Below are 72,089 nucleotides of genomic sequence, written 5' to 3' on the forward strand. Positions count from 1 at the left end.
CCTCAAGTGATCCACCTGCCTCGGCCTTCCAAAGTGCTAGGATTACAGGTGTGAGCCACCACACCTGGCCTTTATAATTATTTCTATTTCCTTGAAGCCCCAGAAGAAAGGTGAGTTCATTCCCTGGTTTGGTTAGGACTGTGTTAGTGAGAGGCTGGGGTCTCTGTAATTATTACGGTAGTTTCCACCACTAAGCACAGATTACAGCAGGCCAGGCACTGCCACAGATTCTCTCTAGTTGTCACTACATGTTATGGTCTGAATGTTTGTGTTCCTCCCCAGATTCCTATGTTGAAATCCCAACCCTCCGTGTGAAGGCATTTGGAGCTGAGGCCTTTGGGAGGTGATTAGGTCATGAGGGTTCGGCCTTCATGAATGGGATTAGTGCCTTTACAAAAAGGAAACCCAGAGAGATCTCTAGCTCTCTTTCCACCAAGTAAGGATTCAATGAGAAATTGAGAGTCTGCAACCCAGAAGGCCCTCACTAGAACCTGATCATGTTGGCACCCTGATCTCAAACTTCCAGCCTCCAAACTTGTAAAAAATGTTTATTGATTAAACATTTATCCAGTTACCCAAACCACCCAGTTTATGGTAGTTTGTTATAGTAGCCTGGATCGACTGAGATACTATAACCTTAAAAAGTTTATTTTACCTTTTTCAGTTTACAGCTGAGAGAACTGAGGTTAGGGAAGATGAGTAACTTGCCCAAGGACACACAGTTAGTTGATAGAGAGCCAGGACTCGCCCTGGGATAGTCTAATCGAGTGATATATTCTTTGGACCCCTCTAGGATCTGGTCCTTGGCAAAGTGAGCCCTGATGAGGATCAGAGGGAAGAATATTTGATGGGGTCAGATGACTTGGGCTCACTTTCCACCTCTACTGGGGACTTAGCTGTGAGACCTAAGAAGTCACTTACCGTCTTTCAGTCTTAATATCTTTGCTGAAAATTTGCAGTATTGTGAGACTCAAACTATAAGCAATATATGAGTATGAAGGAGAATTATTTTATCGTATCCTCTGGCTCATATTTTGTTACAGAATTGGTAAAAAACAATATCACCTTTTGGTCCCAGAGGAGTTCCCAAAACCTCATTTGAGTTTGTGCAATGGGGAATTGGGTTGAAAGTGCATAGAAGTGTGTAGTATCCCTGCCTGATTTGGGCACTGGGAAAAGAAATCAGGTAGTGTGAACACAGAAGAATGTAACACATATTTTTAGACAGAAATATATTATCTGTGTGCATTCCAGATAATCCATGAATTGCATGAACTCAGGTAGAGAATTTCTAGGTTGGATGTTAAATTCAAAATCTGATCTCCATCTCTAGAGAATTATGTAAGGGTGGAGTTAAAAAATAAAGATATACTTTCTATTAAAGAAAATTCATCTGTTCTTTGGATAAGAAGAAAATAACTAAGTTCCTATCTTGATGGCCTGATTCACTTTGAAGAATTCAACTGAGGCCTCTGTTGATGCACAGAATTGTTTGCTTCTCCCCAGTAATTGCTTCTAGTCTCCTTTTTATATTTCCTTGCTTGCTTCTGGCTAGTCTTTTAAATATAAAAAGATAAATTTCAGATATTAAAAAAATATAAGATAATTAATGACGATCCCTGAACTTACCACCTTGCTTAAGAAGTAGTCACAGCCCCTGTATTCCTCTCGCCATCACATAGAACTTCAGTGGTAAGTGCCAACCCAAAACTTGACATCAAGCATTCCTGTGCATCTCCTTATCCTCCTCCTGCACAAGTATGTCTACCTAAATGATACATGGGATCATTTTGCACATTTTTAAAACAATATAAACAGAATAATACAGAATGTATTCCTTTGCCCTCTTGCTTTTTTCATTCAGATTGAAAATGTTTTTCAGAGTTGTTCATTTTGATTCAGGTATTTCTAGTTGATTCATTTTCAGTACTGTGTGGAATTCCACTGTGTGAATACACTACGATTTATCTATTCTGTTGATGGACATTTTGTTGTTGCTGTTGTTTTTCGATTACAAACAATGCTTCAGTGAACGAGCTTGTTTTTGTTTCATTGAGTAAATCTGAGTGATATGGTTTGGATCTGTGTTCCCACCTAATGCTCATGTTTAATTGTAATCCCCAATGCTGGAGGTGGGACTTGGTGGGAGGTGATTGGAGCATAGGGGTGGTTTCTCATAAATGATTTAGTACCATCCTCCCTTGGTACTGTATAGTGAGTGAGTTCTCATGTGATCTGTTTATTTAAAAGTGTGTAGCACCTCCCCAGACCTCTCTCTCTTCCTCCTGCTCCCAGCCATGCGACGTGCCTGCTTCCCCATCATGCTTCCTATACTGTGGATCCCCCTTTTGAGATTAGCAGAATTATGGCAGTCAGACTGAAGTACAGTGGCTCAATCTCAGCCCACTGCAGCTTTGACCTCCTGAGCTCAAGTGATCCTACCACCTCAGCCAGTTCAATGATAGGATTGCTTTAGAACAGAAAGCAAAGATAAGAGTTGGAGGTGGAGGATCCTCAAGAACCTTCAAGGCATAGAAGGATGCAAGAACTCTGTAGCTTCTGCACTTCCTGAGATTTACTTGTCAACTCTTTGTTCTTTGGGAGAGAGTGAAATGTAGTTTCAGGAGACACTCCTTACACTGAATTCCAAATTTGTGTAGCACCAAATTTGGAATTTGTGGAACTGTGAGCCAATTAAAGCTCTTTTCTTTATAAATTACCCAGTCACAGGTATTTATTTATTTATTTATTTATTGAGACGGAGTTTCGCTCTTGTTACCCAGGCTGGAGTGCAATGGCGCGATCTCGGCTCACCGCAACCTCCGCCTCCTGGGTTCAGGCAATTCTCCTGCCTCAGCCTCCCGAGTAGCTGGGATTACAGGCACGCACCACCATGCCCAGCTAATTTTTGTATTTTTTTTTTAGTAGAGACGGGGTTTCACCTTGTTGACCAGGATGGTCTCGATCTCTTGACCTCGTGATCCACCCTCCTCGGCCTCCCAAAGTGCTGGGATTACAGGCGTGAGCCACTGTGCCCGGCCCACAGGTATTTATTTATAGCAGTGCAAGAATGGACTAATACAGTAGTTTCTTTAGGATATCTCCATTTAGGAACAGAGCTTCCACGTGTTGGGCATGCACATCCTCAGCTTTACTAGCTAATGCAATTTACTTTCCAAATGATGATGTCAATTTTCATTTTCTCCAAAGGTATTTGAGTGTTCCCATTGTTTTCCCATCCTTTGCTCCTAAATCATTATTTTTCTCTTTCCTACCCATTATTGGATAGAGAAAAATGTTTATTAAACAGCATCTGTGGATTAAAATCCCCTTCCTCCTTACCCCTTACTCCTTACCCTAGTGCACACAGCTGCCTTCACTGGCTCCTCCTGCCTCGCCAGTCTCACCTTGCACCACACTCCCTCTCCTGCACAGTGGCCTCCTTTCTAGCCTTAGAATGTGCAAGCAAGCTCTTCTTTCCCATCTCAGAACTTGATGTTCTGTCTACCTGGGATGCTCTTGTCTCAGCTCACTGCACAACTAGTTTCTTAACCACTTTTACATATTGGCTCCTCAGAGAGGGCTTCTCTGATCGCATGTATAAAGTAGTTCCCTGCTTACCTGTCTACTTACTCCTATCACATTCTGAAATTATTTCCCACTGGAATATTAACATCACGAGGGCCATGTACAGTGCCTGACATGTGCTAAATTTGTATTGAATGAATGAATGTATACACTGATGCCTTCTCTACCAGGCAAACCTATTACCCTTTCCTATCACTTCATCCTTCATCCTTCCTGCGTTTTGCTGATCACTGGCATATAGATTAGGGTGAATGCAGAGGACCCTGGTAGCATCCTAAACAGAGGCTCTATCCAGTGCTGCCTTTCATTCTGGGTGTCTCAACATCTCATGCATTGGCTCCATCTACTACTGAACCTTTCACTTTGGCTTAAAGTCAGGCCACGTCCTTCTACCCTCAGTGCCTGAGATGAAATCTGTGACTCCTTCCTTTTATAGGACAGGATTTTCCTGAATCATCTCTGGCCCTTTCTTGCTAACCTGATGGTGTGGGCAAGTCCTCAAGGGGTTGAGCATATACTTACCTGGGTATTTGTGACTTCCTGGTCATCATTTGAGTCATCTGTGATTCTGACTTCCAGTCAGCATACTCAAGCATTATTTGTTGTTTCTGGAAAAAATTCTATGATCATTCCGAGATGTGTCATTTGATTCCTCTGCCTTCTTTGCTCCTTCCTCCACCGCTACATGACATCTAGTTCCTGAGCTGAGACATATGCGCTCCTTTTGGTGCTCTCTGTACTTCTTTTTGTTACTGAGCTTACCTCGTTGTTTTCTTGTGGCCACTTTTTGTGTCTTGTTTTCCCTAAGGACAGGGAACTATGATTTCTAACTTTATATCACCAGTACTTGGTACAAAATAAGCAATGAATAAATGTTTATTAAACAGATGAAGAAATGAATGGATGGAGTAAACTTTAGAGCTGGAATTAAAATGTTTTATTAACACATTCTGTTTATGTGTAGGGTGCCAGTGCTAGCCAGGTTTCTGAGAAATTTGTTACCAGTAGCAGCTCAACTGCAGAGAAAGCCGGGTTTTTCATAAAAGGATTGAAGTGGGAACTAGGCTTTGGTATGAATCAATTTTAATCTATTTTCAACCCACTCTGTCAAGCACTGAATAGAACAGCAAAGAGACACTCAGAATTTTTCTCCATGGACATGTGTATCTTTGTAGAGTTTCACATCACTTGTTCATTCATTTATTCATTCAGTATTTGTCAGGTGCTAATATGCATTCATAACAAGAGATCGAGGGGTTGAGTATGTTTCCAGCATGTTGCCCCTTTGCTTAATAGTTTAACAGAGGGAAGCCTCTGTGTTATTTTGAAAATGACACAATTGGGCATCATCTCTGAAGAGTCTGGATGGATGCTACACTGTGGTTTTCATTTCCCAGTGCCAGTCCTATAGAGCACGTATGTGAAAAGTGGATCCCTGGACTTCTCTGTGCATTGTCTAATGCTGGGTCACACCGCAAGGTGTAATATAGATGATCTAGTGATTTTCTTATAATGTTTGCTTCTGAATGTTATTGGCCTTCCAACTCTTATTAATTTTATTTAAATACATCTATTAAAATAACATAGGGGCCGGGCGCGGTGGCTCAAGCCTGTAATCCCGGTGCTTTGGGAGGCCGAGGTGGGTGGATCACGAGGTCAAGAGATCGAGACCATCCTGGTCAACACGGTGAAACCCCATCTCTACTAAAAATACAAAAAATTAGCTGGGCATGGTGGTGCGTGCCTGTAATCCCAGCTACTCGGGAGGCTGAGGCAGGAGAATTGCCTGAACCCAGGAGGCAGAGGTTGCGGTGAGCTGAGATCACGCCATTGCACTCCAGCCTGGGTAACAAGAGTGAAACTCCGTCTCAAAAAAAAAAAAAAAAAAAAAAAAAAAAAAAAAAACATAGACCCCAAAGCTTTGCTTTATTATTTTTTTGGCTGGACACAGTGGCTCACACCTATAATCCCAGCACTTTGGGAAGCCAAGGCGGGCACATCACCTGAGATCAGGAGTTTGAGACCAGCCTGGCCAACATGGTGAAATCCCCATCTCTACTAAAAATACAAAAATTATCCAGGCATGGTGGCAGGTGCCTGTAGTCCCAGCTACTTGGGAGGCTGAGGCAGGAGAATCACTTGAACCTGGGAGGTGGAGGTTGCAGTGAGCTGAGATTGTGCTATTGCACTCCAGCCTGGGGGACAGAGCAAGACTCCATCCAAAAAAAAAAAAAAAGAAAGAAGAATTTCCTTTTGAGTAAATTTTGAGAGTAGTATGTAGCCTCTTCTCTTTGTAGCTATCTAATTAAGAACAAAATAGGAATTTTGTGTGACTTAGTTCGCAAGCTTGACTTTTTCCTTTGGCATAATGAGTTTGGAGTCCTGATATTTTTTATTTTACTTTCACACTCTTATTACATGTCATAAATTATCATTTGGTACAGTAAATATAATTCAAATAGGCCAGGCGCGGTGGCTCACGCCTGTAATCTCAACACTTTGGGAGGTCAAGATGGGTGGATCACTTGAGGCCAGCAGTTTGAGACTAGCTTGGCGAACATGGTGAAACCCCCCCTCTTTAAAAAAAAAAAAGATTCAAATAACATTCTGGCATTAGACATGAAGCAACATGATGAAAGACACTGTCCCATTATCCTGCTAATCTCAGCCAATCAAGGCCTTGTTCAGTATCTACTATGGGCTCAGCACCCCAAAAGTGGTTTTTAATGATGTACCAAAACAGATTTCAGTTAGGGCTTTGTTGGGATGTGTCCTTATAAGCAAATTTTTAGCGCTATTCTGATACATTTTAGCTCAATTATGCTACTATCTATCTCACTTGATAGAAACTAAATGTTTACTCATCAATGAAAAGGAAAGGGCTAAAGGCAAAAATGAAAAAAAAGAGAAGGACTTTAATGTAGATCAAGATGTGAATCTAGGAAGCTCTTTTTCACAAAGATAGCAGTGGGAAATGGCATGAGTGAAAATAAAAAATAAAACGAAATCCTCAGTATTAACAAAATTCCTAGAAAGAAGGCTAACTAAAATCAGGAAAAGAAAGAGAAGTTAATGGATTAACAGCAAGAACTAGGTCCCCATCTCCTAGTAGCTCAGCCTCCCTGGAATATTCTGTTCTTCCACGCACTCCTTTCCTCTCCATTCCCTCTTGTATTTCCCGGGTAGCTCTTAGCAGGGAAACTATATAGTTTGACACTAAGTCTTGAATGGTGGGTAGGCCTAATTCCTCTTACTATACACTAGCACCAAATTTGGAATTCAGTGTAAGGCGTGTCCCCTGAAACTATGTTTCACCCTCTCCCAAAGAATAGAGAGTTGAGAAGTAAGTCTCAGGAAGTGCAGAGTTCTGGCACCCTTCTATGTCTTGAGGGTCCTCCACCTCCAGCTCTCAGCTTTGCTTTCTGTTCTGAAGCAACCCTATCATTGAACTGGCTGTGGTGGTAAGACCACTTGAGCTCAGGAGGTCAAAGCTGCAGTGGGCTGAGATTGAGCCACTGCACTCCAGTCTGGGTGCCACAGCAAATCCCTGTCTCAAAATAATAATAATAATGATAATGATAAAAGGCATTCTTGTGTTATTAGGCTGGGTGCAGTGGCTCATCTGTAATCTCAGCACTTTGGGAGGCCATGTTAGGAGGATTGCTTGCACCCAGGAGTTCAAGACCAGCCTGGGCAACACAGTGATATAGGAGTTAAAAAGGAATTACTTAGGCAAATAATGAGGGTAATGACATCCTGTAAGGTTTTCCTTTTAATGAAAAGCAGCCCCCAAAACACTTCTTTTTCTAAAAAAGAGAGGCCTGTAAAATTGAGCTGCAAACATAGACAAGCAAACTGGAAGCTTGCATGGGTGAATGCTGGTAGCTGTGCCAATAGGAAAAGGCTCCCTGGGACTAGGCACGTTCAAAATGGTGGCTCCATCTTCCCTTCTCTATGCCAGCCACGTGTACAGTAAGAAGCAGCCAGGCAAAGACCCCATTTACATAATGACACTAGAGTGGGGCAGCCAGTTTCCCTGTGCATTATGTAAAGGTCACACCTGATCCAACCAATCGATGGGCCCTGTGTAAATCACACACCGCTTCCTCAAGCCTGTCTATAAAATCTGGTGCCAAAAGTCCCATTCGGGCTTCTCCACTCATGTTTCTCTTTCTTTTGCCTATTAAACCTCTGCCCTTTTTTTTTTTTGAGACAGAGTCTCGCTCTGTTGTCCAGGCTGGAGTGCAGTGGCCCAATCTTGGCTCACTGCAACCTCCACCTCCTGGGTTTAAGTGAGTCTCCTGCCTCGGTGTCTCAAGTAGCTGGGACTACAGGCATGCGCCATCACCCCTGGCTAATTTTTGTATTTTTAGTAGAGATGGGGTTTTACCATATTGGCCAGAGTGGACTTGAACTCCTGACCTTGTGATCCGCCCACCTCAGCTTCCCAAAGTGCTGGGATTACAGGTGTGAGCCACTGCGCCCAGCCTAAACCTCTGCTTTTAAATTCACTCGTTTTTGTCTGTGTGGTTAATTTTCCTGGCATGAGGCAACGAAACTTGGGTATCACCCCAGAAAATGATGTTGCTTCAACAGTGAGACCCCATCTCTAAAAAAAAAAAAGAATGTAAACTAGTAATGCTCAGAATGTGTTCTAAATTGATAGTATAGCATATTCCTTGGTATTTTGGTCATTTTGTATACTTTTTTTGAATCCGCCCTGTATTAGTCAGGGTTCTCTAGAAGGACAGAGCTAATAGGATAGATGTATATATGAAGGGGAGCTTATTAAGGAGTATTGACTCACACAATCACAAGGTAAAGTCTCAAACTAGGCCTTTGGCAAGCTGAGGAGCAAGGAAGACAATCTGAGTCCCAAAACTTCAAAAGTAGGGAAGCCGACAGTGCGGCCTTAGGTCTGTGACTGAAGTCCTGAGAGCCCCTGGCAAACCACTGGTACAGGTCCAAGAGTCCGAAAGCTGAAGAATTTTGAGTTAGATGTTTGAGGGCAGGAAGCATCCAGAACAGGAGAAAGTTGAAAACTGGAAGACTCAGCAAGTCTGCTCGTTCTACCTTCTGCATGGTTTATCCTAGTTGTGCTGGCAGCTGATTAGATGGTGCCCACCCAGGTTGAGGGTGGGTCTGCCTCTCCTAGTCCACTGACTCAAATGTTAATCTCCTTTGGCAACACCCTCACAGATACACCCAGAACAATACTTTGCATCCTTCAATCCAATCAAATTGACACTCAATATTAGCCATCACACTCCCGATCCTTCCACCCACACTCAGTATCAGCCAGCAAACTCCTGATCCTTCCACCCAAAAAAACTCACCAAAACAAATGAAAGCATCATCATTCTTAATTAAATTTCTTCATTTATTATATTTGCTATTGTCTTCATTATATCTTGCTTTATACCAGAACTGTGACAGAGGGCAATTAGTTTTAGAGAAAGTGAAGAAAGGTAGGAGGGTTGCTTTAATTTTTCCCAAACCTGGCTTGAGGGAAAATTCACACATCCTTCCAGTTTGTGAAACAGGCGACGGATCTTTATTAAACTGGCCAGCAGAAGAAGGTCATCTCCACTCGCATATCGGAGGATTGGAATCTCCTCAGGGTTTGGTAGCTTTTCAGCAAAGAGAAAGAGAAGGAAAGTCAGTCCAAGAGTGGAACTGGGGCCATGGGAGGAGCCGAGCCGTGGCACTAATGTAGGGTTGGATTCCCTGATGAGGGTCCACTCTAATTCATCTGTAAGCAGGGGTAGTGGTCTTATTCTTATCTAAATGAGAAAAGAGCTGAAACGCTGTGAAGACTTGAGATACCAAATGGAATCTTGATACCTTCGAAAGCTTATAATTTATTCAAGTAAATTAACCAGCACCTACTGAGGGGATCACAAGATGCCTCAGACACAGTCCCTTGCCTGGAAAGTGCCCAGTGCGGGAGGTAGGAAGAGGACCGGTCTGAAGGCTGGGTGCTCGCCAGGAAGGCACTGAGGAGCTCAGTTTTCCAAAGAGAAATTAGGACTGGGAAAAACTACAACTCTCTTTACTGCTGCTAAATGTGCCCTACCTCCAGGAGGTCTTTCCAAATTAACCTCTCCATGACCCCTCTTTGGCCTCTGCTCTCTGCACTCCCTCACAGCTTTTGATGATTCAAAGCTGGTGGTGTCTCCTTGTAGCTGCAGAAACCTGAATGGATTTGCTAGGACAGTCTCGCCCGAGGTGTTTTCAGTCTACAGCGTCAGGGCCAGCCTAGGAGGGGCATTTAGCCTCTGTGGGGCAGGTCAAATGCAGGCAGAACCTCTGCAAGCTGAGTGACCACTTACCTGCAAAAGATGCAGAAACTTACAGTTTCATTTCTGCATTTCACTCCTCCTTCCATAGAAAGAAAGGAATCGGGGAAGGAAAGCATGTGAGATGGACAAAGAACAAAGAATAGGCCAGAATCTTTAAACCCAAATCTCACACAATGACAGAAAACATTTTACAGATTAAGTCAATGATGGCTCTAATAAGAAAAATTTCTCCCTGTGTTGCCCAAGCTGGTGTCAAACTCCTGGGCTCAATTAATGCTGTCGCCATGGCCTCCCAAATTGTTGGGATTACAGGCATGAGCCACCGTGCCTGGCCTTGTTAAATTTTTAATGCCTTCTTAGAAATCCAAATGGATATACTGAATTGGAATCAGAGACTTGCAAGTTTGGGGTTCATATGAGATCTACCTGGAGATACAAATTAAAGGGCTATCAGCATGTAGATGATATTTAAGAATGTGGGACTCAATGAGATCATCTCGGGAGAGAGTATATAGAAAAGTCAGCCCGAGGACAAGCTCTGGGTTCCTCCAATATTAGAAAAAGAGGAGGTGAAGAGTAATCAGGCCAGAAAAATGAGAAGAAACCACCTGTGAGGTACAAGGAAAATCAGGGGAGAGTAGTCTCTTGGAAGCAAGGGAAAAAATGATTCCAGGAGAAGAGATCATCTGTGTCTATTTGCCACTGAGACTCCATCTCAAAATAAATAAATAATAAATAATAGATGAAACAGGCTGGGCATGGTGGTTCACACCTATAATCCCAGCACTTTGGGAGGTTGAGGCAGGTGGATCACTGAGGTCAACAGTTCAAGACCAGTCTGGCCAACATGGTGAAACCCCATCTCTACTAAAAATACAAAAATTAGCCAGGTGTAGTGGCAGGTGCCTGTTGTCCCAGCTACTTGGGAAGCTGAGGCTGAAAGAATTCCTTGAACCCGGGAGGCAGAGGTTACAGTGAGCCAAGATTACGCCACGGCACTCCAGCCCGGGTGACAGAGCAAGAGTCCGTCTGAAAAAAAACAACAAAAAAAGAAAATCAATGAAACAAAGGTCCTCAAGGTTTAAGGGCCTTGTTTGAAGTTACACATGATATGTGTTATTTATGTATATAGCTATACATCAACCTCTATTTATATCCATCTACACATCTATATTATTTTATTTAGTGCCAAGCACCACCCTTAATACTTTGCACTCTCATCAGATCTTCACAGCAATCTGTAAGGTCAGAATCATTATTCCATTTTATAGATAAGGAACTGAAGTTCAAGTTCAGTCAGGCAAGTGGCAGAGCTGAAGTGTGAAACTACAGAGAATCTGCAACCTGAATTCCATGTTCTTAACGTGCATTATGGTCACTGAGAATGTACTCAGGGCTGTGCTTTGGGAGAGAAGTCAGTAGGATAGAGATTCTTTCTCTCAGGAGCTTGCCATCAGTAGGAAAGGCAGCACTGTTCAACAAGCACAGGGATGGAGGCAAGTACACAGAAAACCCAGAGAAGGATGTGGTTGAGGCTGACTGGATGAAGGACTAGGAGATCTGGGAAGTGTCTCCAAGGAGACGAGGCTTATGTTTGGTCTTGAAAATGATTCAAACTCAAGTCTCCTGACCCAGGCCAAGGCTTTCTACCATGGCAGGGAGAAAAACAAACACAAAACGAAATCTTTAAACAAAACCCCCAAAGTAGCACTACTCAGGCACAAAGCAAACACTCAATAAGTGTTACTTGAATCTAAGTCTGAACTAAAAGGAATTTCAGAGTAAGAAACAGTAAGGCTGCCTCAATTCCACATGAAGCTTTCACTGCATGTTTTTCCATTGAATTCCAAAATTCTAGTGGACAGTAGATTATGCACTATGTAATCTATCAGTAATAATACTAACAAAAGTTATTTTACTCTATTATTCTAAATGCTTTAGACTGCTTTTTAAAATGTACCTACCTCCACTTTGGTTCCAACACTGATTCTTGCCTGTTGGCCCATTGCTAGAAAAGTTACAGAAATCTTGTCTTGTTCTAGGATTCGGACTCCAATATAACGGTTCAAAGCCAGAAAGACAGGTTTAAATGAAACAAAGGGTGTGGAAGTGATGGAACTTGACCAATTCCAAGCCCTTATTCTGTTGCCGGCTTGATCTGAATATTGACCTCCCAAGATATTGACGTATACCCTGGGCAGGAAGGAAATTTAAAAATCATAAACAGTAACACTGTAATTAAATACTAGAATTATCCCTGTCACTTGCTAAGGGGACTAATGGTTTATGCCAGCGAATAGCATGAGTGGTAGAAACTTCATGTAATCTTAGGAGTGATAATACTATGACTAAATTCTATACTAACTCTAAGTACTGTATCCAATATGAGTCACACTGATAAACTAAAATGGATCCAAAGCACCAAACTGGGATGAAAGAGTCTGGAAGGATGAAGAGGGAGCAGGGAAGGTTTAGTCTGAAGAAAATGAGATACAGAAGAGTAGATTAATCCTGAAAGAGGAGGAAATGCCAGTGCTTAGATTTTCACCACACCAAAATAAAGACCTGTGGCTGTAAATTCTGGGGAAGACTGTGTTGACCTCAGTACAGGAGAGCTGTTTACTGGCAATGCCCAACTACGAGCCAGGTGTCCTCCAAGGAGTCCTCCCATCATGGCTGCATGTGGGGGCAGAGGCTCAGGGAACACCTCTCTGATCACTGCAGTGGAGAACACGTCTGTGACAGAGCAAAGGTGGACCCTAGACTGGGCGACCCCATCTCTTCAGACTGTGAACGCCTTGCATTTTGCTACATCACATTAGTCCATCGCCATCGGAGATCTGGTAGCACTAATCACCGTGCCATTCTATTCAGTTATCTCTTTCTCACACCCTCTTACCATCACCACCTTGAGGAGAGACAACAGATACAGTTCTGGGTACTCAGAAAGTTGACTTAATTTGACAATAAATTACTTTCTAAAAACTAGATGACTTGGCCATGAGGACCCCCAACTAACGTCTCATGTCCTCAGTATTGATCAGTGGTAGTCATCTAACAAAATCACAAATGAGAAACTAAGGTGATTATCTTACTGTGTCTGGGAAGGAAAGATTTATAGTTTTATCTTGAAATGTGGCTGAAAATAATATTTGGCTAAAATTACCTGGATAAATCAGTCCCTTGTTTATTTAGTAAACATTCTTTGAGTCTACACTAGGTACAGATACACAGCTATGTAGTAACAAAGATTCAGGATGTGCCTTCAAGGAATGTTAGTCCAGTAAGGGAAATGGACTCACTATACAAGAGGCAGAGAGAGGGCTATGAGAGTATCAAGGAGCCATGTCAGGGTGCCTGGGAGTTCAGTTCACAGGGCAGGGGTTTCATAAAACCAATCTGGGAGAACTTAATTGGTTTCCAGTCTAGAAACCAATGAGTGTTGGTGACAATTAATATAGCAGTCCATCAAAGGTAACATAGAATTGCTATAGAATCCTGAAAGATAAGTATAAATTTTCCAATATACATGGTGGTAATGAATTGACTACTGCTGTGGATAAAAACACAAATAGCTCAATATCCTAACTTTCTCAAGAACTAGCAGTATATAGGCTGAGCCCAGGAGGCGGAGGTTGCGGTGAGCCGAGATCGCGCCATTGCACTCCAGCCTGGGTAACAAGGGCAAAACTCCGTCTCAAAAAAAAAAAAAAAAAAGAACTAGCAGTATATAAACATCACCAATTACTGGCAGTTTCCCGAGATGAGACTGTCATACCTGTATATAATTTAAAGGAAAAGACCTCTTTTTGAAAAGTTCAAAAAGTTTAGATTGTATTTGAACATAGAGCCAAAATTTCACTTTGTCAGGCTAAATGAAACAATATGAAGTCACAGAGGATATACATAGTAGATTACATTGGGACCGGATCTTAATGTCTCTGGAGCTTTTGTTTGTATGTTATTGTTCTTGGTTGTGGCTTTAGGAAGCTTACTAGTTAGGAGTGTATCTCAAACAATAACAACATAGTATAGCAACTGTCTATTGACAAGTTGTTTCCATAGATGAAGTGGAAAAATATCATCAGGGCACAGACTCTAGAGACTGCCTCAGTTAATATCACAAATCCCTAGAGTTACCGTATCATTTATCAAGGTTTTTTCTATGTTGTAATTATATAGTTCATATATTCTTATTATGTACAGAAAGAATATGAGCTTCATTTTTATAGTTGCTTGGGATTTTTCCATTGAGAAGCATGTGGAATGGTGTAAACCAAAAATGTCTCCGAGTTGAACATTACCATCTAAAGGCCACTAACTTAATCTTATTAAACCCATTCTTAATATTTAAAAAGAAAAAAACTTTCTCAGAACTAAAACCACGAAAAGAAGCTAGAAGCTTACCAGACATTTCCATTGGGATGATAGCAGGAACTTCTGCCAGAGGAATCCAGTATTGCCAGGATAGGAGGGTTAGTGGGCATATCTTCTTGGACTATACAAGTGAAACCATTTACCTTATTGGGCACTCGAATGATGGCTAGGTTTCCAGATGGATAGCTGAGATCAGATAAGGTCATGTAAATTGTTCTAATGATCCTTGACTATTCTGGGAACAAATTTAATTTATGAGAGCACACTCTGAAATCATAAAGCATTCTGAAAATGGGAGGCACTATATAAATACACAAAAAATTTTTATGCTTTGTATGTGGATCAGAATGCAGTAATCCTCAACAAAAAAACTTGCAAATGAACTGTCACAATATAAAAAGGATTATGCACCATGATGAAGTAGGGTTTACCCCAGGTATGCAAGGTTGGCTTAACATCTGAAAATAAATTAATGTAATATACCATATTAATAGAATAAAGAGCAAAAAACACATGGTCATCTTAATAGACACAGAAAAACCATTTGACAAGCTTCAACCCTCTTAAAAGTAAGAAGACTCAATGGATTTCATTAGAAATGAATGTCCTCAACCTGATAAAGAGTCTCTACAAAAAGTCCACAGCTGGGCTGGGCATGGTGGCTCACGCCTATAATCCCAGCACTCAGGGAGGTCAATGCAGGAGGATTGTTGAAGCCCAGGGGTTCAAGACCAGCCTGAGCAATATAGTAAGACCCTGTTTCTACAAAATGATTTTTTTAATCTTTAGAATTTTAATTTTTTTAATTAAAAAAATCCACAATTAAAACCATACTTAATGGTGAAAGAATCAGTGCTTTCTTCTTAAGATCAGAAACTAAACAAAAATATCTTCTCTTACTACTTCTATTCATCATTGCACAATTAATAGATGTTCTAGCCACAGAAGTTTAGGGAAAAAAGGGAAATGAAAAGCATCCAGATTGAAAAGGGAAGTAAAATTGTATCTATTAGCAGATGACATGTTCTTGCATATAGAAAATCCTAAGGAATTACTAATGTATTAAAACCAATAAATGAGTTCAGCCGGGTTGTAAGCTACAAGATCAATATGTGAAAATAAACTGTATTTCTATATACTAGCAGTGGACATTCTAAAAATGAGATTAAGAAAGCAATTCCATTTTTAGTAGCATCAAAAATAATAAAATATACTGAGGATAATTCACTGTTAACACTCACTTCCATAGCCAGGCCGATTAGAAGTCCAGAAATAAACACAAGATTGATTGTTTTTTTTTTTTTTTTTTGAGACGGAGTTTCGCTCTTGTTACCCAGGCTGGAGTGCAATGGCTCGATCTCGGCTCACTGCAACCTCCGCCTCCAGGGTTCAGGCAATTCTCCTGTCTCAGCCTCCTGAGTAGCTGGGATTACAGGCACACACAACCATGCCCAGCTAATTTTTTTGTATTTTTAGTAGAGACGGGGTTTCACCTTGTTGACCAGGATGGTCTCGATCTCTTGACCTCGTGATCCACCCGCCTCGGCCTCCCAAAGTGCTGGGATTACAGGCTTGAGCCACTGCGCCTGGCTACAAGATTGATTCTAAATCATTTTGCAAATCAGCCACAGCCTTCAAGAGAGTTTAGAAGAATAAAATAAAGTCAGGGCATGAAATGATTAATAATAAAAGTTGGAAAACCATACTTTTTTTTTATGGTTTTTATACAGCCAAAGCCTGTAGTCCCAGCTGCTTGGGAGACTGAGGTAGGAGGGTCACTTGAGCCCAGGAGTTTGAGGCCAGCCTAGGCAACATAGCAGGACTCTGTCTCTAAAAACTTAAAAAAATGTTTTAGGTCAGGTAAATTATTTAAAATTTATTGATGTAATTAAAACAAAACCTACACACTGTCATAGGCCTAGGGAACTAAAACTTCATTATGCTTCAAAAGTCATTTTTCTGGTATATTATTGGGGTTTGAGTAAACATTTAGAAAATGATGTCTAAAAATGACTTTCTTCTACAAGGGGAGGCTCTCAGTTCATGAAAAGACTTCCTCATTTTTTGGTTTCTTGTTTTTACTTTCATCAGATATTATGAAGATCTGAAAAGCTCAAAAAGTTTGAATATTAAATGAATGACATAGCCATCAGTCAGAAAGCCCAAGTGATCAATAACTTAGTGTTCCATGAAATGGATATTGAATTTTGGTATTAAAAATTGTCTACCACTCATGGGTGTGAAAACTGGTATACATTTTCTGGGATGGAGGGATGGCAACATCTATCAAAGCTTTAAAATGTCCAAATTATTCATCCAGAATTTCTACCCCTATATGTTTAATTAATTAATTTTTGAGACAGGATCTTGCTCTGTTGCCCAGGCTGGAGTGCAGTTGCACGATCACAGCTCACTGCACTCACTGCAGCCTCAACCTCTCTGGCTCAGGCAATCCTCCTACCTCAGCCTTCCAGGTAGTTGGAACTACACGTGTGCACCATCATATCTGGCTAATTTTTTATATGTTTTTGTAGACACAGGCTTTCACTCTGTTGCCCAGGCTGACCTCAAAGTCCTGAGCTCAAGCAGTCTGCCCATTGTGGCCTCTTAAAGTGCTGGGATTATAGGCCTGAGTCACCATGCCCAGCCTCAACCCCTGGGTATTTAATTCAAGGAAATAAGTGGCAACTATGCCACAAAGTATGCCCAAAGCTGTTAATTTAGCTGTTGTGTATAATAGCAAAAATTGTGAAATCACCTAATAGGTTAAATGAATCGTAGTACATCTATATAATGAAGTACTATGTGGTTATAAAATGGTGTTGCTAAGTTTCAATTAAGGTATAAACAGGTTATAAAATGGTGTTCAATTCAGGTAATAAAATGGCATTGCTAAGTTTCAATTCAGGTATAAAATGGTGTTTCTAAGTTTCAATTCAGGTATAAAAGTGGATTTTTTTGGGAAAAAATGATGTGTCTTTATTGCATATCATATATTCATAACATTAGTGTATAATATGTAAAGGAATCCGAAAATATGAATAAACAGTTAAAGAATCAGTTTATATGTATGTATATATATGCATATATATAGTATCCCAGCACTTTGGGAGGCTGAGGCGGGCAGATTACCTGAAGTCAAGAGTTCAAGACCAGTCTGGGCAATGTAGCGAAACCCTGTCCCTACTAAAAATACAAAAATTAGCTGGGTGTGGCGACGTGTGCCTGTAATCCCAGCTACTTGGGAGGCTGAGGCAGGAAAATTGCTTGAACCTGGGAAGTGGAAGTTGCAGTGAGCCAAGATCCCACCACTGCACTACAGCCAGGGTAAGACTCTGTCTCAAAAAACAAACAAACAAAACCATATATTTTTATTTATTTTTCTTTTTTTTTTTCCTGCTCCTTGGGGAGCAGGGCTACTTCATAGCAAGTGTGTTCACAATAGCCAAAAAAACCATGTTTTTAAATGCTGGCCAGATATGCAGTAGCTCACACCTGTAATTCCAGCCACTTGGGAGGCTGAGAAAGGAGGATTGCTTGCATCCAGGGGTTCAAGACCAGCCTGGGCAACATAGAGAGACCCTATCTCCACCAAAAATTAAAAAAAATAGCCAGGTATAGTGGTGCATGCCTGTGGTCCCATCTATTTAGGATGCTGAGGTGGGACGACTGCTTGAGCCCCTAGGGTTGAGGTTGCGGTGGGTCATAATCAGGCTACTATACTCTAACCTGGGCCTCACAGTGAGATCCTGTCTTAAAAAAACAATAGTAATTAAATGCTAACAGCTTTTCTCTGGGTGGTAGAATTTGAGGGTAGTATTTGCCTGCCTGCCTGCTTTTTTCCTTTCCTTCCTTCCTTCCTTTTTTTTTTTTTTTTTTTTTTTTCGGAGACGGAGTTTCACTCTTGTTACCCAGGCTGGAGTGCAATGGCGCGATCTCGGCTCACCGCAACCTCCGCCTCCTGGGTTCAGGCAATTCTCCTGCCTCAGCCTCCTGAGTAGCTGGGATTACAGGCACGCACCACCATGCCCAGCTAATGTTTTGTATTTTTAGTAGAGACGGGGTTTCACCTTGTTGACCAGGATGGTCTCGATCTCTCGACCTCGTGATCCACCCGCCTCGGCCTCCCAAAGTGCTGGGATTACAGGCTTGAGCCACCGCGCCCGGCTCCTTTCTTTCTTTTTCTTTCCCTCTCCTTCCTTCCCTTCCTTCCTCCCTCCCTCCCTCCCTCCCTTCCTTCCTCTTTCTTGGTCTTGCTGTCATTTAGGCTGGAGTGCAGTGGCATGATCATGGCTCCCTGCAGCCTTGACCTCCCAGGCTCAAGCAATCTTTTCACTTCATCATCCTAAGTAGCCGGGACTGCAGGTATGTACCACCGCACCTGGCTAAATATTTTTATTTTTTGTAGAGATGGGATCTCACTATGCTGCCCAGGCTGAGCTTAAACTCCTGGAATCCAGTAATCCTCCTTCCTCGGCCTCTCAAAGTGCTGGGATTATAAGTGTGTGCTACCATGCTCAGCCACTATAGTTTCTTTATAGTTTTCCTTTATCTTTCTATTGATTTGTCTTTTTAATTAAAGTTTCTATTTTTCAGTTACACTGGATCTTTATATATATATTTTGTTGTTGTTGTTGTTTGGTTTGGTTTGGTTTTGTTGTTGTTGTTGTTCTTGTTGTTGTTTGAGACAGGGTTTCACTTTGTTGCCCGTGCTGGAGTGCAGTGGCACAATATCAGTCACTGCAGCTGCCACCTCCTGAGCCCAGGTGATCCCCCTACTTCAAGTCTCCTAGTAGCTAGGACTACAAGCATGTGCCACCGTGCCCAACTAACATTTTATGGAGGTGGAGTTTTGCCATGTCGCCCAGGCTGGTCTCGACCTCCTGAGCTCAAGCGATCTGCCTGCTTTGGCCTTCCAAAGTGCTGGCATTACAGGTGAGCCACTGCGCCCGGTCATATATTTTCTTTCTTTAACTTCCTGTTTTTTTTAAAGTAATAAAGCTAATAAAAATAGCTTGTTGAAAGAGGATACAATATTTGTGTTGTCCCATCTGGAAATGAAGTCAGAAACTTGCTCCCATGTTTGTAGTGCTTCTCTAAGAGCTCATTCCTCACAACCTATACACAACAGAAAATACACTTGTTTCAGATATAAAGTAGTAAGTACGACAACAATGCACATCGGCTGGTTACTAGACAGTGATACAGGGGCCGGGCGCAGTGGCTCACGTCTGTAATCCCAGCACTTTGGGAGGCCGAGGCGGGTGGATCACGAGGTCAAGAGATCGAGACCATCCTGGTCAACATGGTGAAACCCCGTCTCTACTAAAAATACAAAAAAATTACCTGGGCATGGTGGCGCGTGCCTGTAATCCCAGCTACTCAGGAGGCTGAGGCAGGAGAATTGCCTGAACCCAGGAGGCGGAGGTTGCAGTGAGCCGAGATCGCGCCATTGCACTCCAGCCTGGGTAACAAGAGCGAAACTCCATCTCAAAAAAAAAAAAGACACTGATACAAATCATTTCTTAATTTACACTTTGGCCCTGCTCAACAACAGAAAACAATCCTTAACACTTATGTATAGATTGTCCCTAACCCTTGTAAGTATAACTTGATAAAAATCCTTCAGGTAAAGCCGGGCGCGGTGGCTCAAGCCTGTAATCCCAGCACTTTGGGAGGCTGAGGCGGGTGGATCACGAGGTCAAGAGATCGAGACCATCCTGGTCAACATGGTGAAACCCCGTCTCTACTAAAAATACAAAAATTAGCTGGGCATGGTGGCGCGTGCCTGTAATCCCAGCTACTCAGGAGGCTGAGGCAGGAGAATTGCCTGAACCCAGGAGGCGGAGGTTGCGGTGAGCCGAGATCGCGCCATTGCACTCCAGCCTGGGTAACCAGTGAAACTCCGTCTCAAAAAAAAAAAAAAAAAAAAAAAAATCCTTCTGGTAGAAATCTGCCATTACATATCTATTTGAACTTTTTTTTTACATTATACACATTACTATAAGAACAAAACAAAAGCAGATAAAACACAGCCCCAGCACAAAGTACAATGCCACTGTTGTCATAAATCAGATGCTCATGCATGCATGAGTCTGTTTCTCGACTCTATTATGTATATGGATTTCCTTGTTTATCCTGCCACAATACTATACTCTCTTAATTACTATATTTTGTAATAGTTCTTAATATCTGGTAGAACATATTCTCCTCTCCTCAGCCTCTTCTTCTTCAAGAGTGTTTTGGTTACTCTAGGTTCTCTGTATTTCCACATACATTTTAGAATCAACTTGTCGAGACTTCCCTTCCCCCAATACCATACATATCCAATCTTGTTAGAATCTGAGATTGTATCGGATCTATAGATCACTCTGGAAAGAGTGATCTGATCAAAGAGTGTCATCCTTAAAATATTTCCTCTCCCTATCCATGAACATTAGGTCAAATTTGTTAAATGGATTGCACCCTCTTCCTTGTTTTTTTATTTTTATTTTTGGTCTAGTAGTGAATTACTGAAAGAGGTAGGGCCAGGCACAGTGGCTCACACCCATAATCCCAGCACTTTGGGAGGCCGAGGCAGGCGGATCACCTGAGGTCAAAAGTTCAAGACTAGCCTGGCCAACATGGTAAAATCCTGCCTTCACTAAATGTACAAAAGTTAGCTGTGCGTGGTGGCCAGTGGGATTATATACCTGTAATCCCAGCTACTTGAGAGGCTGAGGCAGAGAATCACTTGAACCTGGGAAGCAGAGGTTGCAGTGAGCTGAGACCACACCACTGCACTCCAGCCTGGGCAACAGAGCAAGACTCTCTCAAAAAAAAAAAAAAGTAGGCTAAACTATCTCATTATGAATGTGGTTTTATTTCTCCTTTTACGTCTGTGAAATTTTGCTCCATATATTTCTGAGGCTGTGCTAATAAGGACAACATATTTTATAATGCTGTATCTTCCTGGTAGATTGCAATTTTATTAATTAAAAAGAGATCATCTTTATATTTATCTGTTTTTTTTGTTGTTGTTGGCTGAGCACAGGGGACTTTACTGATGGTACATGACAAGGTGGGGCTGCCTAGGCCCCTCCCTCTTCAAGGGGTCTGCATGGAAACTGTGAGGAGGGACGATTCAGTGTGGTGGGGGACTCAGTGTGGCAGGGACTCCCCAGCGATGAGGGCCTCTCTTCCTCTCGTGCTCTTGCTGGGGCTGGTAGTCCAGGGGTCTTATTCCTTGGAGGCCATGTGGGACATAAGGTCCACCACCCTGTTGCTGTAGCCAAATTCATTGTCATACCAGGAAATCAGCTTGACAAAGTGGTCATTGAGGGCAATGCCAGCCCCAGCATCGAAGGTGGAAGAATGGGTGTCACTGCTGAAGTCAGAGGACACCACCTGGTGCTCAGTGTAGCCCAGGATGCCCTTGAGGGGGCCCTCCGACACCTGCTTCCTCACCTTCTTGATGTGATCATATTTGGCAGGTTTTTCCAGATGGCGGGTCAGGTCCACCACTGACACGTTGGCAGTGGGGACACGGAAGGCCATGCCAGTGAGCTTCCCATTCAGCTCAGGGATGACCTTGCCCACGGCCTTGGCAGCACCAGTAGAGGCAGGGATGATGTTCTGGAGAGCCCCACGTCCATCACACCACAGTTTCCTGGAGGGTCCATCCACCGTCTTCTGGGTGGTAATGATGGCGTGGACGGTGGTCATGAGTCCTTCACAATACCAAAGTTGTGGCCGGGCGCAGTGGCTCAAGCCTGTAATCCCAGCACTTTGGGAGGCCGAGGCGGGTGGATCACGAGGTCAAGAGATCGAGACCATCCTGGTCAACACGGTGAAACCCCGTCTCTACTAAAAATACAAAAAATTAGCTGGGCATGGTGGCACGTGCCTATAATCCCAGCTACTCAGGAGGCTGAGGCAGGAGAATTGCCTGAACTCAGGAGGCGGAGGTTGCGGTGAGCCAAGATCGTGCCATTGCACTCCAGCCTGGGTAACAAGAGCGAAACTCCGTCTCAAAAAAAAAAAAAACAAAAAAAAACCAAAGTTGTCATGGATGACCTTGGCCAGGGGTGCTAAGCAGTTGGTGGTGCAGGAGGCATTGCTGACGATCTTGAGGCTGTTGTCATGGTTCACGCCCATCACAAACATGGGGGCATCAGCAGAGGGGGCAGATATGATGACCCTTTTGGCTCCCCACTGCAAGTGAGCCCCAGCCTTCACCATGGTGGTGAAGACGCCAGTGGACTCCACCATGTACTCAGCGCCAGCATTGCCCCACTTGATTTTGGAGGGATCTCACTCCTGGAAGATGGTGATGGGATTTCCATTGGTGACAAGCTTCCCGTTCTCAGCCTTGACAGTGCCATGGAACTTGCCATGGGTGGAATCATACTGGAATATGTAGACCATGTAGTTGAGGTCAATGAAGGGATCATTGATGGCGACAATATCCACTTTACCAGAGTTAAAAGCAGCCCTGGTGACCAGGTGCCCAATACAACCAAATTTGTTGACTCCGACCTTCACCTTCCCATGGTGTCAGGGATGTGGCTGGCGACAGGAGACAAGATGCGGCTGTCTGTCGAACAGGAGGAGCAGAGAGCCTTTATCTTATAAAGTGATCCTCTTATCTTTATCTTACACTTTCATTTATTTTTTATTTTTTTTTGTTTTGAGACAGAGTCTTGTTCTATTGCCCAGGCTGGTGTGCCGTGGTATGATCTTGGCTCACTGCAACCTCCACCTCCTGGGTTAAACCGATTTTCCTGCCTCAACCTCTCAAGTAGATGGGATTACAGGTGTGTGCCACCATACCTGGATAATCTTTGTATTTTTAGTACAAATGAGGTTTCACTATGTTGGCCACGCTGGTCTCAAACTCCCTACCTCAGGTGATGTGCCTGCTTTGGTCTCCCAGAGGGCTGGGGTTACAGGTGTGAGCCACTGCATCTGACCTATCTTACAGTTTCTTGAAATATATTTTAACTGGGTATAGAATTCTAGATTGGCCATTGTAGTCTTTCACCACACTTAAGACATTCCATTCATTGCCTTTGAACCTCTATTGTTGGCTGTTGGGAGGTCATCTGCTAGTCTGTTTTCTTTTCAATGTAACCTGAACCCTGAACTTTTATTCCCTCTGCTACTTCTAAGATTTTTTCTTTTTCTTTCTTTCTTTCTCTCTCTCTCTCTTTCTTTCTTCTTTCTTTTTCTCTTTCTTTCTTTCTTTTTTCTTCTTTCTTTCTGTCTTTGGTTTTCTCCATTTTTTCTTTCTCATGCTGCTTGAAATCACTGGGATTCTTAAACCTGTGGATTGGTCTCTTTTCTCAATTTTGAACAATTATCATCCATTATCTTTTAAAATATTGCCTCTTCCTAATTATCTTTTTTTCTCGTGTTCTGGTATTTTGAATAAATGTACTTTAGACCTTTCATTTTATTTTATTTTTTATTTATTTATTTTATTTTATTTTTTGAAACAGAGTTTCACTCTTGTTACCCAGGCTGGAGTGCAATGGCATGATCTCGGCTCACTGCAACCTCCGCCTCCTGGGTTCAGGCAATTCTCCTGCCTCAGCCTCCTGAGTAGCTGGGATTACAGGCATGCACCACCATGCCCAGCTAATTTTTTGTATTTTTAGTAGAGACGGGGTTTCACCATGTTGACCAGGATGGTCTCGATCTCTTGACCTCATGATCCACCCGCCTCGGCCTCCCAAAGTGCTGGGATTACAGGCGTGAGCCACCGCGCCCAGCCCTCATTTTATTTTTGTACCATACACTCTCTCTTGTGTTTCTTATCTTTTTTTCAGTCCCCATAATGAATTTTGATATTTTTTCTTTTCAACCTTTCTTCCTGGACATTAGCTATTTCTTTAGTTTAACCTGCTTTTAACTCTCATCTTTTAAATTTTTATTTTCAATTGTATTTTTTATTTCAGTTGTAGCATTTTTCATTTCATTTCATTTTTTTTCTTTTCAAATCTGCTACATCACTTTATAGTTTTCTGTTCCCTTCATATAGTTTCAGCTGATCTTTTATTTTCATTAACACAGTTAGACTTCTTCATTTGCCAAAGTCTTTTCAGGTCTCTTCTTATTGGATATTATTCCTCTGGGTTTTTAGTTGTAGTGTTAAGTTTTCTTCTGTTCTTGTTTAATTTTTACTGTGTTCTGTAACTGAACTTGAAAAATAATTTGTAGATGTGATTTGAAGGTTGAATTAGTGACCTTTCTCCAAAGATAGTTTGGATTTACTTCTTTCAGGCACCTGGGTTTACTGACACCCTTACTCTCTTTTTTTGTTTGTTTGTTTGTTTTGAGATGGGGTCTTGCTCTGTCACCCAGGCTGGAGTACATGATGATAGCCCACTGCAGTCTCAAACTCTCAGCTCAGGTGATCCTCCTGCCTCAGCCTTCCAAATAGGTGGGCCTATAGGCATGTGCCACCATGCCCAGCTAATTCATTAAAAATATTTTTTTTGCTATCCAAATGTCACATATTGTGCTAAAAACAACAACAAAAAATAAAAATAAAAATAAATTTTTTGAGACAGAGTCCTATTCTGTCACCCTGGCTAGAATGAACTGGCGTGATCATGGCTAACTGCAACCTCTGCCTCCCAGGTTCAAGCAATTCTCCTGTCTCAGCCTCCCAAGTAGCTGGGATTACAGGTACATGCTGCCACATCTGGCTAATTTTTTGTATTTTAGTAGAGATGGGGTTTCACTATGTTGCCCAGGCTGGTCTCAAACTCCGGAGCTCCAGCAATCCATCCGCCTCGGCCTCCCAAAGTTTTAGGATTACAGGCGTGAGCCACCACACCCAGCCAAATTTTTTTTTTTTAGAGATGGGATTTTGCTATGCTGCTCAGACTGGTTTCAAACTTCTGGCCTCAACTTATCTTCCACCTTAGCCTCCTGAATAGCTGGGATTACAGGTGCAAGCCAGTTTGCCTGATTTACCCCTTAAATTCTTTACTTCCCAAGAGAAACAAACCAGGTCTCAGTGATTTAATGTTGGGAAATCTATTCTGAGAAACTATACTTATACAGAAATGTACTTACTTACAAGGATATTTAAAGAAATGCTACTTAGTATAGCAAAAAAATTGTTAAGAATCAGTATGTCCAAGAACAGAAAAATGGGTTAAACTACATGAAAAATTACATAGCTATTAAAATAATGCAAACTATATAATATCATGCATTTTAAAAAAATTGAGACAGGATCTTGCTCTGTGACCCAGGCTGGAGTGCAGTGGTGCAATCTCAGTTCACTGCAACCTCTGCCCCCAAGCTTAAGGGATCCTTCTACTTCAGCCCCCTAAGTAGCTGAAACTGCAGGTACGTGCAAACATGCGCAACTAATTTCATGCGCAACTAATTTTTCTATATTTCCTAGAAACGGGGTTCTGTCTTGTTGTCCAGGCTGGTCTTGAACTTCTGGACTCCATCAATCCGTCCACTTTGGCTTCCCAAAGTGCTGGGATTACAGATGTGAGCCACTGTACCTAGTCTTGGAAAATCTGTTTTTATAATTAAGCTAAAAAAGAGATTAAAATTGCCGGGCGCCGTGGCTCAAGCCTGTAATCCCAGCACTTTGGGAGGCCGAGGCGGGTGGATCACAAGGTCGAGAGATCGAGACCAACCTGGTCAACATGGTGAAACCCTGTCTCTACTAAAAATACAAAAAAAAATTAGCTGGGCATGGTGGCGCGTGCCTGTAATCCCAGCTACTCAGGAGGCTGAAGCAGGAGAATTGCCTGAACCCAGGAGGCGGAGGTTGCGGTGAGCCGAGATCGCGCCATTGCACTCCAGCCTGGGTAACAAGAGTGAAACTCCGTCTCAAAAAAAAAAAAAAAAAAAAAGAGATTAAAATTATATATATGATACAATTATAAATATGTTAAAAACATATGCAAGGGAAACCATCTAGAACAGTGCTAATATAACTTGATTACAAGCAAAGTGTTCTCTATCTTCACTGTGGTACAGTAGCCACTAATTACATGTAGCTATCTAAGACTTGTGGAATAGCTAGTGTGACTGAGGAATTACATTTTTAATTTAATTTAAATCTAAATAGCTCAACGTAGTATTGCTACCATAGTGGGCAGTGTAAGTCTAGAAAATATTGAAATATTGGGCTGGGCGCGGTGGCTCAAGCCTGTAATCCCAGCACTTTGGGAGGCCGAGGCGGGTGGATCACGAGGTCGAGAGATCGAGACCATCCTGGTCAACAAGGTGAAACCCCGTCTCTACTAAAAATACAAAAATTAGCTGGGCATGGTGGCGCGTGCCTGTAATCCCAGCTGTTCAGGAGGCTGAGGCAGAAGAATTGCCTGAACCCAGGAGGCGGAGGTTGCAGTGAGCCGAGATCGTGCCATTGCACTCCAGCCTGGGTAACAAGAGCGAAACTCCGTCTCAAAAAAAAAAAAAAAAAAAGAAAATATTGAAATATTAATGTTCTGGAAGAAGTGATTGGGAACTTCTGGTAATTTTCTTCCCTTCCTTTTAATTTTCTACAAGTTTCAGATGTTCTTTAATATGCAACACTTACATTTTAAAGTAAAAAAGCCCTTAATACAAACATAAGACATTGTTATAAAGTCTAGTAAAAGTTAAAAGGCCAAGCCTGTGCTAATTCTTTTTGACAACTAGTTAAATGCATCATGTAGCCAAGCTTCATGAAAGAGTTTATAATTTTAGGTAAAACTGATTTTTTTAATAGCAAGTAAAAAATTACAAATTCATTACCTTTCCACATGCCATCCGAGAATCACAACAAATGATGAACATGTTACTGTTTTTTAGTTGAAAATCAAATATTATGTCATCAATTGTTGGTTTTTCTGGAATATCCACAGAAAGTTGATAAGAAATTGTTTTTAAGCGCTTTGAATCTAATGGGAAAAGAATCACATAGAAACACATGTATGTTTTAAATTTTCTAAAGCCTCTTTTCTAAAATGAAATTTCAAACCCCAATATGAATGCATTGATTCATAAGACTTTTTTATATCTGAATTTTTCATCATCTTTAAAAATGCTATTATTCCCATCTTACATATGAAGAGGATGAAAGAAAGAAAAATGTCAGCCTTCATTAAATTAGGGAAGGGGCTTCTTTTGGCAAAAAAAAGGACATTCCTTTGTTAAGAAAAATGAGGCCAGGCTCAGTGGCACATGCCTGTAATCCCAGCACTTTGGGAAGCCAAGGCGGGTAGATTACTTGAGGTCAGGCGTTTGAGACCAGCCTGGCCAATGTGGTGAAACCCTATCTCTACCAAAAATACAAACACTAGCTAGGCATGGTGGTGTGTGCCTGTAATCCCAGCTGCTCAGGAGGCTGAGGCAGGAGAATTGCTTGAACCCGGGAGACAGAGGTTGCAGTGAGCCAAGATCGCACCACTACACTTCAGCCTGGGTGACAAAGTGAGACTGTCTCTAAAAAAAAAAAAAAAGAAAAAGAAAAAAAAGACAATTTTCGTTAAGTGGAACTTTCTGGCTTTTAGTTCCTGTAGAACTGACACTCTAAACAGTTGGATGTCAAGAAACTTTTTTTTTTTTTTTTGAGACGGGGTTTCGCTCTTCTTGTTACCCAGGCTGGAGTGCAATGGCGCGATCTCGGCTCACCACAACCTCCGCCTCCTGGGTTCAAGCAATTCTCCTGCCTCAGCCTCCCTAGTAGCTGGGACCACAGGCGTGCGCCACCATGCCCAGCTAATTTTTGTATTTTTAGTAGAGACGGGGTTTCACCATGTTGACCAGGATGGTCTCGATCTCTTGACCTCGTGATCCACCCGCCTCGACCTCTCAAAGTGCTGGGATTACAGGCTTGAGCCACCGCGCCCAGCCAAGAAACTTTATATTAGGGATTTAGTTACAAAAATAAATAAAAATGTGTCTTCTCTAAGCATTTTTTTCTTTTCTTTTCTTTTTTTTTTTTTTTTGGCAGTTCAACTTCTATTTTTATTTTATTTCAATAGGATTTTGGGGAACAGGTGGTGTTTGGTTACGTGAATAAGTTCTTTAGTGGTGATTTCTGAGATTTAGGCACACTTATCACCTGAGCAGTGATGTGTAGTCTTTTATCCCTCACCGCCCTCCCACCCGTTACCGGCAAATCCCCAAAGTCCACTGTATCATTCTCATGCCTTTACGTCCTCAGAGCTTAGCTCCCATCTCAGTGTCTTTTCAGTAGCCCTGGGTGGTAGAGGAGGAGCCTGATGCCTAGGAAGATTAAGTCATTTACTCTACATCAGACAGCCTCTGAGGAGAAAATCAAGGATATAAATACAGGACTTCTGATTCTGAACTCAGCGTTTCTTCAACTGTACCAGTACTACAGTGATACTGGCCAGCCAGCTTACACAACTAAGAGATGAACAAAATAAGCAGACTCATTTTGGACAGATTCTCCATATCCAAGCTTGAAAACAAAATGGAAAGTATGCTTAATAAAATATGAAACTTGAAAGCTCTTTGCGATTATCCGTAAAGTGCTCTATAGGTGTTGCTAATTTATTTCAATAAATAATAGCAATGAGATGAAGACTGAAAACTCCAAAGGCCAGATGGCTGGAAACGCTAGATTTTCTGAGCCATTTTGACTGATGCAGGCTATACCGTACTTGGAACTAAAAACTTTTCAATACTACTAATTATTATTATTATTTTTAATAGAGATGGGATCTCACCATGTTACCCAGACTGTTCTCAAACTTTTGGACTTAAGTGATCCTCCCACCTTGGCTTCTCAAAGTGTTGGGATTACAGGCGTGAACCACTACACCCAGCCAATACTATTTTTTAAATACACCCATTTCATCATTGGTTAAACATCTGAGCTTTCTGATGTTGTACAGCTGGTCTATAAGATCAGCGTTGATGAACTCACCTTCTTCAGAGAAATGAGTCTGTTCCCTTGATATTATTGCAAAATGTCTGGCCATTCGTTGCTCCTGTTTCCTATAAAATCAAAAAATATTAGGCATAAATCTGAAATGTGGTTGAAGCTTAAAACAGTCTACTACAAAATTCAACTGCTTAAATGCCATCCTTTGTCAATTTGATCTGTTATTGCTTGTGAATCTAGGGAATACATCTTTAAAATTACATATCTTGAAAAAATGAGGTTCATTTGCAAAAGGTGCTCTGATTAAGCTGGCCTGTCTGAGTTTCAGTATCAAAGGCTCAGTGTTACCTTTGCATGGCTTTTTCTTTTGCCTTCAATCTGTCAACCTCACTGCCATGGGCTGCATGAGGGTTAATAGCGATTAATTCAGCCTTAGGGGGTTTGATTTTTATTTGCTCCTCATAGATAGAGTCAATCAGATTTTGGAAAGCAATACAACAGGAGGCCTGGAAAACATAGAAGTTACTTTCATTTCATCAGTCCTAGATGAAGACGACTAGAGGGGATACAAATGACTAAGATGTGGACAACAATCTATCATAACTTTTTATTCTAGTAATAGCTTTATTACAACATAATTCACACACCATACAATTCACCCATTTAAAAAGTACAATTCATTAGTTGTAATATATTCACAGAGTTGTACACTTATCACCACAATCAATTTTAGAATCTGAAACTCATTCTCACTAACAGTCACTTCCTCTCCTTTCTTCACAGTCCCTGGCAACCACTAATTTACATTCTGTCTCTCTAAATGTGACTGTTCTGTACAGTTTATAAAATGGAACCATACAACATGCTAAGTGAAAGACTGGCTTCTTTCACTTAGCATAATGTTTTCAGGGTTTATCCATATGGTAACATGTTTCAGTACTTCATATTTCTTTTTATGGCTGAATAATATTTCATGGCATGGATATACCACATTCCATTCACCATTCATCCACTGATGGACGTCAGGTTGTTTCTATATTTTGGCTATTAAGAATCATGCTGCTGTGAACATTTTCATACAAGTTTTTGTGTGGACATATGTGGCCAGTTTTCTTGGGTATAAACCTAGGAATAGAATTGCTGGGTCATATGGTTACTGTATGTTGAAACGTTCAAGGAACTACTAGACTGTTTTCCAAAGTGATGCAACAGTTCGTATTCCCCCTCAGCAGTACATGTGGGTTCTAATTTCTCTACATCTTTATCAACACTTATTATTATCTGTCTTTTAAATTATACCCATCCTAGTGGGTATGAAGTGGTATCTCATTATGCTTGCAATTTGCATTTCCCTGACAGCTCACACATAACTTTTTTGGGAGACAGAGTCTCACTCTGTCACCCAGGCTGAAGTGCACTGGCACAATCTCAGCTCACTGCAACCTCTGCCTTCTGGGTTCAAGCAGTTCTCCTGCCTCAGCTTCCCTAGTAGCTGGGACTACAGGTGCATGCCACCACGGCCGGCTAATTTTTGTATTTTAGTAGAGATAGAGTTTCACCATGTTGCCCAGGCTGGTCTCCAACTCCTGGGCTCAGGCAATTCACCCACCACGGCTGCTCAAAGTGCTAGGATTACAGGTGTGAGCCAGTGTGCCCAGCCTAACTTTTAAAAATGACAATGCGGGGAAAGACGCAAGAGAAAATACTACATATGTTTAAAGACAACACTATTTTCACAGTAAACCTGCCTTAGAACTTACATGCCCTTTTGCTTCAGAGCAAATATCCACATTAGAAAAAAATGGTCTTAGATCGCTTCCACAAAATTCACATTCAGGTGATGTCTCCTCCTCTTCATCCTTCAGAGAGAGAGGAAAAAATTAAAGAAGTCTCCACAAAGACTCAGAGCAACAAGAGCATGGCCCTGCGCATAGTTGGTGAATGGAACAGCAGTGGTGATGAGATGTGCCAGTATGTGGTATCACTTCCATTTAAGGGCTGGTGAGGCTTGAGGAGCCTGAGGTGGTGTTTTTCAGGTCTCTGTCTGTTGAAATTCCTCAGAGCAGAGCTGAACATATTAGAAAGTATGTGGTCCTCAGAATGCCTCCCTTGTGTAAGAAGAAAGTTGAAGAAATGAATTCACTGTGGATACCAGAGTCCCTTGTTGGGGTGGGAAATGTGTAGTGTGTACCTAGATGCAAGAGACAAGGATAACACACTGGATTTTATACAAATGGTCTAAGGTATTTGAACATCGATAACTCTTTCAAGAAGTGCCACGTAAGAAAAAGCCTTGACATCACTGTGTAGGCCACCATGTATAATGACCAACTTTCTAAAATAAATGAGAGTCCTTTCTTCAGGGGAGCCTAGGTTGGAGTTCTGAATTTTGTCTGTATTCTGAAGGTAATTCAGGACAGGGAGGAGGAGGGGAGGTAATTGGGAGAAATTGGGAGTTAGGGGCTCAGCTGACTCAATGTGGAGCTGATACACCACAGCCATGTCAATGGCCTGAGGTCATGCCTGTGACGGCACAGGCTCCTGAGCAGGTGAGCAGCCAAGCCTTAGGACAGGCCTCCAGGAAGAGACCCAGATCATGACTGGCAGATTGTTAACACTACCACAGCATCTGTATTTGCCATGGAAACCATTCTCTGAGACTGGCAAAAATGCTCAACATAGGGCTAACGTGTGACTAAGGTGGCCAGTACAGCCAGGGATTCACTACCCCAGAGTAATGTCCACCATATTCAGGCCACTGAACCTACCCAAGAGTAAGTAGTGCACATTGTGAAAAGCAGAATGCTTGGAGAGGGAAGTCTTGCACTAGAGGGATGATGGAGGAAAATCTAGGATAGCTATCAAATGTTGGAGTAGGGCAGAAGGAGAGCTGGGCAATGCCAAGCCATTCACAGCCTGCTCCATACAAGGGACTTGGTAGTGAACTCCTCAGCCCGTCTTCCTTTCACCCTTAGCTGGGGGTGAAGCACGGTGGAGATGCTTCAAAAGACCATGAGAAAGGCTGGGCGCGGTGGCTGACACCTGTAATCCTAGCATTTTGGGAGGCTGAGACAGGCGGATCACCTGAGGTCAGGAATTTGAGACCAGTCTGACCAACATGGTGAACACTGTCTTTGCTAAAAATTCAAAAATTAGCCAGGCATGGTGGTACATGCCTGTAGTCCCAGCTACTAGGGAGGCTGAGAAGGGAGGATCACTTGAACCCAGGAGGTGGAGGTTGCAGTGAGCTGAGATTGCGCCTCTGCATCCTAGCACTCCAGCCTGGGTGACAGAGTGAGACTCCATCTCAAAAAAAAAGACCATGAGGGGAGTAGGGATCTGCACCTGAAGGAGACGGGGCTAGAGAGAAGAGCTGGGCAAGCCAGCTGCTGCTGCCCCTAAACTAGATTGGCATCAACACTGGACCTGAAAGACCTGCTGGGGAGCAGGAGGAGCCAGCCTCATCCAAGTGCCAGTTCAGGGACATTTTTCAGGAGGGGCCTCAAGGCCTTCCCCATGGTCAGACCCATCTCTGGGTGTTGGGGGAGGAGAGTATAACCTCAGGGACATCCCTAGATACAAGCCTTTGTGGTGCAGAAAAAGGAAGGTGCTACATTTAAATAAAGAATTTCTGGGGTGGGCTTGACGGGTCATGCCTATAATCCCAGCACTTTGAGAGGCCAAGGTAGGAGTATTGCTTGAGCACAAGAGTTCGGCCCACACTGGGCAATATAGTGAGACCACATCTTTTAAATGAGCAAATAAAAAGAAATAAGAATTTTACCCTGAAGAGTCTGTTGAGTGACCATAAAGTTTAGAAACCTGGGTAAAAATAAGAAGTAAATGTTTATAGACGCTATATTACATGATATACTTAATGTTTCTCCTTATTAGATTGCATGGCTCGAGGTGCTGTACAGAATGGCAATGAACACCACATCAGTGCATCTGTTCGGCATTTCCATAATCTCTACACAGGCATCCATGATGTATTGCCTTGCATGATTCATGCCCCTCATTGTTAAAGAATAAACCTGCATTTTTACTATGCCCAAGAAGTCATCAAGGGTTTTCAGATCTGGGGAGTAAGCAATTCTTTCCACATGGCCATGGCACCCAGTCCAGGTTTGGAAACAATCATTCCATCAGTCAGTTCCTCACCACTCTAGAGGCAGTGTGGTGGTGCACCATCTTATTGGAGTTACTTGAGGTATCCTTTCTCTTGCCCTTCGAGTACAGGCATTAATCGGTCACTTCACATGATCAAATACGGCAAATATTCACCCTTGTTTCCAGGCCTCCTCCTCCTTCTTTCTTCTCTTTTTCTTCTTCTTTTCTTCTCCTCTTCCTCATCCTCCTTCTTTTTCTTCTCCTTCTTCCTCTCTCTTCTTCTTTTAATAATAAGCCTGGGCAACATAGTGAGACCCATCTCTACAAAATACTTTAAAAATTAGCTAGACATAGTGGTACACATCTGTGGTCCCAGCTACTTGGGAAGCTGAGGTGAGAGGACTGCTTAAGCCCAGGAGGTTGAGGCTGTAGTGAACCATCATCAGGCCATTTTTACACTCGGCCTGGGTGACACAGCAAGACCCTGTCTCAAAAATTAATAATAATAAAATAATAATTTTTTTTTTAAAAGACAGGGTCTCTTTCTGTCACCCAGGCTGTTCTCAAGTGATCTGTCTCAGCATCCCAAAGTGCAAGGATTACAGGTGTGAGACAGCGTGTCTGGCCTGTTTCCAGGCTCTGCGGCCACTCATATGGGTTGAATTGTGTCTCCCAAAAAGATACATTGAAGTCCTAACTCCTGGTACCTGTGAATGTGACCTTATTGAGAAATACAGTCTGTGCAAATGTAATCAAGTTAAGATGAGGTCATTCGAATGGGCCCAAATCCAATATGACTTGGTGTCTTTAGAAAAGAGGGACATTTGGACCCAGACGCACAGAGAGAATAGTGTGACAACTGAGACAGAGATTGGAGTGATGTGGTGGCGAGCCACAGAATGCCACGGATGGCTGCCACCACCACGAGCTAGGAAGAGGGAAGGAAGGACTCGCCCTGTAGGTCAGCCCTGCCAAAACACCAATTTCGAACTTCTAGCCTCCAGAACTACGAGACAGTGAGTGTCTGTTATCCAAAGTATCACCCAGTTTGTGGTACTTGTTATAGCAGCCCTGGGCAACGAACACAGTCACTCTAAGTATTATTCTAAGTAATTGAGCTCTTTGGCATTTTTTTTTTTTCCCTGCAGAGTATGTTCACTGTCTATTGTGCAAATCATTATGTATTTTTCATGTCATTGTAAAAGAGTAATAATTAAAAAACCATGAATTAAAGTCACCTTGAAGTTAAGGCCTAGATTGGACCTCTCTTCTTTGTATGCCAGAATGGAAGGTGGTCCGATGCTGGGTAATGTTCTCAGAGAAGGCTCAAACAGTGTCATGAAGTCTTCCTTAAACTAAATTTAAAAAGAGAAAAGGGTGGTGCGGGGAAATAATTGAAGATCGAATAAACTATTTTTACTATGAGAACAGTGTACTAGTTAGTATGATAAACATTTCTTACCTCCAGCTCATATAAAATATTTAGTTTTGGCTCTTCTGGATCAATTACCCATTTTTCTGAAGAGAAGGAAGAGATTTATGAGAAACGTTCAAAGCCTTTGTGCAGTGCATTCCACTTCCGTAATCTGGAGATTCACACCCACCATCATCCTCCTAGCCCAGCACACACACACACACTGTTCAGATGTCCCAAACCCCGACATTTTCAGCACCTTCTTACACATGTTCTTAGGTGAGTCATTTTTCAAAGCGGATGGGCTCTGTGTGAGTTAAGGTGGTTCCCTACTGGTGGTTTACCTTTGCCAGCAAAAGGAGATGACGCCAAACCTGTATTTACCTCTTAACTTAGATGCCAGAGACTCAGGTTCAGTTTTCTTCCCTGTCAAAACAGTGTACATGTGTCATCAATCTGACAAAGTAGAAAAGAAGCTGAATATAAAAGAAAGTGCATCTCTTGGAAAAATAAGCACCCTTACTATGTTTCTTTTATCTTTTAAACTTTTGCCCCTTTTCCCAAATAACATTTTGTCAACAATAAGGAAGAACAAAGGAAAGTAAGCATTCTATATATCACAGTTTAAAATGTTTCACCTTCCTTTCTAGCCTTGGAATACGGTAGTCCCCCTTGATCTGCAGGGGAAACATTCCAATATCCTGAGTGGATGCCTGAAAGTTCAGGTAGTACCAAACCCTACTATGCACAACTTTCTTTTCCCTTCACAATTTTGCAGATAGATGATTCATCCTTACCATGTGTCTTAGCAACCTCAGCCTACTATTTTTTTTTTCAATGAAGTCAATAACTTTTACCTTTTCACTTAAAGGACACACTTTATAAATTCTCTTTGGCATATCCAAATTGCCAACATCACTTCTCTTGAGCTTTGGGGCCATTATTAAGAAACTGAGTGGCTCATGCCTGTAATCCCAGCACTTTGGGAGGCCAAGGTGAGTGGATCACTTGGGGTCAGGAGTTCCAGACCAGCCTGGGCAACATGGCGAAACCCTATGTCTACTAAAAATACAAAAAATAGCCAGGCGTGGTGGTGGGCACCTGTAGAACCAGGGAGGCAGAGGTTGCAGTGAGCCGAGATCATGTCATTGCACTCCTACGTGGGCTACTGAGTGAGAGTCTGTCTCAAAATAAATAAATAAGTAAAATAAAATTTAAAAAAACTAAGGGTTACTTGAACACAGCCCTGTAATACCACTACAGTCAATCTGATCATCAGAAGGCTGCGAAGTGAGTCCAACAGACAAAGAGATGATTCATGTCCCAGGCAGGACAGAGTGGAATGGTGAGAGATTTCATCACTCTACACAGAATATCATGCAATTTACAACATATGTGTTGATTATTTCTGAAATTTCCCTTTTCAGACTGCAGGTAGCTGAAACCACAGAAAATGAAATTGTAGATAAGAGGGGACTATTGTGCTACACAGATTAATATTTTCCTCGGTTATAACTATGCTTTGCATACCCTTTTGTTTTCTGCTTCTTTTAAGTACCATCAATCTACTTTATGTCTGTTATCCTTGGTGAGATTTTTCAGGTAGGAGGGTGCTGAGGGTTATAGTTCAAGATAGTGAAGTAAACCACCGGGATTACTCTATGTAGATTCCAGAGCAGCACTGGAAATGGGGAAGAAGGCCATCCACAAATCAGCAACTTTGAGTAAATGTCTAGAAGATTTAAAGCAGACAGGATTGTGATGACGAAAAACCAATCAGAGCAACCTACAATGGGACAGAGGCAAAGGGAAGAGGCTATTAAAATGCAAGGGACTTATTTTCTCAGCAATGCCAGGACAGCAAGGGCTGTTAGGGCTGCTGTTGGAAACAGATAGGCTTCAGAAGTTGATCTAGGCTAGGCGTGGTTGCTCATGCCTGTAATCCCAGAACTCTGGGAGGCCAAGGTGGGAGGATTACTTGAGTTCAGGAGTTTGAGACCAGCCTTGGCAAAATACTGAGACTCTGTCTCTGTGAAAAACTTTAAAAAATTTAGCCGGTTGTGGTGGTGGATGCCTGTGGTCCCAGCTACTGGGGCTGAGGTGGGAGGATCGCTTGAGCAGGAGGTTGAGGCTGCAGTGAGCTGAGATCACGCCTTTGCACTCAAGTCTGGGTGGCAGAGCAAGACCTTGTCTCAGAAAGTAAGTAAATAAGGCCGAGCACGGTGGCTCATGCCTGTAATCCCAGCACTTTGGGAGGCCGAGGCGGGTGGATCACGAGGTCAAGAGATCAAGACCATTCTGGTCAACATGGTGAAACCCCGTCTCTACTAAAAATACAAAAATTAGCTGGGCATGTTGGTGCACGCCTGTAGTCCCAGCTACTCGGGAGGCTGAGGCAGGAGAATTGCTTGAACCCAGGAGGCGGAGGTTGTGGTGAGCCGAGATCGCGCCATTGCACTCCAGCCTGGGTAACAAGAGCGAAACTCCGTCTCAAAAAAAAAAAGTAAGTAAATAAATAATTTAAAAAATTTTAAAGAAGTTGATCTATTTTGGGGAGGTGGAGGGCAATGTGGATCATCTGAAAAAATTTTAAAAATGTTTTAGGCATCCTTATTTAACAGAAATGCCAGCACAGATATTTAAAAAAAATTAATGCACAAAGATTTTCATTAATGCATTATTTGTTATAGGGAAGAGCTCAAAACAAACAAACAAACAAAAAAAACAGAAGACAAGAACAACCCTGATATGTCTAGCATTACATAAGTCACAGTAACTGTATATGAGGAAATATCATGGAGTAATTTCAAAGAATTAGGTCAGTCATTCCTGATATGGAAAGATGTCCATGATACACTGCTGTCTTAGTTCATTTGGGCTATTAACAAAATACCCTAAACTGGGTAGCTTACCTGAAAGAAAAATATCTTGCGGCGCCAAAAATCACTAAGCTAAGGGGAAAAGTCAAGCTGGGAACCACTTAGGGCAAACCTGCCTCCCATTCTATTCAATGTCACCCCTGTGCTCACCGAGATAAAGGCATATTTGATGGCCTCCTTTGGAGAGGCTAAACAGAAACTCAAAAGAATGCAGCCATTTGTCTCTTATCAACCTGTCACCTAGAAGCCACCTCCCTGCTTTGAGGTGTCCTGCCTTTCCAGAAGAAACCAGTGTTCACCTGACATATGTTGATTGAGGTCTCCTGTATCCCTAAAAGGTATAAAACCAAACTGTGGTCCTACCACCTTGGGCACATGTCACCAGGATCTCCTGTGGATGTTTCACAGGTGCACATCCTCAACCTTGCTAAAATAAACTTTCTAAATTAACTGAGACCTGTCTCAGATTTTCAGGGTTCACACTTTGGTAACCATAGAGGGATTCTGAGTGGAGTTTCCTCTGACATTTGACAAATCTCTTATCAGTGCTTGGTACTAGCTTGAGCTATCTTTATGGCTCAAACCAGTAGGATAATTTGCTGAGGCCTGGAAGCACCCTCTCCAGAGAATCCCTGATCTAAAGTTTATTTTGCTCTACAACTTCTTATTTTTTGAAGTTTTACTGGCTTCCAACATAAGGCAGGCAATTTTTTCCCATTTCTATGACAATGGAAGGGAGGTAACTCTTTTACAGAGTTTGAGCTTGCTTCCAACAGGAAAGATGAGATTTTTTTTCCCTGCTCCTTGGATGATAGCCGGCAGTCTTCAGCCTGAGACCCATCCCTAGGTAAGTAACTGAATTGGGTTTTGTCTTGGCTAAAGGTAATGTTAACAACCAGCTGGTCTTACTTTCTCCTTACCACTAGAGTACTCAGTAATCATATAAGCTGTGCGATAATCGTTTTGCTGACTGTTTTTTTGTTGTCGTTTGTTTTTGTTTCTTGCTTTTTCCCATTGGGTTTGACCAATTCTATCTGACTTGGATCAAACTGAAAAGAAAGTTCCAAGTTACAGGAAATGAGGCCTCTGAAGTGGCTAATTTGCCACTGGGGGTGAAAAAAGGTGCATGGCTGGGGGAGAAAAATGGCCAGCAAAAGGGTGGGGGGGGAGGAGGGGGAAGGAAACATTTTTGATTTTGACTCCCTAAGGGGATTTATTTACATAACCAGGCCACCTTTTTGCTAGCCAGGCCAAACTGAAAGCCCTGGTTGTTGCCCCGTGCTGCAGTTCCATAGCTAAAGTTCTGCCTTCTTTTTTCCACCGCAACAGCCTGGGTTTTGGTTCCTAAATCAAGCCCTTTCTGGTTTGATACTTAGTACTTCTGAAACAACAGCAATTTGTCCTAGCTGAAATACAGTGATGAGATTTAAAAAAAAATTTTTTTAAAGCTCAATGGTTAAAATCAGCTAACATCCAAAATGTGTGTGTGTATGTGTGTATTTAAAAGGCCTTCAAGTTTTTTTCTTTTCTCTTCTAGAATCTTGTTCCTTTTTTTGAGCAAAAGTTTTTTTCCCTCTCAGTTGACTGAATTCTGTTTTCTTTTGCTGTCTCCCCTTTCTCTTGCACCCTCTGCTGCATGAGGAAACTAACATAGTTTATAATAGCCTGGGATTCCTTAACGAAAACGGAGAAGGTACCAGACTCCCTTTGAAGAAGAAACCTGTTTTTCCTTATGGAACACACATGAAATGTATATACAATATATATGTGATAATTTAGTATAGGATAAAGACACCATTTCAAAGCAGAGTGGAAGGGTTGGACTGCTTAAGGAGTAGTATGGGGACAAAGGTTGGGAGGAAAAAAGCATGGCTATTTTCTCAAGCCATTCACAAAAATAAAGTCCATATTGATTAAGGTGCTAAAGGGAAATAGTAAAATTCTACAAGTTTTAGATGAAAATGTAGGAAAATATACATATAACCTTGAATTAGGGAAATACTTTTTAAATCACAAAATGTGAGAATCAGAAGGAAAAGGTTTACTTACATCAAATTTAAAAGTATATATAGGCCGGGCACAGTGGCTCAAGCCTGTAATCCCAGCACTTTGGGAGGCCGAGGCGGGTGGATCACAAGGTCAAGAGATCGAGACCATCCTGGTCAACAAGGTGAAACCCTGTCTCTACTAAAAATACAAAAATTAGCTGGGCATGGTGGCACGTGCCTGTAATCCCAGCTACTCAGGAGGCTGAGGCAGGAGAATTGCCTGAACCCAGGAGGTGGAGGTTGCGGTGAGCCAAGATCGCGCCATTGCACTCCAGCCTGGGTAACGAGAGCGAAACTCCGTCTCAAAAAAAAAAAAAAAAATTATATATAACAAAAAATGACCACAAGCAAATGCAAAAGACAAACTAAGAGGAGCAATCTGCAACATATGCAACATTCAAAGAAGTATTACAGATATGTAAAGAGCTGCCAAAAAATAAAGAAAGAAAAGACAAGCCAATGGAAAAATGGGCAAAAGATATGAACACTTTTGCTTAATTCAAAGAAGATATTCAGATGACCAAAAAATGTATATTGGTATCAAGATGCTCAACCTCAGCAATAATCAGAATAATTAAGAAATATAATAATAATCATTTCCACCTACCAGACTATCAAAAATTTAAAAGAATGACAATATAAAATATGGGAAAGGGTAGGAAAAGGGTAGTCTCAACAACCCTTTTGATGGAAGCATACATTGGGTCAGCTCTTTAGGAAGGTGATGATTAAAATGTGTAACTATTTGCTCAACAATACCACTTTCTTGGCATCTGTCTTAGAGCAATATTTGGGTGTGTAAACAGAGAGGAGGCAGCTTACTGTAACACTTGTGAATATCTAGAAGAAACTTTACCCATCAGTTGGGGAATCTTTAAATAAATAATTGTACATCTATACTATGTACTATTACATGACAATTACAAAGAATTTTTACCTGTATTTGCTGGTAAAAATTTTCAACGCATATTAAGTGAAAAAGCAACTAGAATAATATATTCAGCGTGCTACCATTCATGTAAATAACAACAGCAAACAAAAGGGGCCACACTACTGTACTTTTATATGGATGTAAAAGCCTAGGAAAGGATTTGGAAAGATACACCAACATGATAATAGTGGTGACACCTAAAATTGAGGGTAATAGTCAAAAGAAACTATTGTTTGATTTGTATCTTTTGACTTTTTAAAAGTAAGACTGTGTTGATGTTTTAGTTACACCATTGTGCCATTAAAAGTTTAGTAATGGGGACTGTGGAGCATGATTCCGTTTCTATTCTACATTTAGTTTACTGTCTTTTGATCCTACTCCAATCAGGCTTTTATCCCCATAGTTACACTAAAGCTGGTCTTACCCACATCACCAATGACTTCCACGTGCTAGATCTAGTAGTTAGTGCTCAGCCCTCATCTTCCTAACCTCTGAGTACCATTTGAACCTGTTGATCATTATGCCTCCTTGAAACTTTATTGGTATGTAGAACACTTCCTGGTTTTTCTTCTCCCTCACTGGATGCTTTTCTTTAATTTCTTCCTCCTGTCCCCAACTTAATAATGGAGTGTTCTGGGCTCAGTCTCCGGGTTCTTGCCCTCATGTTTTCTCCACAGCCAGCAGTCATTAAAAATACCAATTGGATTGTATCACTTCTCTGCACAAATTGTCCAGCAGCTTCCCACCTCGCTCCCACTGGGAAAGATCTGGTCCTCAGATCTCTCTAACCTCATCCCCTAAGACTCTCCTCCTTGCTTGCTTGCTCTATGGCCGCCACACTGGCCTCTTGTTCTAGAAAGAGGCACTTGCTACGGAACACCTTTCCTGTGAGACTGTCCTGGCTCCTTCTCTCCCCTCCTGTAGGTCTTTGCTCAGATACCTCAGGTTCTCAGGAAAGATTTCTCTGGGCACCCTGTATAAGCTTGCACCCCACCCCCAACCCTCGACACTTTCCAGCCCCTTCCCTGCTTTACTTTGCTCCTTGGCACTGACATCATCTAATGTTTTATATATTTACTGATTTATTCTATATATCATTGCTCTTACCATCACCTCCACTTCCCACACTTTAATAACACTGAGACGGGGGATTTGTTTTTTTCACTGCCGATTCCCTATTTCAGGCTAGGCCTATGATAGGTGCTTGGCAAACCGTAAGTGTTCAGTAAGCATCTGATGAATAAATTACATAACATAAAATGTGAATATAAAGCTGAAAGGAAATACACTGGAAAAGTTAAAATTTTAATTATTACATTATCTACTTGTCAGTGGCTTGACATATAAAAAGTGTGCATGTTACTTTTATAATAAAAAATAAAGATATGTATCAAAAATACAATGGCAGATTATTTCTTGATGTGAACATAATTGCTACCGTTTCTTGAATACTGAAAATATTTAATCTTGTTTTGATCTTCATAAGAATCCTGTGACAGTATGCCTATTACCAAGGGATGAAGAAAGTAAGACTCAAAGAGGGTAAGCAACTTGCCCAACATCACAAGGTTAGTATGTGTTGGGGCCAGGATTCAAATCCGGCTCTACTGGCCTTCTACACCTGTGTTATTTCCAATAGGCAATCCTTCCTCCCAGCAAAAGCTAAGAAGTCAAACTACTCACTCGATTGCGCTTTATCAGACAAATCTCGAAGCCAGCTTTCTTCTGTTTGTACTGATATTGGAATTCCTGAAGACAAATTGTGATTCATATTTCTGAAATTCAGACCAAAATGTTAGGTTTGAGTAGACCTATATAGTTGTCAGCAGGTCTTCTAAATATAGAACATTAAAAAATCAAATAATTAAGGCACATAGAAAATACTGACTCTATTTTCTTTGAAATATTTTCTTCCATTATTTTCAGTAAACTTAAACACTGTGTTTGTATCAGATCTTTTTTGGGGGGATGAGGTGGGAGGATAGCTTGAGCACAGGAGTTCGATACTGGCCTGGGCAGCATGGTGAGATACTGTCACTACAGAAAAAATTTAAAAATTAGCCAGGTGTTGTGTTCTGTGCCTGCAGCCCCAGCTATTTGGGAGGTTGAGGCAGGAGGATGGCTTGAGCCCAGCAGGTAGAGGCTGTAGTAAGCCATGATCCTGCCATTGCACTCCAGCTTGGTAGATAGAGCAAGGCTTTATCTCAAAAACAAACAAACAAATAACCACAACCGTACACCGAAGCATCCTTGTCCTAACTCTAGTAATAGTAGGATTACCCAGCTTGACTCTTCCCTGCCCAGACACTCCACAGGAAGTGACACTGTTATGCCCCACCCACCTGCACAAAAATCATGACGGACTCTCCCATGCAAGGTCTGTCAGAAAACAGAACTACTAAGCTAGGGAAGGATTCCATTCTAGCTACTTACCAGGCTTTCATTTATAAATACAAATGGGCAACGAATGATTACCAGTCACTTAAGAAAAATCAGTAACACTGAAGAGAAAAAGCAAGAGAAATAAACAGAACAACTGACTTTGAAAAAATAATACAAAGGAGAACTTTAATATATTAAAACAGTACCCTCAAAGAGATTTTCAAAAATACAAAAAAGAACCAAATTCTTTTGAAAAGCAACAATCAGAGAACAAGCACTGGTTCTTGAAAATGATAAGTGTGAATTCCCCAATAAAAAAATTCTGTACAAGGGCTGTATAGTAGCATGCAAAAAACTTCAAAAATCTGGAAGATACTGAAAATACAAAGGAAACGTTATTAAAGATGGAGGATCTACCTAAGAGGTTCAACAGCATCTAGGAGGAGCTCTGAAGAAAAGGGGAGAAAGTAATCATGTATCAGAATGGTCTGAGGATAAGACTGGTGAAGCAGTATTGGCTACTAGGAGGCAATGAAGCAGTGTCTTCAGAGCTCTGAGGGAAAATGGTTTCAAATCGCTTCTTTTATGCCAGGTTTTATAATTAACAAAGTATGAGGACAAAATGAAGACATTTCGAGATAGGCAAGAACTCAGAAATTTGACTATTCCATGAGACCTATATAAAAAATTCACCTGACGAGTTTCTCCAGCAAAAGGAAAAGGAACGAAAGAAAGAAGGCAATACGGGAACCAAGAAAGTGTGGCTGGTGAGCTAACCCAGAAAAACTGTAGACAGAACAACGGAGAATCAAAAAGTTTATTGTTTAAATTTTTATTTATCTTCTTGAGACGAAGTCTCATTCTGTCTCCAGGCTGGAGTGCAGTGGCGATCTCGGCTCACTGCATCCTCTATCTCTTGGGTTCAAGCAATTCTCCTGCTTCAGCCTCCTGAGTAGCTGAAACTACAGGCACTTGCCCCCATGCCTGGCTAATTTTTGTATTTTTAGTAGAGACGGGATTTCACTATGTTGGCCAGGCTGGTCTTCAATTTCTGACCACATGATCCGCCCGCCTTAGTCTCCCAAAGTGCTGGGATTACAGGCGTCAGCTACCGAGCCCAGCAAAAAGTTTAACAAGTTTTACAGACATAGGATTATATTTTCTTGTCCATGGATTCAATCACATTATTGGTTTGTTAACATGGAAGTATGAGTCTTGTTTATTGGTTTTTAATTTTTAGAATCAACCAATACCCAGAGCACTTTAATTATAATTAACAAACCATAATACAAGCATAATAAAGCTTGGCAAAGTAAACAAATTTATGTAAATATATTACATTTTAATATAATTTATGTATCATATATAGTTTGTTAATTGAGAAAAAAGAGAAGAGAGATGGAAGGAGGCAGTGCATAAATACATTAATTTTTCATAATAGTCAATGATACTAAAATTGATCAATCAAGAAGTAGAAGTTTAAATATCCTGAAGTCCTGGCCGGGCGCGGTGGCTCAAGCCTGTAATCCCAGCACTTTGGGAGGCCGAGGCGGGTGGATCACGAGGTCAAGAGATCGAGACCATCCTGGTCAACATGGTGAAACCCCGTCTCTACTAAAAATACAAAAAATTAGCTGGGCATGGTGGTGCGTGCCTGTAATCCCAGCTACTCAGGAGGCTGAGGCAGGAGAATTGCCTGAACCCAGGAGGCGGAGGTTGCGGTGAGCCGAGATCGCGCCATTGCACTCCAGCCTGGGTAACAAGAGCGAAACTGCGTCTCAAAAAAAAAATATATATATATATATATATATATATATATATATATATATATATCCTGAAGTCCTAAATGTTAGAAAAACTAAAAATAATATAACTACCAAAGTGGAGAGGTGGGAATTCAATACATAGGTCAGAAATTGATAAACCAAGAAATAAAAATGTTATTTAAAATTATAATGGAAACAAAGCTGAAGGTAAGTGGGACTAGGGGTGAAGAAAGGCATGGAGATTTTCACTTTTATACCTTTGTACAGTTTGATTTTTTTTTTTAACCAGGTGGATACATTATCTTTATTACAAATTGAATTAAGCTTAAAACATGTAAGTGGAACAGAACAATTCTCCTTAAATGTAAGAATTTAAAAGTTGTTTACAAAAGCAAAGTTAGGTTAACTAGTAATTCAAGATCATGGATTTAGGTTTGGTGTGAGATTTCAGGGAATATTTATAAAGATGTTCCAGATTTTTGTTATCGTATTATTATAGTCAAAGTGCTTGAAGGCTAGTATCAATAACAGGAAAAAAGAGAGAGGAAAAAGGAAAGGCCATTATTTCCCTTTCACAAAAGGTGTCCCTGATCACTCTTGCATTTAGCCAATAAAAGCCTGTGTTCTAAACTCTCAAGCACTTAACGGTTGTACACCTGGCACATATATTTATTCTTTCATGTTACATCGATAAGTAGACATGTAATCTCTAGAGCTAGAAGTTGGGGATAGGTAGGAACCATTATCTCTTCCAAAGTGTCTGCCAGTGTATATTTAAAAAAAAAAAAACTTTTTTTGAATAAGTCTTACATGCCCTGGATTATTTTACTTATCTTCCTAACATGTTTGTGCGCAAGGTAAACATTATTGGGTTCAAAAAATACGACATTTGTAAACATTTTCTTACCTATCTATACCCATTTCAGACATGTCTTTCCTAAACGTCTGAAATATTTTAGGGAAACCTGTTGAATGAATGAAACATTTAAAAATTAGCTACTCCCTCTAAATCAAAAGGGCAATTTTGCCCCCCAGGAACACATGGCAATGTCAGGAGCCATTTTTGATCGTCGCAAGGATGTGTACTTTGAGCATACCAAGGGTAGAGGACAGGGGTGCTGCTAAACGTCCTATAACTCGCAGGAAAGTCCCCAATCCTCCTCAACAAAGAATTATTCAGACCCAAATGTCAATACTAGAGTTTGAGAAACCCACTCTAAACGACTTCTCTTCCTTATTTTTTTTCAAGGAAGTGACTAGAGTGGCTTCAGTACAGGATGTTAAACACAAAAGAGAGTTGTGTTTTTTTGCAGAACTGTTTTAGTAATACAGCACCCTTAAGGCACTTCTCTGGAAATAACACGAGTGTGTGTGGTGGGGGGAGGGGCGAGGGGGGGAGGGGAGGGGAGAGAGGGAGAGATGTCGCGGTGTGAACGCACGCGAAAGCGTTATAAAAATGAGCACTCCCAAGCCGGGCGCGGTGGCTCAAGTCTGTAATCCCAGCACTTTGGGAGGCCGAGGCGGGTGGATCACGAGGTCAAGAGATCGAGACCATCCAGGTCAACAAGGTGAAACCCCGTCTCTACTAAAAATACAAAAAATTAGCTGAGCATGGTGGCACATGCCTGTAATCCCAGCTACTCAGGAGGCTGAGGCAGGAGAATTGCCTGAACCCAGGAGGCGGAGGTTGCGGTGAGCCGAGATCGCGCCATTGCACTCCAGCCTGGGTAACAAGAGCGAAACTCCGTCTCAAAAAAAAAAAAAAAAAAAAAAAATGAGCACTCCCAGTAGCCTGGGCAACAAGAGACCCTGTCTCAACAACAACAACAGCAACAACGACGACAACAAACAACAAATTAGCCAGGCGTGGTGGTATGTGCCTGTAGTTCCAGCTACTCGGGAGGCTGTGGTGGGAGGCTTGAGCCCAGGAGGTCGAGGCTGCAGCCACTGCACTTCAGCTTGGGCGACAGAGCCAGACTGAGCCTCAAAAAACAAAACAAACAAAAAAAACAAATGAGCACTCCATACAGCAATGCCCAAGTTCGACTTTTACAGTGTTTCGTCTATATCCTAAATCTCGCATCATCACAACAGCTCAGCCGAGTTCAGCGCCTCTGACAAGAGCGTGAGAGAGCCTAGGTGTGTGGAGTGGTGCCTGCATCTAAAATCAGGCCTGAAACGCAGGTCAACGAAGGCACAGGAGTGGGTGGACCAGATTCCCCGTGAGCGCTAGGAAGCCCTCGAGGAAGGGGTGGGCCGGGGGCGGTACTTTTATGGGAGGAAGCGCTGGAGGGCAGGCTCGCGCTCGGCGTTTCGGTGCTGGTCGCGCTGAGGCTGGGCTCGGGCGTCGAGCTCAGGCTAGGGCTGACGATGCTGGCCAAGCGGGAACGCACGTCTGGGAAGTCCTCGTCGTCACCAATGTCCACGACCTTCCAGAGGTACTCATCGCTGAACGTCTCCGGGGCCTCCAACTCCTGCTCTTCCGCCACCAACTCCTCCCCTTCTTCCTCCTCTTCCTCCTCCTCCTCTTCCTCCACGTCTTCGACTTCCTCCTTTTCCTCCTCCTCCTCCACTTCTTCTACCTCCTCCTCCACCTCCTCCTCCTCTGACCCCTCCTCTGATTCCTTCTGGTCATTCTCCTCCCTCGGGTCTCCGAAGCCGCTAGGCGAGCTCAAGTGAGCCATGGCTGGCGGGAGGCGGGATTACAGCCAGCTGCGTGGCTGCCGCCCCGTGCGCTCCCGCGGGCGCGCGCCGCTGTTGTGCGTTGGTCTCCCCGGGCAACTGCCTGTCCCGCGCCCCCGAGCCTCCCGGATTTAAAGCGGCAGGACCCGGTTAGCTGTGTGGAATGTGGTGCGGGGGGCCGGCGGGGGCCACCGCAAGCTTCTTTCTGTCCCTGCTTTCCAGCGTCTCTGACGCCCCTGGCAGCCTGCGGCGAAACCACCTTTTCTTTCTTCGTCTCCCAGTCTTTTTTTTTTTTTTTTTTAAACTGGGGTGGCGGAATTGCTTCTAGCGACGGACACCCACAGTGCCACTTGGAATGGCGGATGCTGGAGTCTGGTTTTTGAGTGGTCAGATGCTTGCTGGAACCTCCAGTGAAACTTTGTTTACAAAATCAGGCGTCAGCGTCGTTTGCGTATTTTAAAAAGTTGTCTTAAAGATTAATAAGCGTATTAAAAGTTGTGACAGCGTGTAGGGGCGGCCAGTGACTGTAATGGTAGGAAGAGGAATAGAATAGACCCTGGGGAACACTTAGCAGTCTCCATTATGGATCCTGATTAGAAGATGTAAAGAATGACATCTCATTCCCACAATGGGCTAATGGGACAAGCCCAGCTCCGGGGAGACACCAACACGGGTTCACACATGAGGAGGGACACCTGATAGTTCTCTGTGTTAAAGGAAGATGAATTTGCCGGGCGCGGTGGCTCACGCCTGTAATCCCAGCACTTTGGGAGGCCGAGGCGGGTGGATCACGAGGTCAAGAGATCGAGACCATCTTGGTCAGCAAGGTGAAACCCCGTCTCTACTAAAAATACAAAAATTAGCCGGGCATGGTGGTGCGTGCCTGTAATCCCAGCTGCTCGGGAGGCTGAGGCAGGAGAATTGCTTGAACCCAGGAGGCGGAGGTTGCGGTGAGCCAAGATTGTGCCATTGCACTCCAGCCTGGGTAACAACAGCGAAACTCCGTCTCAAAAAAAAAAAAAAAAAAAAGGAAGATGAATTCAAGTGGTGGTTGTCAAACTAGACCATGCATCAGAATTATGTCGAAGGCTTATTAAAATGTAGATTGCTGAGTGAGCACCCCCCCACCCAGATTTTTTTTTTTTTTCTTTTTTTGAGATAGGGTCTTGCCCTGTTGCCCATGCTGGAGTGCAATGGCACTTTCATAGCTCACTATAACCTTGAACTCCTGGGCTCAAGCGATTCTCCTACCTCAGCCTTCTGAGTAGCTAGGACTGCAGGGGCATACCACCATGCCTGGGTAATTTTTTATTTTTATTTTTTGAAGAGATGGGGTCTTCTTAAGTTGTTGCCCAGGCTAGTCTCAAACTCTTGGCCTCAAGTGATTCTCCTGCCTTGGTCTCCCAATGTGCTGGGTTACAGGTGTGAGCCCCCGCACCTGCCCTTCCCTGGATTTTTGATTCAGTATGTCTGGGACAGATCTGAGAATTTTTGTTTCTATCAATTTTCCAAATGATGCTGATGTAACTGTTTCAAGGATCGGACTTTAAGAACACTGTATCTTGTGCTCAACTAGCTTGTATTGGGTTTGCTTCTATGAGGTGATGAAAAGGAATGTGTATAACAATAATATAACTGAACTCTACATTTTCAGCTGCAGGATACTAGAATCCTTCATCATTGTATTATTGAGGGGATCACTGTGGTCTAGGTAAACTCCTTAACATAGATGAATATAATCACTTCACTTTGATTTAATACCTGCTTTCTTTCTTTCTTTTAATCCTAATAGAATATCTTGGAAAGCCAGTTAAATCTCCTCACTTGAAGCATCACTGATTAGCAGATTTCACTGTGTACTTACATCACAAAGATGTGTGCAATATATTTTATAGCTTTTTATAGCTTATAATTCATACTTTGTGAGAATTTTATGAATATAGGTAGGACTTGATTTTTCAGGCAAGATGGAGCATGATTTATTTGATTCCCTTTTTTAATTTTAAGAGACTGAATTTTTTATGTAACTGAATACCTGTATTAGCTATAGAATGGAATTAAAAACAAGGAAAGATCAATTTGAAAGTAATTGTCAGGCCAGGTACGATGGCTCATGCCTGTAATCCCAGCACTTTGGGAGGCGGAGGTGGCACTTTGATCGCCTGAGGTCAGGAGTTCGCAACCAGCCTGACCAATATGGAGAAATACTGTCTCTACTGAAAATACAAAATTAACCGGGCATGGTAGTGCATGCCTGTAATCCCAGTTACTTAGGAGGCTGAGGCAGGAGAATTGCTTGAACCTAGGAGGTTGCAGTGAGCCTGGGCAATAAGAGTGAAACTCCGTCTCAAAAACAAAACAAAACAAAACAAAAACAAAAAAGAAAAGAAAAAAATTATGTCTTCTGAGGAAATTGCTAAAAATGGATGGAATCTATAAGTTGTGTTTTTGATGATTGGCATCTGCAACTTAGCTGAGTTTGGGTTGTTTCCAATTTCAGTTGCATTTAGCAGGCCAGGGGGAGAGGTGATCCTTAACTCCTCGTTAACAAAATCATTCCCAAATGGGATATTAGGGAACACAACTAGAAAAACAGGAAGGAGCCCAAGTGTGAAGGAAACAAGAAGTGTGGCACTAGCAGGGACAGAGGCGAGGCCCAGGGAGGTCATGTCCCAAGCAGCAGGTGACTTGTCCTATGCAGTTCTTGTTTTCTCAAGCATAGAGAATCCAGTCTGGTGGAAATGAGTTGGAGATGCAGTTTCAAGAGAAAACTTGGTAAGTGTCTTGATGTTAGATACCGAGGGTCACTCCAATCATTGTATCAAAAGTTCAGGCAAGGAATCTGAATAGATAGAAAAGCCAAGAGATCTAGGCAGGAGAAGAGAAGGTCAGGTGGGACTCTGGCTGCCACCCAGTCCTGTCCCTGAAGCATTCAGGGAATTGGATCTCACTTGAGGAAAAGTAACTGTTGGTTCAAACTCTACTAGTTTTATGGGCAGGCATGTTCTAGAGAGGGTCAGGGTGGCTTCTGGGCAGTTAGATGCTGTTTCAGACAGGTAGCTGGCACTGGCTAGACTGAAAAGTGACTCTTTCTGGTGCTGAAGTCTTTGGGACACCCAGGCTGAGTCAGAAAGGCCCTTCCCTTAAAACTACCCGTCCAGAGTGCCCTGATGAAATGAAAGACCTTAAATCTGAAGAAGACTTGAGAAGCTTTTCCTCTAAAAAGTGGTGCTTATTTATTTATTGAAACAGGGTCTCACTTTGTCACCCAGGCAAGAGGCCAGTGGCACAATCATAGTTCATTGCAGCCTTGACCTCCTGGGTTTAAGCAATCTTCCCGCCTCAGCCTCCTGAGTAGGTGGGACCACAGGCATGCGCTACCATACCTGGCTAATTTTTTTATTTTTAAAAAGTTTTTTGAGGCCGGGCGCGGTGGCTCAAGCCTGTAATCCCAGCAGTTTGGGAGGCCGAGGCGGGTGGATCACAAGGTCAAGAGATCGAGACCATCCCGGTCAACATGGTGAAACCCCATCTCTACTAAAAATACAAAAAATTAGCTGGGCATGGTGGCACGTGCCTGTAATCCCAGCTACTCAGGAGACTGAGGCAGGAGAATTGCTTAAACCCAGGAGGCGGAGGTTGCGGTGAGCCGAGATCGCGCCATTGCACTCCAGCCTGGGTAACAAGAGCGAAACTCCGTCTCAAAAAAAAAAAAAAAAAGTTTTTTGTAGAGATGAGGTCTCACTATATTGCCCAGGTTGCTCTTGAACTCTTGAGCTCAAGTGACTCTTCTGCCTAGGGCTCCTGAAGTACTAGGATTACAGGCGTGAGCCACTGCACCCCTTCATTTTGGCCAATCGCTCCCAATTGGAATGGGCATGTGTTTACCCAGTGCCTGTACCACTGTTGTATTTAGGAAGTAACTACTTTGCTTTTGATTTTACAAGCTCATAGGTGAAGGGACTTGCCTTGTCTCAGATGAGACTTTGGACTGTGGACTTTTGAGTTAATGCTGAAATGCGTTAAGACTTTGAGGAACTGTTGGGAAGTCATGGTTGGTTTTGAAACACGAGGGCATGAGATTTGGGAGGGGCCAGGAGTGGAATGATATGGTTTGGCTCTATACCCACCCAAATTTTACCTTGAATTGTAATAATCCCCACATGTCAAAGGTGGGGCCTGGTAGAGATAATTGAATTGTGAGGGTTATTTCCCTCATGCTGTTCTCATGACAATGAATATGTCTCACAATATCTGATGGTTTTATAAATGGGAGTTCCCCTGCACTTGCTCTCTCTTGCCTGCTGCCATGTAAGACGTGCCTTTGCTCCTCCTTCGCCTTCTGCCGTGATTGTGAGGCCTCCCCAGCCGTGTGGAGCTGTGAGTCCATTAAGCCTCTTTTTCTTTATAAACTACCCAGTCTTGGGTAGGTCTTTATTAGCAGCATGAGAGCAGACTAATACACTGCTATAACACTACCGTGGACTGGATGGCTTATAAACAATGGAAGTTTATTTCTTATAATTCTAGAGGCTGTGGGAAATAAATCAGGGTGCCAGCATGATCAGGTTCTGGTGAGGGCTGTCTTGCAGGTTGCAGGCTGCTTTCTTCTCATTTTATCTCACATGATGCAAAGACAGAAAGCTCTCTGGGGTTCCTTTTGTAAGGACACAATCCCATTCATGAGGACCCTACCCTCATGACTTAATTACCTTCTAAAGATCCTACCTCTCGCCAGGTGCGGTGGCTCACGCCTGTAATCCCAGTACTTTGGGAGGCCGAGGCGGGTGGATCATGAGGTCAAGAGATCGAGACCATCCTGGTCAACATGGTGAAACCCCGTCTCTACTAAAAATACAAACAATTAGCTGGGCATGGTGGCGCGTGCCTGTAATCCCAGCTACTCAGGAGGCTGAGGCAGGAGAATTGCCTGAACCCAGGATGCGGAGGTTGCGGTGAGCTGAGATCGCGCCATTGCACTCCAGCCTGGGTAACAAGAGCGAAACTCCGTCTCAAAAAAAAAAAAAAGAAAAAAGATCCTACCTCTCCTAATACCATCATAGTGGGGGGTTAGGATTTCAACATACGAATTTTGGGAGGGCACAGATGTTTAGTCCATTGCAAACCCTTTGAGTCAGGCACTGTCCAGGTGTGGTGAGAAGTTAAAAGAGAACAATCAGTGTCTCTAAGGGCAAAGCTCAGGTGACAGGGGAAAATTGGTGTGGCTCTGGAATCCTACACCAGCGGAGTGGTTCCATCCACACCTCAGCCCTTTCAATACCTTCTCTTGTTTTAACTTTATAACAATAGTTCCATTTTTTTTTCATTTTACAGATGAGGAAACAAAGTCAGAGAGAGGCCAAATACCCTGCCCTAAGTCCCACAGGCAGCAGGCTGAGAAACCAGAACTGAACCCAAATGGTCTAGCTCCAGCAGCTGAGCTGTTTGTCACTGAGCTGTGCTGTCTCTGTGTCTTCATCTTCCTGTTCTTAACCAATAGAGTGGATCTTTCTCATCTACATTCAGCACACCTCATCTTGCCATCTTCAATGCAGCCCTCCCTTGACCAGACATCTCCTTGCTGCTACTTCCCTCTCTCAGCCCTTTACTGACACGTCTGATTTGATGACGTTGACCACTTACTTGCATGTCTGTTTTCTCATCTCCCCCACAGTGCTCACCTCGCTCCAGGCTGGTTTCACCTCCCACTGCTCAGCCACATCCACTGCTGCTAAGGTCACCATAACGTCTCTGGTGCTGAATCTGATGGAGATTTTTTGGTCATCATGTTATCCATCTCCTCTTGGCAGCTTCCACTATTGTGGATCCCTCTCTCCTTGACACATGTCATGTCGTGGCTTGTGTGACTCTCAGTTTTCACCTGACCTGTTTCGTCTCCCTCCTTAGCCCTTCTGCTTGGCTCATCTTCTTCCATGAAACCTTTACATATTGCAGTGACTCATGCCTCGCTCCTGCGTTCTCTTTGCTTGTAAATCCACACCTTTTCCCTAAAGAAGCTTATCTCCACTTATTGTTACTGGGGTTGTACCCAGCTGGTACGTTCTTGACCCCTCTAACCCTGAAGAATGGGGAAGGGGGCCCTGGAGGCGTATTGAGTTTACCGTTCGAATAAAATCATGGACCCAAAGAGTTTTGCAGAAGAGTGATTTATTAGACAGACAGACAGATTGAGAGAGAGGGAAAAAACAGCTCCCACGCTGTTGTGGGAGGGGAAGCCAGAGTGGGAAATCCGTTCAGGTAAGGAGCAGCTGAAGTTTTAACCCTTGAGTTATTCCCTCCACATTCATGTTTTTGTCCAATGAGAGGAACTCTTTCAAACTTCCTCTGGAGTGATTGATCTCTGACTCTGATACCAGATTGGCTACTTGTTCTACACTCCTGAGTTACAGAGCCCCCTCCTCCCAGAGCTTTCAGCAGGAATTTGGGACAAAAGAGCCCCACCTGCCTTTCCTACACATGGGAAAATCAGACAAAGAATTTTACCTGGCCCATGTGGAGTCAGTGATCAAAGAACCCCGGGAGCTGGGAAACTATTTGAAACCCCTCTGGTCTCCAGATGGAGGCATGGAGATGGTGCTTAAAGAGCCACAGGGAGCTGGAAAATTCCTGCATTTGAAACGCCTCCCCTATTGGACGTGGGAAGAGAAGTTTGTTTAACACAGTCCCTCCGTCATTTCCCCTCTGAACAGGAAAGTCCAACTGCTGTTGGGACACGGGTGTTGAGCACTCTGTAACTGCTTCCTGCTGAATTGGGGCATAGAAGGGGCCCTGCAGTTGAGGTTTCCTCCAGAGGGGAGCCTTCCAGGGGTGCAGGTCGATCCAGAGGTCCATGATAGAACTCATGAGCCAAGGACATCTGGGGTTCCATTTGCTGGACCATTTGTAGCCTCATGGCCTCAATTCTAGAATAATTTGACAAGAAGGTTCAAGATGAGAGGCTCAAAGGCCAGCAATAATAGAATGGTTATAAACGGGCCTAGAAGAGGGTAGAGCCAGGACAGCCAGTGTTAAGCTCCACGATCCTGTTTCTTGAAGATCTTTAGCCCTGCGTTTGATTCGGTCCCTGAGTTCTTTAACTTTGTTTAAGACAATACCTGATTGGTTTACAAAGAAGCAGCGTTCTTCTAAAAAAAAGACAGGTTCCTCCTCTCTCTGCTATTAGCAGATCCAGGACCCTCCTATTTTGAAGAGCCATGGCAGCTAAAGAGTTAAGCTGCTTCTGCAGAGTTACCAGAGAATCAGCAACCTTTTCCATGTCATCATTTAACTCCTGAGCTAGCTCATGGTGAAACTGAGTAGAGGTAGTAATTCCTCCAATGCCAGTATGAAGTGCTCCTATTAATCCAGCCCCCACTGTGAGAGGAATAATTGGGGTTTGAGTATGGTGCAGCCTTGGCAAGACAAGACTTTGCACCTGAGAGTTGGTGCAAATCATTATAGAGGGGGGCACTAGGAAGGAGAGGAGGCATATTTCCCCAGGGGTATTGTTCAGGCAGCCGTAAGCTGAGGCGCCACAAAGAATAAGCCTGGTGCTAGGCAGTTGAGGCCTGGGGATAAAGTAGCCCAGTTTTGGCATAGGGAAGCATTGGAGTGGTTAGTTGAGTTCACGCAAGTGAAGTTTGAGGTAGATGGAATTTGCAGATTGGCAACATAAGCCCCATATGATTTGGGGGGTCGATAATATGAGAGGGAGAAGAGGAGCGCTGTTAAATGTGTAATTAGGCAGTAAGCCACGGATAAGGAGAGTTTATGAGATGTAGGCCAATCCATAGGGCGACCAAGTGGGGGTTTTCGTTTGGAATCCTTATATCCACAGGTGGCTAGAAAGTTTAGGAGGTCCTGGGTGGCCCGCTGACACTGGGTTTCTGAGTTTGCAGTAAGTCATCCATAATTGAAGAACCAGGGTACCTGGATGTGAAAAATGACTAAGGTCCTGAACCAGAGCCTGGCCGAACGGGTGGGGGCTGTCTCGAAAGCTCTGGAGTAACACTGTCCAGGTGAGCTGAGAATTCTGGTCTAAAGGGTCTTCAAAGGTGAACGGAAACTGGGAGTCAGCATGTAATGGAAGACAGAAAAAGGCATCCTTAAGGTCCAGGACTGTAAACCATGGTGCCTCTCCTGGTATTTGACAGAGCAAGGTGTATGGGTTGAGTTCAGCTGGGTATAAAGGAATCACAGCTTCATTAATAAGCCTCAGCTCTTGCACCAGCCTCCATTGTCCATTAGGTTTCTGTACTACTAAAACTGGAGTATTACAAGGGCTGTTACAGGACGTCACTAGACCCTGAGCTTTTAAGTTCCTTACAATATCCTGTAGCCCCTGTTTGGCTTCCGGTCTTAGTGGGTACTGTCTTAGGTAAGGTAAAGAGGTGGGATCTCTTAGCCTTATTCCAATTGGGCAGGCATTCTTTCCCCACCCAAATTGTTCCTCCATTGCCCAAAGCTTGGGATTAATTCCTTCTTCAAATAATGGGCAGAGAGGGATTTCCTTCCTGATATTCATGTAGATAATGGTTCCTGCTCTGGTTAACAGGTCCTGCCCTAGTAAGGGAGTGGGACTCTTTGGCATGATGAGGAAGGCAGGAGAGAAGAGCACGTCTCCCAAGTTACAGCTTAGGGGCTGGGAGAAATGTTGGGAGACTGCTTGTCCTAGGACTCTTTGGACAGTTACAGAGTTGGAGGACAACCGTCCAGGACAGGAGAGCAAAACTGAGAAGGCCACGCCAGTGTCCAGAGAAGATCGACCTCCTGGCCCTCTACGGTTAGCTTTACCCAGGGCTCAGTGAGGGTGATGGCTGGTGCTGGGGCTGATGCTTGCCTGGGCACCCTCCGTCCTGCTGTTGGGTTACCTGGTTAGCCACCTTAGGCCCTGAGGAGGGGCCAGTCGGGTATAGGTTATAAGCCTTACATAGCTGAACCTTCTTCCCCTGGGACAGTGTGCCTTCCAGTGATCCCCTTTGCACAGTGGGCAAGGATGAGGAGGTGGTTCATTCCTCTGGGGACAGTCTCTCTCAAAGTGTCCCGGTAGGCTGCAGTGATAGCAAGCTCTGCCAGACTGGTGTTTAACCCAAGCCTTTCCCTCTTCTGAGCCCCTTTGGTCTGCTTGCCTGAAGGCCATGACTAGGGCTGCAGCCCTTTTCTTGTTCCTCCTGTCCCTTTCAGCCTGTTTCTCCTGGTCTCTATTATAGAACACCGAGGTTGCTGGATTTAGTAATGATTCTTCTGGAGCTTTCTCCTCATGTCTGCTGCTGATTGCATAATAAATTTGTCTTTTAGTATTAGCTGACCCTCAATGGAGTCTGGTAACAGGGCAGTATACCTTCTTAAGGCCTCCCATAACTGCTCAAGGAAGCCTGTCGGGTTTTCTTCCTTTCCCTGAGTTGTGGTGGGTAACACTGCATAGTTCATGGGCTTTTTCCTAGTTCACTTAATCCCTGAAGTATGCAGGTCGATAGGTGCCTACAACTCCAGTCCCCATGTTCTGAGTCAGGATCCCAGCCAGGGTCCATGCTAGGGACTGCTTGTCAACCCGTAGGGAATCTGTCCTTCTCCTCTGGCCTCATTCGGTCATGTACTTGACTAAGGCATCAGGGGTCCCCAAACTCTGGAGCCACTGCTAGAGCCTCCTCTCTCTCATTGCTGGTTAGGGTCTGACTAAGCAATAACATGATATCTTTCCAATCTGATTCAAAGGACTGACCCAGGCCCTGCAGAACATCTATGTACTTGTCCACGTCATCTGAAAATTTTCCTAAGTCCGCCTTGATTTGCTTTAGGTCAGAATGTGAAAAGAGAGTATATACTTTGGTCGGGCCAAATCCTCCTCCTACTGCCTCTAGGGGGCAGAGTTGAGGCACCCTAGTAGCCTGAGATGCCTTGGCCATTTTAGCCTTCCCTGACTCCTCTTGGGTCATAGGAGCTGAGACCTGGTCAGCATCGGTAGAGGGAGGAGTCACAGGGAGTCCTGGATATGGGGGTGGTCCTGAGGAGGGGCCAGTAGGGCATAGGTTACAAGTCTTACATAGCTGAGGATTATCCCTTAGAGAAAAGAAAACTTGCACATAGAGGCCCTCAATCCATTTACCCTCTGTCTTGCAGAAAAGGCCTAATTGTAGCGGTTGTTAAAATGTATACTCCTCTCAGGAGGCCAGGTTTCTCCACTTGGCAGAGGGTATCACAGCCATGCTGTTTGGCAGAAAAAATTGAGCCACTTCTTTTTCAAAGATTGTGGGTCAAATTGGTCCCAGTTATTCAGGATGTACTTTAGGGGTGATTTTGCCTTGGGAAGAGCAGCACCCATCTGAAATTGAACACAGGGATGCCCACATCCCTGGTTATTCCTTGCAACTGCTGGCCCTGGGGCGTCCCCCAGTTATAGCACCTTGCGGTTTTCCTTGTGGCCTAGATGCGTGATCATTTTCTGCCCCCCTCCTCCCCCCGCCGTGGGCCAGGTTTAATCACGCTTTCCGGTGTCATGGGCACACCCTCACTGTCTAATGTCCTTTTTGGCCACCTTAAGGACACGGGGACTACCAGGCTTAGTGGCCCTGTACCGGCGCATCCTTGAAGAACTGGGCCAGTGAGCCTTGGGCAATGGGTGCCAATATTCCCCAGCAAGAGTTTAATTAACATAGGCCTGACCATAAAACTGCCCCAGGAGGATGAACTGCTTGAGAAGGGCGTCTAAGCACAACGGGTCTTAAAGAAGGTAACAATGGCCATGGCTGCGTGGCTGAGGCCGGAACAATGCCCTTGGGACCCAGGCCTTCTCCCCACCCCACTTTCCATTCTAGGAATATGCCCTAGGGTTGTGGGGCCTGTAAGTAACTATTATTTGAGCCTTGGATCAGATCTGGCTATGGTATTCTAGATGGAGAAGTTCTGCTGTACGGAGCGCCAATCCTAGGCAAGACAAATTGTGTATCGTCGGATTCTGGCACCCCTCAGTTGGATTGGGAAATTGCGGGTGACAAAAACCAAAATGTCCTATAGCCTCCAGTACCCACTGATAGACTCTGGCTCTGTTAGGATATAACCTAGCACAACAGACCAAGGGAACTAGCCCTGTGCATTTATACTGCAGGAGGGCCTCATAGGCGTAAGTGGGCACCACGGGCATGGGTCCCTGAACTGCCACCCCAAGTTCCTCAACGTCCTACCAAGAAGGGCAGAGGCAGTAGTTTCTGTGACATAAACTTCTTGCCGGCTCTTTCCTTGAAGACATTTCCTACCCATGAGGCTATGTCCCCGTGTGGCTGTCTGCCCTGCTCCCAGCACCATCTCTTGTCTCTAACAGGGGCTCAAATAAATGAATCAATGACTTGCTGCCTGCAAAATTTTCAACTCCATCTCTTTTATTGTTTCTTACACACAGTTTTACCTGAGATGTTTAGAATGCTAACAAAAGAAAAAGTAGTTTATACCAGCGTGGCCTGTGTGACCGCTGTATTATCAGTATCCAAGAGAAGTGACTTTTTTTTGGATACTTTTTAAAATTTTTATTTTCCTTTAAGTTCTGGGATACATGTGCAGAATGTGCAGGTTTGTTACATAGGTATACATGTGCCAGCGTGGTTTGTTGCACCCATCAACCTGTCATCTAGGTTTTAAGCCCCGCATGCGTTAGGTGTTTGTCCTAACGCTCTCCCTCCCCTTGCCCTCCATCCCCCAACAGGCCCTGGTGTGTGACGTTCCCCTCACTGTGTCCAAGTTGTTCAGCTCCCACTTATGAGTGAGAACACGCGGTGTTTGGTTTTCTGTTCCTGTGTTAGTTTGCTAAGAATGATGGCTTCCAGCTTCATTCATATCCCTCCTCAGAAGTGATTTTACACAAAAAGATGCTCAACATCATTAGCCATCAGGGATATGCAAAACAAAACAATGAGGTACTACTTCACACTCACCGAGATGGCTGTAGCCAAAAGGACAGTAACAAGTATTGGGAAGAATGCAGAAAAACTGGAACTCTCATACCCTATTGAGGAAATGGAAAATGGCCCAGCTACTTTGGGAAAACAGGCTGGAAGTTCCTCAATATGTTATATGTAGTTGCCATATGGCCCAGCAATTCCGCTCCAGTTCCACCAAGGAGAAATGAAGACATATGTCCACACAAAAGCTTGTACGTGAATGTTTGTATCAGCATTATTTGTAATTGTTAAAAAGTAGAAACAATGCAAACATTCATCCACTGATAAATGAATGATTAAAATGTAGTACATCCTTACAACGGAATATTACTTGGTGATAAAAGTAAATGAATTACTTCTATATGCTACAAGGTGGATGAACCTTGAAAACATTACGTTAAAGGAAAGCAGCCAGTCACGAAGGACCATGTATGTATTGTGTGATTCTATTTGTGTGAAATATAGAATAGGCAAAACAGGCAAATCTGTAAAGAATGTAGATTTCATGATTTTCCAGAATCAGTGGAGTTTGGGGAAATGGGGGGTGACTGGTAGTGGACCTATGATTTCTTTTAGGGGTGATAATCTAAAGTTGATTGTGGCATTCTTGTTTTTAATTATACTTTAAGTTCTGGGGTACATGTGCAGAACGTTCAGGTTTGTCACATAGTTATACATGTGCCACGGTGGTTTGCTGCATCCATCACCCTGTCATCTACATTAGGTATTTCTCCTAATGCTATCGCTTGCCTCGTCCCTGACCCCTGACAGGCCCCATTGTGTGATGTTCCCCTCCCTGTATCCATGTGTTCTCATTGTTTAACTCCCATTTATGAGTTGAAGGGTCCTTGGACTGCCACCCCAAGAGCCTCAAAGTCCTAGCAAGAAGGGTAAAAGCCTCACGTGTAGGAAATATCTTAGGATAAAGAGCCGGAAAGAAGTTTGCATCATGGATATCTGGACCCAGGAGGCTGGAGTCTGAAAGGCTGTCCTGTGAACATACTAAATGCTCTGGGTTCCCCTCCAACAACAGCATGGGAGCTGTTCTCTCTCTCTCTCTCTCTCTCTCTGTCTTTCTCTCTCTAATAAATCGCTCTTCTGCAAATCTCTTTGGATCCATGATTTTATGAGAACGTGCGGTGTTTGGTTTTCTGTTCTTGTGTTAGTTTGCTGAGAATGATGGTTTCCAGCTTCATCCATGTCCCTGGAAAGGACATGAATGCATCCTTTTTTATGGCTGCATAGTATTCCATGGTGTATATGTGCCACATTTTCTTTATACAGTCTATCATTGATGGACATTTGGGTTGGTTCCAAGTCTTTGTTATTGTGAACAGTGCTGCAATAAACATACGTGTGCATGTGTCTTTATAATAGAATGATTTCTAATCCGTTGGCTATATACCCAGTAATGTGATTACTGGGTCAAATGGTATTTCTATTTCTAGATCCTTGAGGAATCACCACACTGTCTTCCACAATGGTTGAATTAATTTACACTCCCACCAACAGTGTAAACATGTTCCTATGTCTCGATTGTGGCATTCTTACATATCTCTGTGAACATGCTAAACACTACTGAGTTGTATACTTCAAGTGGGTGAATTGTATGGTATGTGAACTATATATCTCAATATTAAGCTGTTTTTTAAAAAGGGAAGGAAATGGTTTACTTTTGAGGGTAATTTGAAAGCACCCCATCCAGATATTATTAACAACGGTTAATGAAACAGCAGTACAGAGCACTGATCCTGCCATCTGCGTGTTCTTCATTCTAATATTCCTCTCTCTGTTCATCATGTGCCCCTTGATTTTGCATTTCTTATCTTTTCTAACTAAAAGAGAGAACTTTATTTTCACATTTCACAATATAAATGAACTCTGCGCTTTTTTTGATTCCACTTCTCCCCTCTAATACTATTCTCTCTTTGAGAGGAGGGAGGAGCAAGTCTTCTTTTTCATGCTGTTAAGAAAACACCCAGAGTCACGGTACTATGATCTCCTGGTGAAGCAGAACAAGTAATACAAACCTGATCTAAAGAGGCCTCCCCTCTGTTCTCAGCTGTCTGGTCGAGTCATTTGGGCCAAGTGGGCGCCATTGTGGGAGGACTTATCATTGGGGCCCAGACATCATTGGCTTGTGGCCTCCTGTATGAGTCTGTTCTCGTGGTGTGCATAAAGACATATTTGAGACTGGATAATTTATAAAGGAAAGAGGTTTAATGGACTCACAGTTCCACGTGACTGAGGAGGCCTCACAATCAATGGTGGAAGACGAAGGAAGAGCAAAGTTATGTCTTAACATGGCGGCAAGCAAGAGAGCTTGTGCAGTGGAACTCTCCTTTGTAAAACCATCAGATCTCAGGAGACTTATTTACTATCATGAGAACAGTGTGGGAAAAACCCATCCTCCTGATTCAGTTGTCTCCCACTGCGCCCCTGCTATGGCAAGTGAAGATTATTACAACTCAAGATGAGATCTGGGGGGGGACGCAGAGCCAAACCATATCCCCTCCCATGGGCAGCCTCATTCCAGGAGTACATACCATTGGCATCATCCCAGGAGGAGGGGGGCCCATCGCTGGCATCATGGGAGGGGCCCCCAGATGGGATGCTGGCATCATACCTGGTGAGGAACAGGAAGAGACTAGGGGGAGGCTGGATCATCGCCCCTGCAGGAGGAGGAGCAGAGAACAGAGTTGGAGGTGTTTTTCCTGGTTGAGATGCAGTCTTTGTTCTGTCAGCCAGGCTCGGAGCCTGCTCGTCCATCCATTTCTGGTAGTAGTCTTTCATATTCTCTTTGTGTTTCCAACCATGGCAATGGTCAGTTCTCACAGATGGAGAGTCACGGGTGAGGTGTGTACTGCAGAGGCCACACAAAAGGTAGGCATGTTGCTCTGTAGCGCATTGGCCACTCTGTTCCCTGGTTTTGCTTTGTTTGTTGTGACAGTGAAGTGCTGCACATGTGCAGAGCAGCTAATGGTTTTCCCCTCTTTGGATTGTTGGATGAAATTTTTTTGAATTTTATTTCTTATTGATACATAATAGATATACATATTTTGGGGGTACACGCAATAATTGGATACATTCATATAACTTGTTAAGAATATATCAATGTAATTGGGATAGCCACCACCTTAAATACTTGTTCGTTCTTTTTGCTGAAAACATTTGAATTATTCTCTTAGCTGTTTTGAAACATATAATAGGTTATTCTAAACTATAATCACCCTACTGATCTATGAACCACTATGTCTTCTTTCTTCTGTTGGGCTAAATGATTTTTTTCTTTTATGTTTTGAGACAGAGTCTCATTCTGTCGCTAAAGCTGGAGTGCAATGGCACAATCTCGGCTCACTTCCACCTCTGCCTCCCAGGTTCAAGTGATTCTCCTGCCTCAACTTCCCAAGTAGCTAGGATTACAGGTACGTGCCACCATGCCAGGCTAATTTTTTTTTTTTTTGTATTTTTTTTTTTTTTTTTTTTGGAGACGGAGTTTCACTCTTGTTACCCAGGCTGGAGTGCAATGGCGCGATCTCAGCTCACCGCAACCTCTGCCTCCTGGGTTCAGGTAGTTCTCCTGCCTCAGCCTCCTGAGTAGCTGGGATTACAGGCACGCACCACCATGCCCAGCTAATGTTTTGTATTTTTAGTAGAGACGGGGTTTCACCATGTTGACCAGGATGGTCTCGATCTCTTGACCTCGTGATCCACCCGCCTCGGCCTCCCAAAGTGCTGGGATTACAGGCTTGAGCCACCGCTCCCGGCCCCTTTTTTTGTATCTTTAGTAGAGACACGGTTTCACCATGTTGGCCAGGCTGGTCTTGAACTCCTTGATCTAGTGATCCTCCCACCGTGGCCTCCCAAAGTGCTGGGATTACCAAGTATTAAATCATTTAACCCAGCCGGGTGCAGTGTGAGCCATCATACCTGGCTGGGTTAAATGATTTAGTACTTGTGATACTCTTGGCATTGTGCCTGGCACAGTAAATAAATATTAGCTGTCGTTATTCCGACTCAAAACAAGAACATTTTTTATCGTTACAGAAAAAAATAGTACCGCTCATAATGTTTCACCAGTTAAGTGTCTATTGTTTGTGTGTTTTTGACAGTTCTATCCCCATGCCCAGTACGTTAATTTCCCCCAGACCTCTCCTCTCCACCTTCAACCTATTACAACAGGGTGTAATGATATAGATGAACACTAGGGGGCAACACGCAATTGAAATGAAGAAAATCAGCACACTTGAAATTCAGGCAAGGAGATCGAAGATGTCTAGTAACAAAGTCAGTGAAATGTTTTCCTTTAATATAGTGTCTTGTAGCATTCTTCTACAGGAGGGAAGTATTATTACTCTATCGGATGAATATTCCTACTGGAAAGATAGCTTCAGCATTTAAAAATCCTGCCTGTATGTGGCTGCTATAAATATGTCGTAAAACCATTTCCTCACGTGCTGTTCACTCCACACCCCAGCTCTCGGGAGCGCACTCAGCTTCTCCTGTGAGCCGGGTCCTCCGATGGGAGGCATTTGGAAGCCTCCCCTAGCGCCTTAATGCACTATCTAGTCTCTGGGAGGCCCAGGAGTGCTTCCAATTCTAGGCTTCCCTGAGCTGTCCAGTGCGTTTCTGTTGAGGTATATGGAGGCTCCCTCCGCAGGCGTCCCTCAGGGGCAGGGCCCATACTCCGTCTTCAGCTTTGTGTCCCCAGCAGTTTGCAGTGCTGTGCATCCGCTGGAGAAGCTGGATAATGTCTTTTGGACTAAATTGAAAATTATGCTCTCTTTATGCCTGAGCAGTGGGACTCTAAATTGCACCCTCCACCAGTGAATTTTCTTTCATTATTTTTCTGTAATATAAAAACAGCACATGCTCATAATGGGAAAATCTTGCTAAAAGAACATCTAAAATATTCATAATCCCATCCATCCAATATTAACTTGGGGAATACTACAGATTCTTTAACTTTACATCATAGTAGGATATATATGTGTGTGTGTGTGTGTGTGTGTGTGTGTACATACATATACATTTATGGCTGCACAGAACACCTAACTTTTTAAAAATGTTTTGAGACGGTGTCTCACTTTGTCACCTAGGTTGGAGTGCAGTAGTGTGATCTGACTCACTACAGCTTTGGCCTCATCCTCCAACCCTGGCCTCCTGAGTAGCTGGGACCACAGGCATGCAGCACTATGCCCTGCTAATTTTTTGTATTTTTGGTACAGACCGGGTTTTGCCATGTTGCCTAGGCTGATCTTGAACGCCTGAGCTCAGGTGATCCACCCGCCTCACCTTCCCAAAGTTCTAGGATTACAGGTGTGAGCCACAGTGCCCAGCCCTACATCAATCTTTTTTTTTTTTTTTTAAACTCATTCCTTTCTTTTGGGAATTTCAGCTGTTTCTAAATTTTTGCTTTTTTAAAGAGCAGTCTGGTGAATATTCGTGTAGCTAAGAGTAAGCCCACATTCTTTATTAGTGTCTTAGGATAAATTCCCAGAGGCAGAATTTCTGGGTGATGGGTAATTTACATTGTCACCAACAGTGACAGTGCCCTTGATCAGATGAAGAGTTTTAATTAAACATCACACCAGAACTCCATAATCTTGCCTCAGTCATGTCATCGCTGCTCAAAACATTCGGTGAACTCTGTTTGGTGATCCAGGCTATGACTCACATAAGAAAATAAATCTTAATCTCTCATCTTGCCTTTGATCTTTGACTCTTCAAAAAAATCCAATTTACCACGAAAGGACAAAGACAGCACACCATGGCAGATTTTCATATAGGTGTGCCACCAGAGTCAGGAGGAGATGGGGAAGGGCTTCCCAGACTGTTGGGAGTAGTGACAAGTCAGAGAGTGAGTGTCGTTAGGTGTCCCAGAGGCCAGCCACCACTCCCAGCCTTTCCTAAACAAACCCCATCTAAGCTTTGTCCCAGGCTCTGTGCGCTTGGGGGAAACAACAGCCACCACCCTGTTTGCTGTTTTCTGATGATGATTCTTGCTCTTCATCTATCTAGTTGTTTAATACTTGCTTGGGGAACATCTAGCCTGTTCCTGGTCTGGGGAAGGGCCCCCAAATATAAAAAGGAATCAGACACAGGCCTTGCTCTTGAGGAGTTCTTGGTTTAAGAAAGAGACAGAATAGACAGCTAAAAAAAAAAAAAAAAAGAAGACGAAGAAGAAAACGAAAACAAAGTGCACCACAAGGTGAATGCTGTTCCAGAGACCCGAGAAGGAAGAATGCAGGAGACGGGAGCGCTGATCTGGCTTGGGCTATCCAGGAGGTGTCCTCAGGAGCGTCTTTTAAAGGATGACTAGGAAGTAGTTTGCAGGAACAGGGCGGGAAAAGACCTGGGCTGAGAGAGGGGTCTGGGCAGAGACGCAGAGTAATGAAAGAACTCGGTATGTTTGTGAACTGTGGGAAGTTCAAGGAGACTGGAGTGGAGGGTGCCTGAGGAATGTGCTGTGGAGGAGTCTGTCAAGACCTGGGTGCCTGCTCCACTCCGAGAGGTCAGGGAAGGGGCCCTCGGTGGCTCCTTTTGCGTGGACGGTCTGGTTTGTCCTTCTGCCCTAGGTGGCCCTCTCATCCTAGCTGTAGCTGCTGGCCAGGGGACGCCTGTAGGAATGGACTTGGGGCAGGCCAGGGGCTCCAGTCTGCTAGGTGCTCCTGGGAAACTGAGTCTTGCCTCATCTAGTCTCATGGTAATGTGGAAGGGTTGTTTTGCATCAGTTTCTTGCTACTAGGGAGAGCCAGCGTGCAGCCAGAGCTTCCAGAACAGTTGGGAGGGACTCGGAGGCTATATCCACTCCCCTACCTCCCGTGAGAATGCGTCTACCTCTGCCTGGGAGCCAGCCGCATAATCTCCTGCTTGTGTGTGTTTGTTTACTTTGCCATGAAACAATCCTGTAGTGGGTCTGCTGGTGTCTCTTATCGACCTCCATTCCCGTTGGGTAACCATGCACCTCCTGACTCAGGGACAAGCCAGTGACTTTTTAGATATTAATTAATTATTATTTTTTTAAATATAGTGATGGGTTTTTGCTCTGTCACCCAGGCTGGAAGTTCAGTGGCATGATCATAGCTCACTGCAGCCTTGGACTCCTGGACACAAGTGATCCTTCCACCTCCTGAGTAGCTGGAACTATAGGCACACACCACTATTCTCAGTTACTTTTGTTTTTTAGAGACAGGGTCTCGCTACGTTGCCCAGGCTGGTCTTGAACTTCTGGCCTCAAGTAATCCCTGCCTCAGCCTCCCAAAATGTTGGGATGACAGGTGGGAGCCACTGCGCCCTGCTGAGACCAGTGATTTTAAAGAAGTCTAGTGGCTGGCCGAATGAAGTGGTCCCCTCTTAGGGAGTTCGAGTCAGCAGTAGTTGGTAAGGAGTAGAAATTAAAGAACACAGAGGGAAGGTGCTAGGCAGAAGCAGTGAGGATGAGAGGAGAGCAGAGGGAAGCAGGGTGCTGGCAGCAGAAGCGGCCGGAATGCGGCTGAGTCACACACAAGTGGCAACACCAGTGGCTGGGAGATAGTGAGCCTTCGGACCCCAGGGGGGCCTGCTGAGCTTTCCGTGTCTGAACTACACTCCAGAGTGCCAGAAACCTACTGGCGTGGCTGGTCCTGTGCTCCAGGAAGCAAAAATAGACACGGCCTTTCCTATTCCCATACATATCCTAACAGGGAGGAGGGTCAACAGAGACACTGCCTGACCCCGCTACTTCCCATCATGTAAACTTGAGTAAGTAATTGAGCATTTTGGGCCTCAGTTTCCTCACTCGTAAACTGGGCTATTACTGGTGTCTGCTTCATAGGGTTGTTGTGATGCTTGAATGAGTTAATGGACATAAGATGCGGAGGAGGGCCTGGTGCCTGTGAAGCCCTCCGTAAGCAATTAGCAGGGTGGGTCTGGCCGGGACACCCAAACTGGGTAACTGAGGAGCAGGTGAGAGGCTGTTTTCAAAGGTATAGGTCAGATGAAGGGACCAGGGATGGTGGAACGCCCGGGGCTATTACTGGCTGAGAAGTCTTTAGCACACCTAGGCCTGATGAGGCGAAGGGAGGAAGTAGTTATGAGACACCCAGCAGCCTCAAGACAGGGTGACAGGGCAGGAACTAGGGGGGTCTGGACAAGAGTGCAGCTGGGCCAGCCTGGCCCTACGGGGCAAGGGTGGAAAGGACGCATACTCTCGAGTCTTCTCCTCATTCTGATCTCCTGTCCATGACCCCCAAAGGCCAATTCAATTGGAGGCCAAAGGACGAGGCTGTTAGGTGGTTATAAAACATAGCGGTCAGCCTGCCAGGGCCCAGAGCAGGTGGCGAGGCATGGAGCCGGGATCCAGGAGCCAGCGCCGCTTTCCAGCACAAATGTCACCAATGTTGCGGTACTGTTGTTATTACACTAGAGGCCTGTCACTTGAGGCCTTGGCCAAGTCTCCATTCCTTGCAAACAAAAGAGCCTAACAGTGGCTGGGCGTGGTGGCTCACACCTGGAATCCCAGCTCTTTCAGAGGCTGAGGCAGGTAGATCACCTGAGGTCAGGAGTTCGAGACCAGCCTGGCCAACATGGTGAAACCTTGTCTGTACTAAAAATACAAAAAATTAGCCAGGCATGGTGGTGGGCACCTGTAATCCCAGCTGCTAGGGAGGCTGAGGCAGGAGAATTGCTTGAACCTGGGAGGTGGAGGTTGCAGTGAGCTGAAATCGTGCCCTTGCACTCCAGCCTGGGTGACAGGAGAGAGACTTCATCTCAAAAAAAAAAAAAAAAAAAGAAAAGAAAAGAAAAGCCTCGCCGGGCGCGGTGGCTCAAGCCTGTAATCCTAGCACTTTGGGAGGCCGAGGCGGGTGGATCACGAGGTCAAGAGATCGAGACCATTCTGGTCAACATGGTGAAACCCCGTCTCTACTAAATATACAAAAAATTAGCTGGGCATGGTGGTGCGTGCCTGTAATCCCAGCTACTCAGGAGGCTGAGGCAGAAGAATTGCCTGAACCCAGGAGGTGGAGGTTGCGGTGAGCCGAGATCGCGCCATTGCACTCCAGCCTGGGTAACAAGAGCGAAACTCCGTCTCAAAAAAAAAAAAAAAAAAAAGAAAAGCCTAAGAGAGAAGAGCAACGGGAGCTCTGCAGGGAGACCTCAGGGACCACGGCAGTCCCGTGGTCATCATCACGTGCTCTGTTTACCAGCCTGTGTCCTGCCCTAGCTGGGGAAAGCTCTCTGGGGCAGGGGAGAAGCATTTTCCTCTTTATATCCAGAGTGCCCCGCAGAATCAGGGACTTATCACTGAGGGCTCTGTTGAGGTTTAAGGAACCCCTAAGAACCTGCTACCCCAGTAAATAGGAGAGGGAAGCACTTAGGGTCTCAGGGGAGAACGCTGAGTCGGGGCAGTGCCTGCTGCCGTTGGGTGTGTGTGCTCGTGAATATTTACGTTTTATACACATCAGGGAGGAAGCTGAAGGCATTGCCCGCTCTGGGCTGAGGAGGCCACGTCCCAGTTGAGGCTCCTCTTTTGTCAGCTCCCATTTGTGCCAGGCCTTGGACTTCCGTGGATCGCGTGACTCATTGCAACCCTGTGGAGTTGGCGGCATCCTTGTTTTATGGATAAGGATGCTGAGGCCAATGAATTCACAAAGGTAGCGGTAATTAGGAGTGTCTGAATTGGAGCCCAGATATGGCTTGAAAGCCTGAGGATTTCTTTGTGGTTTTTTTGTCTTTTTTTTCTTTTTGAGGGGAAGTCTTGCTCCGTCACCCAGGCTGGAGTGTAGTGGCACGTTCTTGACTCACTGTAACCTTCGCCTCCTGAGTTCAAATGATTCTCCCGCCTCAGCATCCTGAGTAGCTGGGATTACGGGTGCCTGCCACCACGCCCAGATCATTTTTGTATTTTTAGTAGAGATGGGTTTTCACCATGTTGGCCAGGGTAGTCTCGAACTCCTGACCTCAGGTGATCCAGACTTGGGCTCCCAAAGTGCTGGGATTACAGGCGTGAGCCAATGCGCCTGGCCAGCCTGATTTCGTAGTCACTGAGCTAGTGTTTCCCAGTGTGGATATTGCAGGTCATCATTTGAATTTTTGCCACTCCTGTGTGTTTCCTGTATTATCATTTACTTAACATTTTTCTTGAAATTGTCTTTTTTGGTACTTTAAACAAGTTTACTTGACAAGGAAACTGTATCACTACCATAAATGGAAAGCTAGGATCACCGACTGTAAATAGAAGGTATCATAAATATAAACACACAAGAATTCTTGGTCTCCAGCCTGGCTGACTCTGAATTCTAGAGCAGAATGATTTTGAAATAACTCCATTCCTTTTAATTGCTTCATTGCCTTGAGAGGCCTCTCTTTCCTCTATCTGTCTGGGCTCTAAGATGTATAAAATTGGATTTGATCAGATTGTAGCCAGAGGTGTGCCTGTAAATGTTTAACAATTGGCGCTCCAAAAATTAAATGTTTGTTTTGTTTTAACACATGCAAGTTTCAGATAAATCTTACTGATAGAAAGGAATTGTTGTGCACAATGTACAAATAAGAAATTTTACAGTATTCTAACCTGTAAATTCCATATAGCCTATTGATTCCCTCAGAATGTTTTCATTGCTTTCTGCTTGCATCTGTAGCCAACCTGTGGTTGATACTGACAAACAAGTATGCTGGTCGATTCTGGCGTGTGCTGCATCCCGAGCTGCACCAGGGTTCAAAGACCTAAGAGGGAATGGTGGGGGATGAAGAAGGACGCACAGACAGACATATATAAAGCGGGGCCAGGCGGTCCGAAAAGCTGATGGTGCCAGTCTCTTTGGCCCTGACCTGCCTCGGAGTACTTTATTTTATATGTTTGCAAAGCACATAGCGGAGGGAGGGTAGAGTTGCTTAGAACAGCCTGTGATATAATTCTCACACTTTCGTTAACATACCTCAGCTAACAACTGTCTTGCAGCAAGGTCAGTGAGAGCTGGTTATCTTTTTCTAGGCCTCTCTACTCTTCTCCAAGACATACACATTCCTCTATTGTGGTTTCACTTCTGTGGAGTTCACCCAAAGTGCACAGCGGCCTTGCTGCTGATTCCCCCAGAGAGGGTGGGCTACCGTGGCTCTCTACAGTTGATGCCAGTGAGATGAAAGTGAAGGAACCTTAACTTTCAGATGTTTGTCAAAATATCGCTGGTTCATCAGTGTCATCAAGGATGTGAGTGACTTTTTTGTTGATTTGGGCAATCGTTTTTGATGACTAGAAAAATATTTCTTTTTTTTGTTTGTTTGTTTTTTGAGACGGAGTTTCGCTCTTGTCACCCAGGCTGGAGTGCAATGGCACGATCTCGGCTCACCGCAACTTCCGCCTCCTGGGTTCAGGCAATTCTCCTGCCTCAGCCTCCTGAGTAGCTGGGACTACAGGCACGCGCCACCATGCCCAGCTAATTTTTTGTATTTTTAGTAGAGACGGGGTTTCACCACGTTGACCAGGATGGTCTCGATCTCTCGACCTCGTGATCCACCCGCCTCGGCCTCCCAAAGTGCTGGGATTACAGGCTTGAGCCACCGCGCCCGGCCGCCTTGACTATTTTCAATGTATTATACTCTAGAAAATCTTTGCATATATTTTGTTTATTGCCTTCTTCCCTCCATGATAATGTAAGCAACACAAAGGCTAGAGGTTTTTTGTTTTGTTTTGTTTTTAAGACAGGGTCTCACTCTGTCACCCAGGCTGGAGTACAGTGGTGAAATCTCGACTCACTGCAACCACCACCTCCTGGGTTCAAGCAATTCTTGTGCCTCAGCCTCCTGAGTAGCTGGGACTACAGGCATGCGCCACCACACTCAGCCAATTTTTCACCATGTTGGCTAGGCTGGTCTCAAACTCCTGCCTTCAAGTGACCTGCCAGCCTCAGCCTTCCAGAATGCTGAGATTACAGGTATGAGCCACTGTGCCCAGGCGGAGGCTAGAGTTTTTGTACATTTCGCTGCATCCTTTGTGTATGAAACAGTACCTGGCATAGGGTAGGGAAGCAGTATGTATATGTGTGTGTTGGATAAATGAATGAATGAATGTATAATATGTAATATATAATAGAAACATTATGTCTCTTTTAATCTATAGATTCTCCTTCCATCTCTTTTCCTTTCTTGAAATTATTTATTGAAGAACCCAGGTTCCCCATAGCAGAGTTTCCTGTAATCTCATTGCAGCCCCAGAATATCATCTGATCAGATTCAGACTGGATTTTTCTTTTTACAAGACTGCTTCAAACCAACCAAGGAATTACTGGGAAAGAAACCATGACGGCTTCATAGTTGATGGTGGTGATGTGCGTACATCTATAACACAAAAGACAGTGTCTGTCATATACATTTACATTACACACTCACACACACACACACACACTCACACGAGGCAGGGCTCCAACTTCATTCTTTTGCATGTGAATATCCAGTTGTCCCAGCACCATTTATTATTCAGAATGGAGAAATTATTCTTTCTCCATTGAGTTATTTTGGCACCCTTGTCTAAAAAAGGGGAGATTTTAAATTAGATTTGTGTGACCAGATTTGCTTCTTGGAAACTTATTTTGGTGGAAACATTGAGAATTCCAGTCAACGTCTATTCAGCTACAAGGCAGAAAATCCATTCAAACTGGCTCAAGTTTGAATAAAGGGGGCCCTCCTGCCTAGGCTGTGGTTTTGAATCATTGTTTCACACTAAAGAAATCAAGCTTCCTTGAATACATCGTCGATTATATTTTGAGGGCAGTGAAAGAACAAGGTGAGCCTGGAACATCAAAGACTATTTGTGGTCATGTCAAAAGCACTCAGAAACCAAGCT

General features: G+C 43.6%; 1 protein-coding gene and 1 pseudogene across 1 annotated transcript; both read right to left on the reverse strand.

Annotated features, from left to right (window-relative positions):
• Positions 1–8,954: 8,954 nt before the first annotated feature.
• ERICH6 (glutamate rich 6) lies at positions 8,955–47,392 on the reverse strand. The gene is made up of 15 exons (XM_003925040.3): positions 46,924–47,392; positions 45,562–45,619; positions 42,186–42,281; positions 41,086–41,096; positions 35,033–35,074; positions 34,697–34,752; positions 34,473–34,589; positions 30,885–30,983; positions 29,473–29,630; positions 29,167–29,237; positions 27,024–27,169; positions 19,300–19,385; positions 14,298–14,453; positions 11,855–12,083; positions 8,955–9,218 (listed from the first exon to the last, which is right to left on the reverse strand). The coding sequence occupies exons 1-15, from the start codon at positions 47,336–47,338 to the stop codon at positions 8,955–8,957; spliced, it is 2,004 nt and encodes a 667-aa protein (XP_003925089.1). The 5' UTR covers positions 47,339–47,392.
• On the reverse strand, positions 21,471–22,771 carry LOC120368344 (glyceraldehyde-3-phosphate dehydrogenase-like; annotated as a pseudogene).
• Positions 47,393–72,089: the final 24,697 nt, after the last annotated feature.

Source organism: Saimiri boliviensis, chromosome 9 (assembly GCF_048565385.1).
Source record: "Saimiri boliviensis isolate mSaiBol1 chromosome 9, mSaiBol1.pri, whole genome shotgun sequence".
In the NCBI taxonomy this organism is placed as follows: domain Eukaryota; kingdom Metazoa; phylum Chordata; class Mammalia; order Primates; family Cebidae; genus Saimiri; species Saimiri boliviensis.

Coding starts and splice junctions, on each gene's coding strand:
- ERICH6 (XM_003925040.3), bottom strand. CDS start 47,338: ATGGCTCACTTGAGCTCGCCTAGCGGCTTCGGAGACCCGAGGGAGGAG. Junction 34,590..34,696: donor ATATTTTATATGAGCTGGAG/GTAAGAAATGTT, acceptor TTTTAAATTTAG/TTTAAGGAAGACTTCATGAC. Junction 30,984..34,472: donor ATCTAGGCCTTAACTTCAAG/GTGACTTTAATT, acceptor CTCTCTCTGAAG/GATGAAGAGGAGGAGACATC.